General features: G+C 36.5%; 1 protein-coding gene and 7 non-coding genes across 8 annotated transcripts in view; 1 reads left to right on the top strand and 7 right to left on the bottom strand.

Moving 5' to 3' along the window:
• Positions 1 to 2,779, top strand: part of LOC142644604 (ADP-ribosylation factor-like protein 8b) — a 9,930-nt gene extending 7,151 nt beyond the window's left edge. The window contains exons 5-6 of the mRNA XM_075819183.1: positions 1,221 to 1,382; positions 2,340 to 2,779. Coding sequence (XP_075675298.1) covers positions 1,221 to 1,382; positions 2,340 to 2,457 — 280 coding nt within the window. The 3' untranslated portion in view covers positions 2,458 to 2,779. The remainder of the gene's footprint in view (positions 1 to 1,220; positions 1,383 to 2,339) is intronic.
• Positions 2,780 to 3,840: 1,061 nt separating this feature from the next.
• On the bottom strand, positions 3,841 to 3,912 carry TRNAP-AGG (transfer RNA proline (anticodon AGG)). The gene has a single exon. It is a non-coding gene; the product is annotated as a tRNA-Pro (tRNA).
• An 11,093-nt stretch (positions 3,913 to 15,005) lies between these two features.
• TRNAP-AGG (transfer RNA proline (anticodon AGG)) lies at positions 15,006 to 15,077 on the bottom strand. Its single transcript has one exon. It is a non-coding gene; the product is annotated as a tRNA-Pro (tRNA).
• A 1,097-nt stretch (positions 15,078 to 16,174) lies between these two features.
• Positions 16,175 to 16,246, bottom strand: TRNAP-UGG (transfer RNA proline (anticodon UGG)). The gene has a single exon. It is a non-coding gene; the product is annotated as a tRNA-Pro (tRNA).
• An 18,445-nt stretch (positions 16,247 to 34,691) lies between these two features.
• TRNAP-UGG (transfer RNA proline (anticodon UGG)) lies at positions 34,692 to 34,763 on the bottom strand. The gene has a single exon. It is a non-coding gene; the product is annotated as a tRNA-Pro (tRNA).
• A 1,292-nt stretch (positions 34,764 to 36,055) lies between these two features.
• TRNAP-UGG (transfer RNA proline (anticodon UGG)) lies at positions 36,056 to 36,127 on the bottom strand. Its single transcript has one exon. It is a non-coding gene; the product is annotated as a tRNA-Pro (tRNA).
• Positions 36,128 to 37,162: 1,035 nt separating this feature from the next.
• Positions 37,163 to 37,234, bottom strand: TRNAP-UGG (transfer RNA proline (anticodon UGG)). The gene has a single exon. It is a non-coding gene; the product is annotated as a tRNA-Pro (tRNA).
• A 2,418-nt stretch (positions 37,235 to 39,652) lies between these two features.
• On the bottom strand, positions 39,653 to 39,724 carry TRNAP-UGG (transfer RNA proline (anticodon UGG)). Its single transcript has one exon. It is a non-coding gene; the product is annotated as a tRNA-Pro (tRNA).
• Positions 39,725 to 72,089: the final 32,365 nt, after the last annotated feature.

Here is a 72,089-nt window from a genome sequence, read left to right as displayed (position 1 = left end):
AATGTGCGCTAACACAGGGCGGTACCAGTACCATGACCTGGTAAACAGGTTTTTTATCCCCCCTTGTTATTCTCTTTGTTCACTATGGAAGTGATACAATTAGAAAGATCATGTGTTTGACTTCAAAGGAGAATGCTAGTTGTATTTAATTTAAGTTGTTGCTTATCCCACTGATACCCTTTTATTGATTTCCTTGTATTAGTGGATGTCCTTTGGAACCTGAAGTTTGCTTATATTGAAGAGTAAAGTCCTTAGTCTCAAAGCATCTTCTTTTTTCCTCTAAGGGAACTTGGTGATTTCTATTAGTGGATGTCTTTCTGAATATTACAAATAGAAGAATTTCTCCCCCCACTTACAGTTTCTTGTCTATCATAGTCAATACCTTAGTCTTGCAGATTCTTCTTTCAAAAGGGTCTTTGAAAGTGCAAAGTGGAAGAGAGGGGGCAGGGGGTGGGCATGAAAAAACAAGGGAATGAAATGCTGCACTGTGTTGGAAGCTCTTTAACCTCCACACAATGATTGTTCTCTTGTCTTGGGAAGTGTTGAAGCTTGCTTCTTTCCCAAAATTTTCTTGGTCATCAATATAATATGCCCTTAATAGAACAATTGGAACTTTGTGATTCGGTCAGATCCTCCCTGTATCCTAGCTGGGCTTGTATAGGTAGATGTTTCCTGGTAGGGCCAATAGTATTTCACTGTGTAGGACAGAGTAAGGGCCCTTCTCACCTGATACAAGTCGCCTGGCACAAAAGACCTTCCAAGTGGAGTAAAAGACTTGGGATTGCTGATCCCTTCCTTAATATTGTTCTTTCTTATGCTTGCTGAGGGTATCGGGAGAGAAGAGGTGGAATCAAAATTTCAGGAGTTGTCTTACTAACTAAATTTAGTGTAGCATATGACCATACGTAAAGTGTTCCCATAAAGAGAAAGCTACATTCTGCTTGTCATGGTCACTATTGCATTTTCCTTTTCTATAATATGCTTGAATTTTTATAGTTCCCATCTTAAATTCTTAACTTTATTATTGCATAAGTTTTAGATACGCTTTTTTATTCTGATGAGTAATAATTATCAAAAAGGAAAAAGGTCATTGCCCTAGTACAGGGGTAATATACTTCCTTTTTTTTTTTCTTTTGTAATTGACCAGTTTAAGTTATAGCTCATAAGTCTGGTGTACCATAAGACCAAAAATTTCTTACCCTGATTTTTGCATGTTGCAGATATGTTGTGGATGCTGCTGATTATGATAATGTGCCTGTATCAAGAAGTGAACTTCATGACCTGTTGAGTAAGCCGTCACTTAATGGCATTCCTTTGCTGGTACTTGGTAACAAGATTGACAAACAAGGAGCTTTGTCTAAAGAGGGTCTGACAGAGCAATTGTAAGTGTAGAGTCAAGAAAACCTAATATGGTTTATGGGTGGCCCGTCAATTTTATTTTTGGTTGAATGATACATTCACCTGCTCCCCCTCCCTTCTTGTCCCTCCTAAAAAAAAGTGCTCTGTCACAAAGAGTCATGTTTGCTTCTAGCTCCATTGCATTAAAAATTAGGGGAAGATACACTTTAGCCCCCTTGTACCTAGGGTTAGTTCACTTTACCTCATTGACTTTTTCAATGTTACAATTTACCGCCTTGTGCATTGGAGTAAGTGAAATTTTTAGTGTTTCCGTTACTTTGCATGGAATTTACACACATGCTACATGTATGACACTATTCTTGACCTTTAGGCTTTAAACGCTCAATTAGTTGCTCTTCAGGACAAAAATCATGCACAAACTTATTAACTTCGTTTTTTTTTTTTTTTGCGCAACTCACTCTCTTACTTTTTTGGTTTATGGGTGCTTTCTGTTCAGAAGAGTGACTTATCAAGCATTTAGGGCCTTAATGTTCCCAGTACATGTGTCACACTTGTGTAATTCCATGAAGAGTTATGAAAATGTTTGACAGTTTCACTTTACTTAAATGAAGGAGGTAAAGTAAATTAACCCTAATCACAGGGTGAAGTGTATTCACCCCAAGTTTGATGAAAAAGAATGCAACCTTTTCTTAGACCAAAAAACAAGAGAGAGGCAGAGGGAGAGATTTCCTTTTTCCCAATATTGCTTAGCTGTAACATATTTATATTTCTCATATTTCAATCAGTAACAATCAGAATAGAGAACACATTAAACAATGGATTACAAATGTCCATCCTGTGCCCTTTATGATTTGGGTTTCAGTTACTTCTGAGTTTTTTAATTTGTAAATTCTCTGTAGTGTTACTTATCAAAAATATATATATATATATATATATATATATATATCCGTTTAGTGTTGAAATGGTGTTCCACTGTGCAGGGGGCTGAAGGACATTACTGATAGAGAAGTTTGTTGCTTTATGATTTCATGCAAGAATTCTTCCAACATTGATTCAGTCATTGATTGGCTTGTAAAGCATTCAAAATCAATGAATTGATTCTCAGCTCCTGTACTTTTCAATCTGTCATTCATGAATACTGGAGACTGGATGAAGCAAATAGAAGTCACTTCTGCTGTTTTGTCTAACTGGGTTTATTGATCAGTCTGATTATCATCTTTTTTCTACTTGGCTTCAGTTACATTATTTATTGTGTTGGTTAACATCTTGGGTTTTGCTGCAGAGTTGTCTTGATGTTGGAACACGGTGATTTTTATTTCTTGTATATATTTTGATTGGTGTGTATTGTAATGTAAACATGGAATTTTTTTTGTGCGCTTTTGAATGGAATAGTGGCTTAATGTATTCATCTCTGGACGAATTTCGCTTTCCTTCTTTTTGGTGGTGGATGAGTTTATTTCAGGCTGGCAGGTTGATGGAGCTTGATGTGTTTGGATTAGAGGAGTGTATTTGTCCATTAGGGTTAGTTGTTTGAAAGTGTGTTTTAAAAAAAATTGCGATTTTGGAAGTCATGTTTTGAATACATGTTTTTGAAAATTGGGAACTCGGAGAGGGTCTTGGGAGCATGATGGTGAGATTCCTGGTCTCCTTCTTGGTGGTCTCTGAATAGACTAAATTAGATAGTCCTACAGCAAGACCCTCATAACCGAGCTCTTTTATGGAAACATATAGCATTTCATGGTTTAAGAATTCTGAATCTTGTCTCAGTCATCATTGGTCAGGACTATTTGAAGTTTTAAAAAGGCAACATCAAACGTTTGATAAAATCTGCGAAGTGTTATTGTTGTGAAAAACAACTGTAGTATGTTATTGTTGCGAAAAACAATTGTAGTGTGAAAATTGAAAACGCAATTTGTTAGTGATTTTGAAAAGCCAAACATCAATTTTCTGTGTTTTTATTTATAATCGTTCTTTTTCTCTGTGAAATGGCAATGCAGACCCTATTTATCTCGAACATTTTGCAGTTACAAATTTGCATTCAAATGGAGGTGATACCATGATAGTTTAAATGAACCAAGCAAATCCCTAATGTGGTATAACTCTTGCATAAAATCAAAATTTGTTCTCTTTTTTTGACCTTTAATCTCTGCCTTTTTTAAGCAGCTGAATCCCTTAAACTTTGATTACTTGGTAATAGTTTTCATAATAATTAACTGGTTCTGTTAAATATTTACCTGTGAAAGCTATATTCATGTTTTGTGTCGTGTAGGCGGTGTAGCTGAGTATCCTTTGATTGCATTGGCAGCATTGCATGGCTAAGTTCACTCCTAATTTAGGAGCTATGCATTTTTATTTTATACATTTAAGTATTAGGGATATAGTTCGCTTCAGCTGACTGAGTAATAAGAAGCAAGGGTCCTATCCTATCCTATGATTCTTTTAGGGTAAATGGAAAAAAGTGTGGTTGGGGGAAATAAAAATGGGGCATTCCGAGAATTGAACTCGGGACCTCTCGCACCCTAAGCGAGAATCATACCACTAGACCAAATGCCCTGCTATTTGATCATTTATTTCTATTAAGTAATTTAATTTATGATTTGTCATAGATGGACTTAATCTCTGCAATGTTGAAAAATCATATTATATTCTTCACCCATGAGGCCATGAGCTGTTACTGACGAATTCAGATATCAAGGTGTGTGGGGTTAGTCCTCTCTGGCATATGTTCATGTTAATGTCAATTATTATTTTTTCTTTGCTAAGTACCCCTTATGTCGTTTAATACTTGAGCTCTCAGTATTTGACTTCTCTTTTTTTTTTTTTTTTTTTTTTTTTTTTTTTTTCAAACCTAGGTTAATCCTAGATTAGTCTAGGATTACGGTACTAAGTGTACTTGAACCTACACTAGGTTTGGGTTCTTTGGTGCCCATTCTATGCTTAATTAAAATGCTTGCATATCCTAATTTTTCTCTTGTTTTACATGGAGTCTAGTATAAAAACTAACCATATTTGCTTTGGTAGTAGTGCAGTTGCTGCAGTAACTAGAATTTTAATCTATGATATTCTCATTCTCTGAAGTCTAAAATTATAATTTATATTATGCCCTTTTCCAAATACATTTACATTAAAATGTGCAGCAATGCTGTGTTTTATTATTATTATTATTATATTGTACAAAATTTGAAACATTTGGCTTCTTGCTGGCTTAACTATTGATGAAGTGTCTTAACAGGTAAGTAGTTGTCGAGGTGAGGAGGAAAATTAGGTGATATGCATTGACCACCAAATGCCATTATCTTAGAAATACTAAAACTTTGGCATGTGAGGGAAGTGAGTTGAATACATAACCTATGGTGATAAATGACCCCCTCAGGTAATAAAGGATGATAAATTTGGGTTTGTTTCCTAGCTCCCCTTCCTTGATTTAGCATCTTCTGAGATCTAATTTATTAGAATAATCATTAATGAAGAGTCTTGTCAGATCTAAGATATATTTGAATCTATTGAAAATTTGAAACCTAATTTTGCAGTTATTGACTTGAATTTGCTCAGTGTTTTTTATTTTATTTTTTTATTTTAGATTAAAATCTGAACTGAAAAACATTACTAGTATAGAACATTACATGAATGGGGCATTCCAAGAATCAAACTCGGGATCTCTCGCACCCAAAGCAAGAATCATACCACCAAATGACCATTAGGTGATACCATTTTTTTGTGTTTTGAGTATAATCAACCATTTTCAGTAAAGGCAATTGATCTTTTTTGCCCCCACCTTGTAGCCTGAGACTTACAAGACTTCTAAAATGGTAGGTTGCAGGATATGTAGGTAAAATTGAGCTATCTCACAACTTGGTGTTTTTAGTAGGGTTTTTTAGATCTAGGAATTATGACTAACAGCTCAAATTAAAGAGATTAGCTGGTTATAGTAAGCTGTAAGCCTACTTTGATAGTTGACAATGGCACCGACATTTAAACAGTAGTATAATTTGATGAATGGAGGATATTACCCTGTTGGAATATTCATATTAAGTGATGTAATTAGTTAATTGTTGAAGTCCTGCATGGAATATTAATGACAAGAGTGAGTGGTTAATAGGTTTAAACTTTTGGGTCGAGTGATGTCCTTATATGTTATATTAATCATCTTATTGAAATCATCCCAAGGTGTTATGAGGACTAGGAAGGATGCATTCGATGAAAGGCTTGAAGTTATTGCCTGGCGTAACACGGCATTCCACGAAATCTAGAACTTCATCCATGCTGTGGGTTCCTTCATAGGAAAATATGTTTCTGATAAAATAAGCCCACTTCTACCATATCATATTTGATTTGGTATTAGTGTAGTTGCTGCAGTCACTAGAGTTTTAATCTATGATATTCTCATTTTTTGAAGTCTGATTGTTTTTTTCTTTTAGTGTCTGAAATCTAAACTTATTACATATAAGATGGCCTTAATAAGGAATCTAAACTTTTTATGAGTCTGTCATTTTGTTTCCAAGTTGCAAATGCTGGGATTGATTTGTTGATGCATCTTCTATGTGAACCATTTATATTTGTGGTGATGCTCTGATACTTGCAAGGGAAGGGTGCTCTGTTAAACTTGCACTTAAGCTATGTAGGACACTTGGATTGTAACACAACAGAGTTGATGGAACAACATAATAAGGAATTAACCGTTGCTTCATCCATGGCCCATACAGAGGAGCACGTGGACCATAGTTCAAACAAGTCTATCTCTACATTTCTACCAATCCCACAAATCTTTTCAACAATAACTGCAGACCATATCCAGCTGCACATGTCAATACAAGAATCACGGACGATGACAGATTGTGTCCAAGTTCAAATCATAGTTGACCATGTAGTAATTAACTTTTCTTGTCAAATATCTTTAGTATTGTAGAACAAACATTATATATACACAGTTTCGGTTCTCTCCTAATGTGTCAGAGAAGATTCTGTCATCAACTCTGTTGTTCTTTAGCCCTTTCCAAATACCTTTACGTCAAGATGTGCAGCAATGCTATGCTTTGTCCACCACAGTACGTGCACAAAATTTGAAACCTTTGGCTTCTTGCAACTTACCTATTGATGAAGTGTCTTGACAGGTGAGTGGTTGATTTTTGTTAGTAATTGGCTTAATTCTAGAATATTGAGGTGAGGAGGACAATTAGGTGAAATGCCAATCACCACAAAATGCCATCAGCCGAGAAAGAACTGAATTTTTTGCATGTGTGGGCAGTGAGTCGATAATTGAAGATATTGACTTGACTTTGCTCAGTTTATTTTTCAGCAATATTAAAATCTGAATTGAAAAAAAATTATTAGTAAAGAACATGAACGGGGTATTCCGAGAATCGATCGGGACCTCTCGCACTCAAACCAAGAATCATACCACTAGACCAAATGACCATTCGGTGATACTAATTTGTATTTAAGTTTAATTAACCATTTTCATTGAAGTCAAGAATCATACCTCTCACTCTGTTTGTTTCACTATAAAATGTTTTATGATTACTGTGTTTGTTTCATTGTAAAATGTGATCAAATTTGAAAATATTTTCAAGTTTATTGTAAAACTCTTTGTAAATTGTTGTAAGACGATTGACCTTTAAAAACTTGGTAAGACATTTTACAAAAGCATACATTGGCTCTTCCCCCCTCATCTAGTGGCTAGGTTGCTGGTGCTAGCGATTTAGTAGTCGAAGCTACTAGATCAGAGCTGCTAGACTGATCGACAGAGCCGCCAAACCAATGGTCTGGTCATCAGACCTTCAACATTGATGGCTTTGGTGGCTGAGCAGTCTAGTGGCAAGTGATGCCGGTCTAGTGGCTGTGTCGACACTCTGGTCATAGACCTACAACATTGGTGGCTTCAGGGGCTAAGCCGTTGATTTTGGTGGTTTATGCTTGAAAAATTTTAAATGTCACACCAAACACTTCAAAATATTTTACTGAGAATGTTTGTTGCAAGAAAATGGAGCTAAAAGAAGGTTAATGGATTACCAAATTATACTAATGTCAAAGGCTTGTTACAAGAAATGTAGGTAAAATTGAGCTATCTTACAATTTGGTGTTTTCGTGTAGGGTTCTATAGATTTCATAATTGTGACTAACAGCTCAAATTAAAGAAATTTGTTGTAAGTTGTAAGCCTAGTTTGATAGTTGGTTATGACATTAAACATGATTATAATTTGATGAATGAAGAATATTACCCTGTAGGAATATTCACGAGTGGTGTGGTTAGTTAAGTGTCAAAATCTCAGATGAAATACTATTGACAAGAGTGAGTGCTTAATAGCTTAACCTTTTGGGTCAAGTGATTTCCCTATGTATTAACTCCTCTATCTCCCCAATAAGTGGTATTAGAGCCAAAGGAGTCTAGCATAAAAACTAACCATATTTAATTTGATATCAATGTAGTTGTTGCAATCACTAGAATTTTAATATATGATATTCTCATTCTTTGAAGTCTAAACTTATTACTTATAAGATTCCTTTTCCAAATACCTTTACGATATACGATACAGATATATATAAAAAAAAAATTGATTCACAATATGATTTACATTTTGACAATTAGGGTTGTCAAGACTAACCAATAACCTTATAGAACCATCCAACTTAGCTCCAAACAAACTGAAATCGACTTTATTCGACGATGGGTCTTCAACATTAGCAATCGGTGTGAGCAGCTCAAGTGGCGGTTTGGAGCTTGAAATCAAATGAAAACTAAACTGACCAACCCAAGCTAGCCAAAAACTTTCATTCCCCCCCCCCCCTAACTAACGTCCTACCTCTCTCTCAATTTCAAATCTGTCGAGATCCAATGAGATTTCATCGAGATCTTGACCAGATCCTTCGATATTTGGAGACCCACCTCACCTCCGCTCCTTCGTTGATTTTGCCTGAATTCAACTGTTGTCCACCCAAACCAAAACCTATTTGGCTCGTGGTTACTAGTGGTCATCGGCGGCTCTCTCCTTCTGCCACTCCATGTGAACAGGTGGGGTCTAAGTTGAGCACAAACCTAAGTTGAATCGACCTGTGGACAAACCTATTGACAACTATAGTCAAGACTATTCAGAGTTTTAAAAGTGCAACATTAAATGTTTTGATAAAATTTGTGAACAGGGTTATTGCTATGAAAAATTGATTTGTGAAAACATAATTTTTTTAGCAATTTTGAAAAGCCATCCCGTGAGTTGCTATTTCAAAACACCTTTTTCTAGTTTTAAAATGCAATCAGTCACCAATATATATATGTGTGTGTGTGTGTGTGTGTGTGTGTGTGTGTGTGCGTGAAGCCACAAAATCAAGGTGCTCTCAAAAAAGAGATTCGGGTGCTTTTTCAGGGCACCTCTCTTTTTTGGTAAGTAGTGTGGAGTCGCCACTTATTTTTTATACAAAGAAATAAGAAATAAGAAATACAAATTACATGCTCAAAATACTTCATTGTCATTGATTGAATAAAGACAAGTACAATCTTGGTAAATTAAACCTTACAAGACTTTGAATCCTAGTTACAATCTATGCAAAAGAATACAAAGTTTTTGGTCCTAGTTACAATCTATCAAAATTAAAAAAAATAAAACACTAATTTGCCTATCCAAAAACCCTAAGCTCGGGAGCTAGGTTACGAAATGGGAAGGTATTAGGCACCCATTCCGCCCAGACAGAGTCTAGTCTTCTAAACTCTAATGACCAATATACCATTTTTTGCATGATGTTGAATGATATGTTGAACATATATGACAAACACTTTACTACAATTAATTCATATGAATTTAGCTTATGAATATGTCCTATCTTTAAAAAAATTCAGATCTGTTTTGTGCAAAGAAAATTGGATTTGGTTTGAAAAAATTTAGATCTGTTTTTATATATAGATTAAAAAAAAAAAAGATTTGTAAAGAAAATCAAATATGTTTTGAAAAGTAAAAAAAAAAAAAAATGATTTCATTTAGAAAAATCAAATCTGTTTTTGAGTTAAGTAAAAAAAAAAAGTGATTTTATCATGGAAAACTAGATTTGTTTTGAAAAGTTCCAAAAAATTATTTTATTTAGAAAAATCAGATCGGTTTTTGAGTGAAGTACAAAAAATAGACTTTTTGAAAGAGGATTCACATTCATGAGATAAATTCATTATGCATGCATCACAAAAAATCAACATAGCTTTCAATCCTTTCTTTTAAATTTCAAAATCTGCAATTGTATGACAAAGAAAACTTTTCCTAGAAAAGTCAGATTTGTATTTAATGAAAATACAGATTAGTTTTTAGAGTTTAAAATAAATCAAATCTGCATTTAATGAAAATACAGATTAGTTTTTAGAGAAAAAAAATCACATCTGAAAAATTCAGATAAGTTTTTAGAGTTAAAAAAAAATCAAATCTACATTTAATAAAAATACAGATCAGTTTTTAGAGTTAAAAAATCAGATCTGAAAAATTCAGATCAGTTTTTTAGAGTTAAACAAAAATCAGATCTACATTTAATGAAAGAGATGAGTTCAAATTACACCTGGTGTAACTCTAAAGAGTTACACATTTTCTAAACCATTGGATTTAAGTAGATTCAACGGTTAAAAAAAGATACTCATTAATGCTAATATTCTTATTGATCTTATTTATTATCCATTATTTATGTCATTCCATTCTTATATCTAAACCCAAAAAAAGGTATATGTATTTCTCTCTCTCTCCACTGCAGTACTTCTCTCTCTCTCTCTCCTCCTCTTCTCTAGGGTTCCACCTCCACGGCCAAATTGTTGTTACCAAAATACGTATACTCTACCAAGTGATATGCTGATGTGATGATTGTATATTCCATTCCATCAATTGAAAGATGAGTAGAGGCAACACTACTCTACCAATCAATCCAAATTGGAGACAATCATGCATAAATTTAAATGATAATCTGCAGTTTTTTTTATTAAAAATAAACGAAAATAGAGATACACAATAGATGCTAAGTCTGGTGGTAACATTTTTATTTAAAAAAATGCAAAAAAAAAAAAAAAAAATTCTTTTACCGATTAGCCAAGAAGTCCTAACAAATCCAATTAGTGTGAATGGCTCATAAGATTTAGCTGTAAACATATTCTCTCAAAATAAACTCTCCTAAGTCCTAGCAGATCCAAGAAGTACGAATGCCATGAAAACTTTAGCAGTAAACACACTCTCTCAAAATAACCTCTCTTAAGTCATAAGAAATCGATGCTCGTAAGGTTTAATAGTAAGCATACTCTCTCAAAATATGTGGCCAAAATGGGCAAATGCCCTTTTCGCACATAAAAAAAAAAAAAAAAAAAAAATTATGCCCCGTTTCCCAAACTAATTAGGGAAATGTCCCTCTTTTGAAACTCAATTTTCTCAAAATCGAGTTAAGCCTTATAACGACGTTTTAAGAAGCCTATAATGATGCTTCAAAGAGTCTATAGTGGCGTTTTGGAACTCGAGCTTCATGAAATTGAGTTATAGGTAAAAAAAAAAAAAAAAACTTGCATAGAACTCAAGTTCATGGAACTTGAGTTACAAAATGCCGCTATAGGTCCTTAAAACGTCGCTATAAGGCTCCAAATTTTTTTTTCTTTTAACTCAATTTTGAGAAAATCAAGTTTCAAAAGAGGGGCATTTCCCTAATTAGTTTGGAAAATGGGTTACTTGCCCTTTTTTTTTTTGCGCAAAATGGGCATTTGCCCATTTTCGCCCAAAATATGTATATGGTTTTTTTTTTTTTTTTCGCTCCTATAACAAGGACATCATATCCAATCATGACTGGTTTTCCTTCAACTTTATTGAGGTTTTCACTAGTAAAACATCATGTGATAAAGTACCTATTACTTGTACTCAAATTCTTAGACTTATACAATTTAAATACACCTATGCATCCCACCATGTAAAATGCAAGATTTCTGATACTCTCATACCTACTACCATTCAAAATAATAATTATTCTCATTTTAGAATCCAATTTTTAAAGTGCTTTTTATTTATTTATTTAAATTTTGTGATTCAAATTGCAGTATTTAAATGGCATGGAAATTGGATAAAATTTTATATTGGAGAAGCAATCTGTTAGAAGAATGATGAAAATGTTTTGGAGGAAGTCTATTAACAATTTTGCCAAAACGTGTTAATGTCTCCAAGGATGGATTTCAATTAAACATTGTCAACATTTTGTTTTATAATGCATTTGCAGCCTACCTATTATCTTGATTCAGGACTCTTTTGCTTATAGAAATTGATCAACAAAATTGTATTTTCATCCATAGATAAAATACACATGTCAAAAAAAAAAAAAGGACAAGAGCTTGCAAAATGATTTGGGAATGAAATGCAACTAGCGGCTGTGGCTTTTTTTTTTTTGCAGTTGGCGACCTGTCCATAGAGGTGGAACCCTAGAGAGAGAGAGAGAGAGAGAGAGAGAGAGAGAAACGTACTATAGTGGAGGAGAATATGTATACCCTTTTTTGGGTTTAGAGATAAATATGGAATGACATAAATAAGGGATAATAAATGAGATCAATAAAAATATTAGCATTAATGAGTATCTTTTTTTAACCGTTAGATCTACTTAAATCTAATGGTTTAGAAAAGGTGAGTTACACCAAGTGTAACTTGAACCCATCTCTTAATGAAAATACAGATCAGATTCTAGAGTTAAAAATCAGATTAGTTTTTAGAGTTAAAAAAATCAGATCTACATTTAATGAAAATACAAATCAGCTTTTATGTTTTTAAAAAAAAATTAGATTTGCATTTAATGAAAAAACAGATCAGTTTTTATGTGTTAAAAAAAAAAATCAGATCTGAAAAATTCAGATAAGTTTTGTGTGTTTAAAGAAATCTTTGATAATCAGCAGATTTTGAGATTCAAAAAAGAAATCATGACAAACAATCATCTAAGAACATATTTAAAGAAAAATTTCAAACAAAACATGGCAATTATATCAAGAATCAGAAATAATCAAACATCTTGAACCTATTTATGCATCATCAAACAAAATTAATAGAGACGAACAAAAAAAAAGAAAAGAAATAGAATACCTCTTGCATGAGTGTGCTCTTCTTAGTGGAAAAGTATTTTAGGATTCAAAGAAATTTATTCAACTGTTTGAAGAGCCAGAAAGAGGGGGGGGTCAGAAAATGTGAAAAAGTGTGTTGAATTTTAAGAGGCATCACCTATTTATAGAGGTTGGAATGCTTTGAAAAATTAGCTGAATGATCATATACGAACTGGGACGCGTCCTTATCTCTAAAAAATCGAAAAGGGTGAGATTTATCTCAATCTAGGAGTCCTCGGGCCGGGCCTCGAATTTGTGTCAATCGGCACTTGAGAAGTGCTGATTGGCACTTTTCATGTGCTGATTGGCACTCCAAGAGTGCCAATGGCCCTTTTGAATGTTGGACTCGCATTTGAGTTTTGGTCCACTTTGGATTCATTTTTTAAGGTTTTTCGACCCGGGACTTGCACTTAAACGCATTTTTAATTCATATTCTAAAAATTAAACCCCTTTTTTTGGATATTCAGGTCTTTATAGTGATGATTATCTTGTAGATAAACACTCCAAAAAGTCTTGATTATCCACAATTTTGTTGTTATTTGATTATCCACTTTTTTCGTATGCAAGCAAATCTATTTTTGACACTAATTAACAACCAATCACAAAATTATTTAATTAATTTTAATTGTCTAGCCAATCAAAATTAATTTAAATTAATCATGTGTTGTTGGTTCCACCTAAACAAAATGCATGCAGACTGTGTAAACTTGATCATGTGATATCTTTCAATCCGATAGTCCGATTTGAAAATCAGACATATCGTCGCAACCGTTAGAACCTCAAGATCATTTTTATGATATGCAATGAATGAATTAATGCATGTAATGCAATCATGAATTTTGGGTATATGAATGGTCATTCTAGTCATCTTCCTTGATTAAATTATGGGTGCAAAATCGAGTGTCTACAATATATATATATATATATATATATATATATATATATATATATATATATATATATATATATAAGCAGAGACCTCATGTGAGAAAACATGAAGTTCTACCAAGTAACGTGTTCTATGCGAAGAGAATTGAAATATACTCAAGTGTCACATCAGAGATAAAAACAAATTAAATATTGACTTTTTGTTTCAATGTTTCAAGATTTTTTGAATTTAAAAATAAATATTCTTTGTACTATTTGATTCAACATTTCAAAAATTTTCATCTCTCACATATACACGCAAAACTCTTTGCTTTTTAATTCACAATTTTCACCTATTACACTTCTACCCCTTTATATATACCTACCCATAGCCTTTCATGTCATTCCATGTCAAATACGCACAGATCAAAAATGATATCATTTACCTTCAATCTTTCGACGACACTTACTTAATTTTAACATTGTTGTTTCATCTAATCATAACTCGTATGAGTTGACTACAACCTAGAAAGGGGGGCTTGTATTTTATATTGAGTGACAACAGCAATTAAAATTTTAATATTAAGGTTAGACGTTGTGGATTTATAGGTTTTATAAATGATGTAATTAACTATGAGTGTTTGGAATGTGCATTTTTTTTTTTTTTTTTGAATTAAGGAGAAAGAGAAAACCACATTCTATGTCAACTTTTATTCTATGATATTCCTCAAAAGTTTTTTTTTTTCTCATTAGTTCAATTCAATAGTTATAATAGATATGTATATGCAATTTATAATTTTTGTTTTTATAATGAACTCATAACTAATAAAGTTATATAACAATTATGTTATAATACATATACAAGATTCTCCTAAACCATCTTATATAAAACATTACAACATTATCCGTGTAATAACTTACTAGTTTTCATATCAGCAAGCCAACATCAATTTTTTATGCATTTTCATTTATATAACCGCTCTTTTTTCCCCCCTTTTTCTTTAATTATTTTTGAAATTGCATTGCAGACGCTACAATCTATATATCTCGAAGAAGTTGCAATTATTATCGGCGTTCAATTGGAGGTGATAGTTTAATTGAACCACGCATTTCCCTGATAGTTTTCGTAATAATCTGCTGGTTCTGTTGAGTTGGCTAAGTTTACTCCTAATTTAGGAGCTATGCATTTTTACTTTATACATTTTTTTTTTTTGTTGATAAATCCCAAATTGTTAGTAGTTTAGTTCACTCCAGCTAAATCACGGGTCCTATGAAATATGATCCTATCCCATGGTTCTTTTCTTCTTTTAGGATAAATGGAAAAAAAGTGTGGTTAAGTTGGTTTTAGAACCATCTTTCTCAAAACCAAAAAAAAAAAAAAAAGATTTAAGAATCAGGTTATAAATATTGGGCCTTTCCCATTCCCTTGTGTGTGTGTGTGTTTGTTTCTCAAAAAAAAAAAAAAAAAGAGTAATTGTCTCACATTGCTTAAAAGAGTGTGTTGTGTGTAGTATAACTTATCACACCCTCTCTTAAAAGTTATCATGACTTTTGAGTAGAGTTGTAGTGTGTCTTTGTGTTAGAACTTCTTTCTCTCTCTCTTGTGTGTGCGTGTGTTTGTTTCTAAAAAAAAAAAGGTTATAAATATTGGGGGCATTCTGAAATGGAAAAAAATTGAAATTTAAAAATGAAGGTAAAACATAAAAATGGGGCATTCCGAGAATTGAACTCAGGACCTCTCGCACCCTAAGCGAGAATCATACCACTAGACCAAATGCCCTACTATTTGATCATGTTTTTCAATCAAGTAATTTAATTTTATGATTTTTCATAGATGGAGAATTATCATATTATTATATTCTTCTTCACCCATGACCATGAGCTGTTGTAATTGACGTTGACGAATTCAGAAATCAAGGTATTTGAGATTTGTCGTCTATGGCACATGTCTATGTTACCGGCTACCTATGTCAATTGTGTTTATTTGCCAAGTACCTGTTTTGTCAATCACCACTTGAGCTCTCAATATTTGACTTTTCTCTCTCTTTTTCATAGACTAGATCTAGGAACTAGGATTACAGTACAAGTACAATAAATTACAATAGATTTGGGCTCCTTAATTAGACTATAATATCTCTACAATTCCCCTGTAGGCTGTAGGGAAACAAAGTAAGATGAAAATTGGGTTCATTTGTTTTGGTGCCAATCAACCGAATGTTTTCTCCAGCTTAAGATGGAGTCCAACATAAAAACTAACCATATTTGATTTGGTATCAATGCAGTTGCTGCAGTCACTAGAATTCTAGTCTATGATATTCTCATTCTCTCAAGTCCAAACTTGTATCATGCCCCTTCAAAACACCTTTAGTCCTTTGCATCAGGATGTGCAGCAATGCTATGTTTTTGTCCAGTACATTGTACAAAATTTGGCTTATTGCTGCTTACCTATTGATGAAGTAAGTGTCTTTACAGGTATGTAGTTGGTTTCTGTTAAGAGAAATTGGCCTAATTCTTGAAACATTTGACAATTAGGTGTATGCCAATCACCACCAAATGCCATTATCTGAGAAAGAATCAAAGAACCAAAACTTTTGCATGTGGAGCAGTGAGTTGAATACACAACCTCTGGTGGTGGTAAATGTTCCTCTCAGGTAATAAAGGATGACAAATTTGGGTTTGTTTCCTAGCTAGTAGCTCCCCTTCCTTGATTCAGCATCCTCTGTAACCTTATTATTACTTTATTCATTAATGAATAGTCTTGTCAGATCTAAGATATATTTGGATCTACTGAAACCTAAGTTGGCAGTTATTGACTTGACTTTGCTCAGTTTATTTTTCAAAAATATTAAAATATGAACTTAAAATAATAAAATGAGTGGGGCATTCCGAGAATCGAACTCGGGACCTCTCGCACCCAAAGCGAGAATCATACCACTAGACCAAATGCCCATTTGGTGATACTATTTTGTGTCTTAAGCCTACTCAACCAATTTCATTAAATTCAATTGACCTTTTCTCCCCCTAGCTTGTAGCCTGAGACTTACAAGACTAGTAAAAATGGAAGGTTGGTGGGTTACCAATTATACTATTGTCTAATGCTTGCTGCAGGAAATGTTGGTAAAATTGAGCTATCTCACAGTTTGGTGTTTTCATGAAGGATTCTTTAAATCTCAGATTATGACTAACAGCTAAAATTAAAGAAATTTGCTGTAAGCCTGCTTTGATAGTTGGCTATGACAGTTAAACATGATGAATGAAGAATATTGCCCTGTTGGCATATTCATGTGTGAGTTTTGTGGTTAGTTAAATCTTAAAGTCCCACATGGGATACTAATGAGAAGAGTGAGTGGTTAAATGGCTAATACTTTTATATATATTATATTATCCCCTTAATTGGAATCTCCCCAATGTGTTATGCTTGAATTCAAACACAAGAGTATGGCTTGAACCACCTTTGCAGCTTGATAGGGTTCTAAAAGCTGGTAATTCATTTCCGGCGTCCATAAAAACTTTTTATATTTGAATTGGCATCAGTGCTGTTGCTGCAGTCACTAGAATTTTTTTTTTTTTTTTTTGAAAAGGGATCATTCATTCATAAAATCATAATAACATAACATCCTGAAATAAGGCCTCCGTAGCCGGTGGAGGAGAGTCCTCCATCCAATACACATCATTATCAAAGGAATTCCTAGCATGTTGAGCCAAAGCATGTGCAACCTTATTCCCACCCTTCCTAGTAAAACTAATTCTAGCCCACTATAAACAATGAACCAAGTGGCGAATATCATCCACCACATAGCCTAGCAGTGAACAATTAATCCGTGAAGATGAAATGGCTTGCATAACATTTACGTTGTCTCCTTCTATGATTAGCTTGGTGAACCCAACATCCACAGCAAATTCAATTGATCTTCGACATGCCAACAACTCTGCTTCCTCACTAGAGCTCACCTTTGGTCCACTTGCCGTCATTGCCGCCATAACTTGACCTTGCTCATTCCGTATAATTGCTCCCACTATGATTCTGACCAGCTCAGAAAAAATAGCCGCATCAAAATTCAATTTATAAGCTATTGATGGTGGAGGTTGTCAAGTTGTGCTTCCATACTGCTCCATCTGTGCTACTGTCAGTTGCGCCTGAGCTGCCTTATATTCTGTCAGAAATTCTTTAGCTCTCTTGTTCAGGTTCCTCGGGTCCATCAGAGTTCCACCAAACACTACCCGGTTCCGCTGGTTCCATATAATCCAAGCTTGAATCTAGAACAACTCCAATTCCTCTCTCGCCAACCTGTCAATTAAACATTGCATAAGCTGCATAACATCTGTAGGCATTACGCTCCTCTTCTGCAATTTTCGACAGCTTCCTGCCCATATATCTTGTACCGCCACACACTCCCAAATTGCATGGATTGTAGTCTCCACTTCTCTTAAGCATATTGGACATTTATCATCAAGTATAACTCTTCTCCGCACCAAGTTTGCTCTTGTTGGCAAAATGTCGGAACAGGCCCTCCAGCCAAATACTTTAACTTTGTTAGGAATTTTGAGATTCCACAAAGCTTGCCATACCTTCTTACCTGCATTACTACCTGCAGTCACTAGAATTTAATCTATGATATTTACATCTTCTGATGTCTAAACTTTTTTTTTTTTTTTGTTGGGGTAAGTATGAAGTCTAAACTTATAACTTTTAAGATGCCGTTTCCAATTACCTTTACATCAAGATGTGCAGCAAAGCTATCTTCTGTCTGTTAGAATGTACAAAATTTGGAACCATTGGCTTCTAACTGCTTACCTAGGGGATTTTTGGGAATTAGCATAGTAAAGGGGTTCTATATAGTAAGTTAACTAACGTTTCAAAGGATTAAGCAAAATAACATCTCGAGTTTTAGAAACTTGAGATCTATTTAAAAATTGACTGTTAGAAACTCGCTTTACACTTGCGGACTTGGATTAAAATGCTACATAGATCTCGAGTCTTAAAGACTCGATTTCTACAAATTGAAAATCGAGTCTTAGAAAATCGAGTCTTAAAGACTCAATTTTCTAAGGGAAAAACGTTTTTATACTCATAGATATCGAGGATTAGAAACTTGATATTTAATTAAAACTAGTGGATGTCCCGCGCGATGCGCGTGTTCGTTATTAGTTATTTTATAATACTCATATGTGTTATAATTTTGGAAAATTAATTTCGATTATGTATTATACGTCACTAAAATATAATGAATGAAAAAAATTGTAACACAATATATCCATAAGTAATCATAATAAGTTAGACTTTAAAAATGTCACTATATGCTCTTTTATGTTTGATCAGGTGTACATGTATATTTAGTTCTTACATTTGACCGTTTTCAATATAAATTTTATTATTATTTCCTTTTCTTTTTTTTTAAAAGTATTTATTTTTTTAAAAAGAAAACACGTGAACTTTTGAAGGCTAAACATCTAAGATTTAAGGTTTATAATTTATAATTCTTAAAACTAAATATACATGCCAATAGATTAAAAATAAAACAATAATTGAACAAGGAAATATAAACTTATACTATTTCGTATCTTACGTTTAATTTTACTTACATCTGAGTACCTTAATCACTTACAAAGATTAAATACTTTCCAAAAATATAAATAAAAACAAAAAACACATACCTTTTAGAAACCCCATATGTTGTGAAAAGATTGTATCAAGCTTTGATAGTGTTGTTAATGAGTTTACTTGCATTTGAGTACCTTAATCACTTACAAAGATTAAACACTTTCCAAAAAGATAAATAAAAACAAAAAACACATATCTTTTAGAAACCCCTTATGTTATGAAAGCATTGTATCAAGTTTTGATAGTGTTGTTAAGGAGTTTAAAGCATATGCACCTGAAACCAAAGGCAATTTCATACTCTTTTTGACACTAATTTCTAACTCTTTGTCTCTCTATCTCTCTAGTCCTATTTTTCTTTTGGCCTTTTGATATTTTGTGAAACTGGAATATGTAAAAGAACATGAAAACTAACATTGAATGGAGAAAACCTTTCATTTCTTAAATTAATGAAATTAAAAGTTGAAGAGTTCAAGAAAGAGAGTAGAACTAAATCTTTTGTTTTTCTACATTTATGGCTTAAACTAATCATTGATAAGAAAATGGGAGGTGAAAGGCTAAACGAAAAAGTACCCATACAAAGCGCCACATGGCAGAACTTCATGCACTTCTGCCTGAGGTCTCTGCTTTTATATATATATATATTGATTTTCATAGAACTCGAGTCTTACAGACTCGAGTTTCGCTAGGAAAAAAATTTATAAACACAGCAGATACACGCATTAGTCTACAAAATTTTATAAACACAAATAAAAATTTTATCAGCCCTCACTTTCTCACCCATAACACTCAGCCTCACTAACTCACTGCCTCACTCACCCATAACTCTCACACCACATTGCCTCTCACTCTCACTCACCACATTGCCTCTCTCATTGCTCTTCCCTCTCAACAAATTCATACCTCAAGTAAGGGTTTTTTGATTTGATTGTCATTGTAGTTGGGTATTAGTTGTTGTTGGGTTTGGGTTAAAGAATTTGACTATTTATTTTGTAGATAGCTAACATAGCTTAGTTAAGATACCAATATTGTGAATTACAGAACTTTGTTTTGTTAGTGTTAATTTTTTGAGTATTTATTTGCATGGTTTTTGTTACCAAAATTTTATTCATCATTTCTAGGCTCTTATTTTTATCATGATCTTACAAGGTTTTTGACTTTATTCATTGTTCTGTGTATGAAATGGGTAGTGAATGAATTGTAATGATCTTTACATGTAATTCATGCCCTTTGAATGGGTATGTAATGAAATGAGTGACTTACTCCCTTCAAATGAATTGTAATGAAATGGGTATGTAATTCATGCCATTTGAACGCGTAATGAAATAGCTTTTTTGTATTGGGTATGTAAATGTTATGGGTATGTAATTAGATAAAATGCTGTATACTTTTACAAGGATTTTTTTTTTTTTTTTTTTTTTTTTTTTGTATTGGGTATGAAATGGGTAGTCTTAGCATGAAGGAAAAAGGATTTGGGTATGAAATGTGTAATGAAATTCATACCCTTTGAATGAATTGGAATTTGTACTTTGTATAGTTTGACTAGATAAAATGTTTTTTAACTAATATAGTAACTTGACTCTAACAAGTTCATAATGCCTGTAATTGATATAATCTTATACCATGGTGGTCCACTTAAGAATGCCAATGCGAACAAGGGATTGCCATTTAAAGGGCCGGGTATAAAGTTCTATTATACCCAAATTGATCGTAGGTCGAAGACACTTGATGAATTGAAGATGATAGTTATGGAAGAATTGTGTGTGAATCCTGTTATACACAACATACAAATTACTTATCGTATGCCACATGAAATCCTGAAGCATCGGATTAAATACAAGTATATGGCGATAGTAACAGACAAATATGTAAAGATCATGTTTGACAAGTTGGAGAGAATACCTGAAGTAAATGGTATTGAGTTGTACATGCAGTTGGAGCCGTGTGCAGAAGTTGGTATTGAGGAAATCCAACAAACAACCGCAAGTTTACAAGTTACAGTTCTGGATGCTCAATATGAGTATTCTACACATGTAGAGGATGATGATGTTCATGCCGATGATGATGATGATGACGACGATGATGATGAGACTACTGCCATTAACGGTGAATATTTTGTCGATAGAGATGAGTTTGAAGAGAGGATTGAACGAGGGGACTTTGGGGACTTTGAGAGGGACATTGATGATGATGAGACATTGGACGGTAGTGAACTTGATGCAGACAATGTTATTAGTGTCCAAAATATTACGAACACAATCCCTGCCTACGCACCTCCTGCCTTGTCATTTTCTGCAAATACTTGGAAAAATATGGTTGATCCTTCACATATTGAGATACCATTTGTGTCTACTTGGAGAGAGGGGATGAATTTGTGCAAAGGGTTGACTTTTGCCAATAAAGTGAAGGTGAAGCGCGCATTAAGAATTTGTACCCTCAAAGAAAACAAACATTTTATGATCAGTAGGTCGACAAAGAAAAAACTTTGTGTGAAATGCGTGGATGAGTCATGCAAGTGATATGTCTGCGCAGTCAAGAAGCCCAATCTCCACGGACTATGGATTGTCACCGTGTATATGAGTCCTCACACATGTATACTGATTGGGGTGCGAAATGATTGTAGAATGATGAATTGTAATTTTATTGCATCAGACATCCTTAAGAAGTTATGTGAAGATCACACTATCCCAATTAAGCATCTCAGATCTATGATAGAGTCGAAATATGAGGGCTATAAGCCTTCTTATTACAAGGTATGAGATGTGAAACAAAAGACGATTGGAAAGATGTTTGGGAATTAGGAAGAGTCTAACTAAAGGTTGCAAAAGTTGCTAATAACATATATTGATCAGGATCCAACTACCCAGGTGTTCTATCATACCACACCCACTGGTGAAGATGACATCGTATTTTTGCATTATGTGTTTTGGTCTTTCGGTCCATGCATTGATGGATTCAAATATTGCAAGTCGGTTATCAGTATTAATGGGACCCATCTATATGGTAAATATCAGGGAAAGTTGTTGGTCACAATAGCAACCGACGCTAACAACAAGGTATTCCCTCTTGCCTTTGTTGTTGTGGATTGTGAGTCAGGGTCCAGTTGGAGGTAGTTTTTACAATGCCTTAGAGATACGATTGGCCACGTAATACCTGACGAAGGCATTTGCATAATTTTTGATCAACATCTCAGTATCAAAAACGCCATTATAAACTGGCCTAGAGGGGATGATGGAAGAACATGAGTATTTCATAGATATTGCCTTTGACATGTTGCTAGCAACTTCAACACACATTTTCAAAACTCGACTCTAAAGTCAGCAGCGTTGAAAGCGGGATATGCTACTCAGGTAGTTAAATTTGATACCATAATGGAGCCCATTAAGTATGTGGAAATTGAGGCCATTATAAATAAGAAGAAGGTGACGGGGAAGGATGGCAAGGAAAAGAATCAAGATTATCTTCCATACACATACCTAATGAGCGAGTTTGTGGATATGTGGACCCAGTCACATGATGGTGGGAGACGTTTTGGGGCAATGACAACCAATATATCAGAGTGCTTCAATGTTGTATTGAAATGTGCACAGGGCCTTCTTATTGCCGCAATGGTTGAGTTCACTTGGTACAAACTTGTTGAATATTTCCACGATCAACACAAAGAAATTACTCATGAGTTGTTGGAGGGTAAGAAATGGAGTACATATGCCTTCTCCACGTGGGAGGGAAATAGGCGTAAATCTGTGAAACACTATCTCAAGGCATTTAGCAATCAACATATGATATATTAGGTAGTTACTTCACTCAACATGTGTAGCACAGGAGGGGGAAACCACAGTTATGAAGTTCGGTTACTGGAAAGAACATGCAGTTGTGGGAAATGGCAAAACATAGGGATCCCGTGTTCACATGCAATTAGAGTATGTGATGCGGTAAATGTTGATTCGACCACATATATTCACCCATGTTATAGTTTGGACTATGCCCTTAACACTTACTCACATGCATTTGCGGTTCCTAAGTCACAGTCATTGTGGAAGGATCCCATGGGGCCAAAGTGGTTGCCTAATCCAGCATTGTTGCGGGCCAAAGGTTGACCAGTGTAGTCAAGAATAAGGAATGAGATGGATGGAGTGAGAAATAAGGATTGAGAACCGGGATGGCGAAGGGAGGACACAGATTTGATAGAGAGTCAACCTAAGCAGACATGTGGACTGTGTCATGCTTCCGGGCATAACTGTAGAAAATGTCCGCAGTCCCGTGGCGCTTCCACAAGCGGTCATGTTCCAAATTAGGTAGGTAGATGGCAAAAAGTTATGCATCGGTTAAATAATTGTTGGTCATTCTATGTTTACTATCTTGTCTCCTAATGTGATTAGTCTACGATTTTCAGGCATGCTTCCCTGGACGATGTTTTTGTTGCGCTGACCGCCGATTTTAGGAAAATTGACTACGTTGTATCGGCACAATTAACTTTTTGGTTTTTACTGAATGTATTTGTAATTTTCTATCCAATGTATTTGATTGAACTTTGTGATTTGAGTAGTACGATTAGATCTGCAAATTAAGTTTGGTTGGACATGTTTAGAATGCTGATATATTGAGAATGCATTTTGCTGTAATTTAAGTGCATTTACATTATAAAGCTATGTTTATGTAGAGAGCATAACAGTTTCTGTAGTTTGGTGCCTATTGAGAACGCCATTTGATGCAATTTTAGTGCATTTACATTCTCAGCTTCTCTGCCTCTCAATGAGTGTTTGTGGTTTACATTCTCAGCTTCTCTGTCTCTGTTTCTCAGCTTCTCAGCAGGTGAATACATTTTTGGTTAGCTTGCATGTCTAGGAAAGGAAAAAAAAAATCCCTAATGAAACTCAAGTTTCAGAGACTCGATTTCCCTTGAGCATTTTGAAAATACTAAGGAACTCGAGTTTTAGAAACTTGAGTTCCACTTAGTGTGAACGCTCCAAAAACAGAGCATGCTCTCTGCCTGAAACAAAGTTGTTTTGCAAATGTTGTGAATCTCGAGTTTCTAAAACTCTCTTTTGAATATCGAGTTTCAAAGGCTTGAGTTCCTCTCATATATATATATTTTTAATTTTGTGCATATGAGCTTTTTTTTTTTTAGCTAATGCTTGCTGGAAATCGAGTTTCAAAGGCTCGAGTTCCTCTCATTTTTATTTTTTTTAATCTCGCTTTTTTTTTTTTTTTTCTTTTGTACATATGAGCTTTTTTTCTTAGCTAATGCTTTTCTTTTCTTTTTTTGTTGCTTATTGCTATTTATGGTGGGGTATATGTTTTCGCAGTGGCGGAGTCAGAAGTTTTGAGTTGGAGGGTCGAACTATTGTGTCAAGATAAATTCAAATCACAAATAGACACTACCCTAAAAATGAGAGGAATATATATATATACATATGTGTGTGTGTGTGTGTCTGAAAATATAAATTTTAATTTGCTTATTCTAAAGTAAGTTATATACATATACACAAATTATCAACTTTAATATGTATATATTATCAATGTTGCATATATTATCGACCAAATTGCATAGAGAAATGATATGTCCACAACATTTTTACAACATTTTTACAACAAATCTTAAGTGGCAGGTTGTTACTGGTTGTTATTGTTGGGGCAAAAAAGTAATCTTAGTGTTAAGTTCAAATTTGAACCAATAATAACTAACCACCTATGATTTGTTGTAAAAATGTTGTAAAAATGTTGTGGACGTAGCACCTCTCAATTGCATATATTATCAATGTTGAATGATTTGAATGCATTAATAGGATTTGAAATTGAGCTTAAAATTAGGGGTTCCATTATTTACTCACAAAACTTACTATGTAATTATTTCATTCTATTGCAATTGTATATCAATGCTAAACTCCCTTTTTTTGGAAAGGATTACTAGATTAGTTAAAGTTCGCAAGGATAGTTCTCACTTAGAAGAAGAATCTTTGCAAATCCCTCCCCGAGAATAGCTTGAACGGACTCATTTTCATCACTTGCTAAAGAGTTAAACCACTCATCTCTGTCAATTCCAGCATATAAGAGATCAAGCGTTTGAAAATCCAAACATTCACCCGTATCAGATAAGTTTACAGGACAAAAACCATTCTTATCATCTTGGACTTTCAATGAAAAATTCTCCCCCAAGGCACTGTCAACTTCCTGAGGCCCATGCCACATCACAAGATCAATTATGGCCTCACAAGCAACTACACTAACTACGAAAGGGCCATTAACAAAGGAAAGCCTCAATTGCTTTATTAGTTCCTTGCTTGGCTTCTTCTCTAACAATCCAAAAAGCCCAAGGCACCTGACAGCAATCCTTTTCACATCCAAGGGAACATGTTTTGCCTGCAACTGAATTTCTTAACAGTGGTTAATACCAAGATCAGGGAGAAGGTTGTCCTGTGTCAAATAACTTTAAAAAAGAAAGTCTTGCGCTGTGTTTTATCCTAATGACACTTCAAAAGTATGTGGAGCAACTGAATTAAACACAAACAAGTGTACAATAACAGGTGTGGAAAAAGTTTCTCATAGAATGTCTAATTATTGCAATTAACTTCTTCAAGTGCATAGATATAAGGGCCCCATCATGAAGTGTTCAACAAATTATCTTCCACATACACAACAGCAACATTAAAGCCTTAGCCCCAAAACTTTGATGTCAGCTATGGATCCTCATAAGATTAATTAAAAATCTGTCACATGTATTCATCTTCACCATTCTATCAAATCTGTTTTTTATAAGTTAAATTTTATCCTATCTAAAATCATAATATGTCACCTCTTTATCTAACATTTATTTTTTAACTATTTCTACCAAAATAATTTCAGGCCTCTACCTCCTTTCATTCCCTTAACTTCAATCATAACACTCTTTTTCATTGGTGGAGTAATCGCTCTCCTTTATACATAACCCAACCATCTCAAGCGACTCTCCCTGCAAGGCCGAGCAAGCTCTTCTACAACCCCAACAATTTGTTCAAATTCACCATTAGCAGCATGGACTTTCTTTGCCAGTCCAGACACTGCATCAGCCCATTCTCTGTCTCCACCAAGATTTATCCCATCTCCTATACCAACCATGTTCCCATCATCACCAACTTCATGCTTAGGAGGCTTGTGCAGCAGTTCTTGAACTAATGTACTGGCAACCTTCCTGTTTGTAGCATCAGAAAAATCAAGCATTGCACCAAGCAATAATAGGTGCGTAAATGCAAAGTAAAAATTTGGTCCTGCATATGTTAGGTAATATTAGGACACATAGTTGGATATAATTGGCTCCCATGTCAAACCAAATGAACTCACACCCACCAGCATCAACAAGATAGTTAACAAACCTCTTTTCAAGGTTAACCGAAAATGAACATTTCACTAAAATTTGAGCCCTTAGTGCATGAAGCTCATATTCCATGTCAATCACCTGCAAACAGAACGCAGCTCTTCATAGTTCGAAAAGGGAAAATCTGTCTCAAACTACATAAGTGAACCAGAGATGAGTAACTTAAAAATCACAGTTGGTATGCAGAGCAAGGCATATCCTTATTATGTCAAGAATAATGAAATATGAATAGAATGAACTTATCACCTATTTGGCGTAAAATGATAATAAATGGTAAACTAACCTATTTTGCGTTTTTTAACCCTCGTGTAATGTTTGGCCTGGGGAGGAGGTTGCAGGGCATCATCCTTAGGCTCATCATCGTGTTGCAAAGACATTAGATGCATACAATCAATATGCGGTGTAATGATAAGAATAAAGTGAACTGCAATATATATCATTACATTGTAATTAATGTTATCATACCATAGAGCTACCTTTGTGTCCGCTAGTCCCACAAGTGGGTGCTCTTCTAGCACGTTGCGGTCTACCTCATGGGGGTGAGGACTGATGAGGGGGATGCTCGTCTGGTACATTAGTATCTGGCTGTAGAGTGTCAATCCCAACCGGAGGTCCTAGAGGGTCAGATAAGGATGAGGTAGGTGGGTAATGATGTTCTGTGTAAAGGCTAGGAGTGGGGATCATTGTCATGGGTTTAGTACAGGGTGGGTCTATGGGCAAAGTGGGTGCACTGGAGCTGGTGGGTGGGTATGAGGGTGTCTCAGAGTACATAGGAGGGGTCAAATGAAAATCAATACCAAGATCAAAACTGGGCTACGAAGGTGGGGTGGGTGAAGGGACCTCGGGCTGAGGAGATGCATCTAGGATGGGTGGAGGGACCTCGGGCTGAGGAGATGCGTGCGGGATGGGTGTAGGTATCTTAGGACTAGTTACAACCCAAGGGGTTGTTGCATGCCGACCACGGGTCGATGTACTTAGGGGTGCTGCGTTTGTGCTTGGGGTTGCAGTAGCTGCTGATTCAATCTCATGTCTATTGTTTGCCTGCCCATTTGTTGGAAGACCACCACCAAGCCCAACCATATTATTTAGGACATGTCGGACGTGGTTGTGTCCTCGACTGCTTACAGGAAGCATCTCCAACAGCACTAAATGACTTTCAATTTGAAACGAAGAAAGAACCAGTACAATCAAATATGAGACATTTATGTATCAATTATAGAATGGATAATATAGTACTTATTAATCTACTCAAATACTCAACTAAGAACTAAAGTTTTATTAGAATTTTATATGTAACAAAAAGTCTTTTTAATTGGATGTCAGTCAGATCAAACCAGATTTGCTAAAGAAAGAAATCAATTGATTCTACGTTCGTACATGTACTGAAGAAAAAACAAAGCAGGCAATAAAATCTAATTAGAACACATTACCATTATATCTAATTTAGCGTTGTTGCGGTTGACATACTTTCTAGTGATTGGACGATACCAGCGGTAATAGGCATGATCGCGGGGCATCTCATCAGTCTAAGGAGGTGCATGGCAAAGTCGTTGTTGTCTCATATCCCATGTAAGGATATACGGTGCATGCTCCTCCCTCTAATTTTTTTCCACCTTCAAACACAAGTCTATTCTATGCAGTTTATCATTGTACACAACATGGTCGGGCTGCTCCTGCGCCAACCCAAACTGTCAAAGGACACGGCTGGGTGGTGTGTCTTTACTATGCAAAATCACACAAGTGGCACCCTTGCTGTCCACGTATCCCTCCCTGCAATGCAGAAGGCAGGAAGGTGGCCTAAGTCTGCCTCATATGGCTGCCACATAATCTACAATAGAAACAAAAAAACAATTATCATAACATCTTAAAATGTAAAATAAGGGAGAATACATAGATAAAGGGAAAAACAAAAATTAAAACAGAAGATATGTTAAAGCAATGATTTTAACATATTCTTAAGGATAATTATACATACAGATCCAATCTTTAGACAAGAAAAAAACAAAGAAATGAAACATCAGTGAAGTCAATTAAATAAATATGATGAAACAAAGATACTGCAAAACTTTGGGACTAAGGTTTGGTTGTTGTTGCATGATGAAACAAAGATACCGCTTGGTTACCACTTGAAATGACAGTGTTAAAGGTAGCAAGGTGTACAGGAAAATGGTGTGATAGTGGTCATATTACAACGCCACTGCCATCAAACCCTTTTGGCTTCATTTTCTCTACTGCTGCTACCAACAAAAAACTTCCAAAACTATCATCACCATGATCGATATTCCAACCTCTTTAAGACTTCCAAAACCTCAAAAAACCTTTCACACTTGCCTCCCCTATGACACAATTTTTTAAGGAGTTCTCCTAGAATTAGTGCAGCAATTGACTATTTGTTAGTTTCACTTTAATGGCTTCAAGTACATAACTACGCATGCATCACTCTGTCAGATTAGAAATCTCTACAACTCAATTTCAGAGTAGATAATGCATCTCCACATTATAAACAACATCATTTCGTTTTTCTAACTTCATTATTTTTTACTAACCACCCCTCCCAAACCCACAAAAGTGAAGTGTTTTAATAATTTCCTTCAAGTACTACCTTAGTCTAATCTAATGCAATCTTAGTTTATTCCAATCTCTAAGATAATTAATAAATTAAAAAAGAAAAGGTCCCACCTTGGTGAGGTTTGATGTCAAAACAACCCCCAAAAAAATAATAATAAAAAATCATATGACATTGACATCTAACAGTTGTTCAAATGAAACCACCACTAACACTTAACAAGTGACATCTACAAAAAAATACCAAATATATAAATCAAAGAAATATGCAAGTCCCATTAATCAATTAATTATTGAAATGACATTTGACGAAATTAATTCTCCTACCACAGGCCTAGCTCTTCTAGGCCTAGATCGTCTCAGCTCCTGCAACTTATCGTGCAGAAAAGTGGTTGCTGATATATGACATATATATTTGCATATGCATGCAATAGTAGTGTTCCGACACAAGGGTATGGGCAGTATGCCATATCCACCTGTGTTCAATGTTCTTTAAGGAGACTATTTTAATTTTTTCTTTTCCCTTGAATAGAAGTCACACACAAACACACACACAAGTTTAACCAATTTAGCAAATACCTTAGCAATGCCAATGAAACAAGAACAAGACTGTTCATTTGTGAGCTGTAATTGAGACTTTGATAGAGCAAAATGGTAGACAACAAAACAGTGGGGGCAGCTGTTTGATGGGGCACAAATTGATAGCAACGTTTCATTGAAACATATGTTGGAAACAAAGCTCCCCAAGGCAAAAGATTGGAACATGCTTCTGACTTTATACCAATGGCATTGTCTAGAAACTGTTTAGTATTTACTTCTATTATCCCCCCAACATGTTTATCCTAAAACCCTGTTTCTCATTTAGCTTTTATGGGTCCTAATAATGTAAATGTGGTCTAGTTTCAGTGGTTGAGCCATTGGCACAGAATCCTATACATAGAGGTTCTTTTGCAAAGGCAATTACATAGGAACTTTATTATCTAAAATTGACATGAAGGGGGAGGGTCCCTTCTAGCACTGCCAAAGGATGACGGGAACACTAATGAGACAGCATGTAATTTTCAGTAATTGTAAAGCTTGATCATGGCCTAAAACTTAAGCGGACACCCTAGGCTCTCAACTACTAAACGTGTGATAATAATCTTTATTTAACATAACCAAACACAATTTTTCTATATTATTACCTGACCTAGCTGCATTCTAACTAATTGCTCGCGATAGTAGATCAACGCCATGCCGGATGGCCTACTCTTCAGGCTTGGCACCTGCACCCACCTACAGTTACGAGCGAATAATATAAGATAAAATAATACCACTTAGTTACTAAGAAGAGTACATTGCATAACACACTGAATATCATGAAAATACTTACTTAAATGCAAGTGGAGCTTTTGGCCATGGGCCATAATCACATCCAAGTGGGGGCTCTATCCTCGGGCACAAGAATGGCAACCTTGCCATGCGCAATACTGGACCAATTGCAACACCCCACCAATCTGCGATGCCTCTTTATGGCTTGCTCGACACAACTCTCTGTACAACTATGCCAGACAACCACTACCCCAACTATACTGTGGTGGATCACGAAGGTTCTGCAGGAACTCTAAGAACATCAGATGCACCCTATCTCCCGACTTGTCCATGAAAATCTTATCCCCTAGTAGCGCTAAAATATAGCACCGGGCATACTGATGTATTTGAATCTCCGTTGCATCATGAGGCAGTGGCTCTGCAATGCACTCAACAAGGCAGCTGATGAGAATTCTTTGCCCCACCAAAGTTTTGTTGTCATTTGCCGGAACTCCAAAACCAAGCAACTCCACGCACATTTGCCTCCAATCCCCATCCCCCACAGCAATCGGCCTAACCAAGACCTCACCGTCTATAGGAAGTCCCAAAATGACCTCCACATCTTCTAGGGTGATTGACATCTCACCATGTGAAAGATGAAACGTATGAGTCTCCAGCCGTTATCGCTCAACTAGAGCCGATATTAGGCCATGATCTATCTCTCTGGAAGGGGCCCTAAACAATCATTCTAGCCCCACTAACTTGATAATGTCAATCATCTGATTATCTTGCATCGTTATGTTTGCCATCTTCTTAGAGCGACCATGGAACTTAAGTGGGCCCAGGTCCTACAAAATCGATAAAAATTATAGCAGTTGTTAAAACTAGATATACAACTTTGAAAGAACTTGCTAAAAGTCAAAGACAACGTAAAAATTAAAGTGGTTGTTAGAACTAGATATTTCACCTCGCCATTCCAAATGTCCTCTGATCAATGATTGTTGTTGCGTCAACAATGAAGTAATTTCTGGACTAGGGCGCACGATCTCTAGCTCCTCATCAATCCGAGGCTCCATACTGCAAAGAGTGCTACTATGAGATCATACATAGTGGCAGACATACATTATTTGGTGTGAGAGTCATCACAAATCAGGCATTACCACAACACACAATGATTTCACATGAAGATATAAAAAATAGTTCACTGCATAAAAGATTTGAAATATTACAGCTGAACCACCTCTGATGCTCTAAATGAAATGATTTGATATATGCATAAAAATTAAGAAATGTCTCCTCAAAGTATAAAATGCAGTATTATAAAAAACGCGTGACATCAATGGCAAGAAGAGAAACTACAAATGTGCAAAGATTTATGATATTTATTTTGGATAGATGGGGATGTGCTTTTAAAAAAATAGATAAAATCAATCTATAAGTTAAAGAAAACCAAAACAGGAAGAACAAATTGAGTATGCAACTAGTGGCCTAACTAGACAAGCTTGTGGTGTGTACCACTTTTGAAGCCTACCCCTTCCTTTAATTACAAGCTCAAATTATCCACTGACAATTTAACTCTACTTGCTATAATAATTTTGTTTGGATTACAAGTAAACAAGAAACTCCATTGTTGAAGCAACCTCTAATAAGATGCTTGCTTCAATATAACTTAAGTTCCAATATAGATCTATCCACTCCATCCATATTAACCACATAATGAGAAGCCACTATCATGAACTCTTATGTATCTTTTGTTTTATTCCCTTTTAATAATATTTCCTTATTACCTATCAAAAAAAAAAAAAAAGATTATGGAGGTAGGCAGTGGAGAAGTTTAATCTTTGGAATTAAGTGGTGGAAAGAAGTAATTACAAAAAGGTGGGTATTGTATTACTAAACTAGCAAGGACACATTATGCAAATCATGCATAAGACAAGTTACTTGGAAAAACTTCTTACTGAATGCATGATCTTTAATTCAAGCAACATATCGTGAAGTTTTCTTTCCAAAGACTCTAATATCCATGCATTAATGAAAGGCCAAACTTTGGCCGGTTCTGTTGAAGGAGGTTTTGGAACTATTCTATTCCTAGGATATGAATGAGTCTGGTAATTAAATGGGGATAGCCATTTGAAAAAGCACGAAGCACACCATACATACAAACTTCTAAATCACGAACATTGACATTTAGGCTAAAATATGATTCCAAAATCCTAATTCTGAATTTTTGAAACAATGCAATGAATGAGCTAAAAAAAGTCCAAATTTCAAACTAGATTAAATGTCAATTCAATTACAAAAATTCAAATTTACATTCAATAAACACATAATTAGAAAATTATAAAATAAAAGCAATAAAAAAAAATCAAATTAGATTAAATATCAATGTAATCCAGATATTAACACTTCTTACACTACTAAAATTCACACTAATTTCATAACAACAATTCGAATGCTCAATTTGTTAAAAAATAATTTTTTTTTATTTACTCATTTTCCAAATAACCAAACAGAATAATATACATTCTTCACTAAAATGACAAATGATCATTTCCTACCTAAAACCTCAATTTTTTTTTTCTCGGAAACCAAACATGAATCACCAAAACCCAAAAAGATCCAAAATTGAAAAACGAAAAACCCTAGGTAACATCATGAAATTCCAAAATCTAAAATTGGAAAGAGAGAGAGAGAGAGAGAGGAATCTACGAAGCAAAAACGACAACTTATTAAATAGAGAGAGAGAGAGAGAGAGAGTACCTTCGGCACGGTGGATCAATGGGAGCAGTACTGACAGAGGAAACTGTTTGAGTGACTGATTTGGGTGTGATAGTGAGTGATTTTGAAAGTTTCAGACTAAGTCATTTACTCTAGTGAGTAAGTGACTTTGAGAGTGACTTTGAGAGGGCGGAGCGAAGTTTGAGTGAGTGAGAGTGTTTGACTAAGAGTGTTTCAGTGTGTTTGAACTTTGAGAGTGTTTGAGTGAGGCGTTTGAAAGTGTTAGTGGTTTTGGTTTATGGTGTGCAGATTTCAAGTCTTATAAACTCGATTTCTATGTGGCTAAATTTGCTCCACATGAAAAATTTGTCCATGTAAGGGTATGACCAAAAACCAGAAATCGAGCTTTAGAAGCTCGAGTTCTACACTAATCTCGAGTTTTAAAAACTCGATGTTAGTTTCCTACATTCTTTTCAAACCTGAAAATTAAAGAAAATGTTAGATATTTAAGGCTAAATGGAAAAAAAAATTCGCTTACCTATTGATGAAGTGTCTTGACAGGTGAGTGACTGATTTTTGTTAGAGATTGGCCAAATTCTAGAATATTGAGGTTAGGAGGAAAATCAGGTGATATGCCAATCACCACAAAATGTCATCATCCAAGAAACAACTGAATCTCTTGCATGTGGAGGCAGTGATTTCATTACATAACCTCTGGTGGCATATTACCCCCTCAGATAATAAAGTATGATAAACTTGGGTTTTTTTCCTAGCTCCCCTTCCTTAATTCAGCACCTTCTAATGCCAAATTTATAACTTCATTCATAAATGAAGAGTCTTGTCATATTTAAGATATATTTGGCTTTATTGAATCTTCATCTTGCAGTTCTTGACTTGACTTTGCTCTGTATATTTTAAGCATAACTAAAAACTGAACTGAAATACTTCAAAACTTTAGTAAACAATATAATTTGTAAATGTGGAGGCATTCCAAATAAAAAATTTTGTAATTTAAAATGAAGTTAAAAAATGTGGGGCATTCCTAGAATTGATCTCGGGACCTCTCGCACCCTAAGCGAGAATCATACCACTAGACCAATGCCCTACCATTTGTTCATTTATTTTTATTAAGTAATTTTTAATTTATGATTTGTCATAGATAGACTTAATCTCTACAATGTTGAATCATCATATTATATCCTTCACCCGTGAGGCCATGAGCTGTAATTGACGAATTCAGATATCAAGGTATATGAGGTTAGTCCTCTCTGGCATATGTTTATGTTACCCTATGTCAATTATTTTTTCTTTGCAAGTACCCCTTATGTCAATTACTACTTGAGCTCTCTTTATTTGACTTCTCTCTCTCTTTCTTCATAGAAAAGCTAGGTAAATCCTTGCCTAATCTAGGGCTACTGTACTTGTTCTACAAGTACAAAAGCTTACAATAGGTTTGGGTTCCTTTAACCATAATATCTCTTACTAGTAACAACTACAATTCGCCTGTAGGGAAACAAAGTAAGATGAAAATTTGGTTCTAGCATAAAAACTAGCCATATTTGATTTGGTATCAATGCCGTTGCTGCAGGCTGCAGCCACTAGAATGTTAGTCTATGATATTCTCATTTCTGAAGTCTAAACTTATATAACTTATAACATGCCCTTTCCTGTAACTTTACATAAGGATGTGCAGCAATGCTATGTTTTGTCATTATCTGAGAATGAACTAAAACTTTTGCATGTGTGGATCTAAGATATATTTGGATCTATTGAAACCTAAGTTTGTAGTTATTGACTTGACTTTGCTCAGTATATTTCTCAGCAATATTAAAATCTGAACTAATAAACATTGTAAAGAGAATTGAGTAAATGGGGCATTCCGAGAATCGAACTCAGGACCTCTCGCACCCAAAGCGAGAATCATACCACTAGACCAAATGCCCATTTGGTGATACTATCTCATGTTTAAGTTTAATAAACTATTTTCATTAAAGTCAATAGATCTTTCTTCCCTCCTACCTTTTAGCCTGAGACCTTAAATACTTGCAAAAATGGAAGGTTGCTGGTTTACCAAATTATACTGATGTCTAATGCCTGCTGCCGGAAATGTTGGGTATCTCTCAGTTTGGTGTTTTCATATAGGGTTCTTTAGATCTTGGAATTGTGACTAACTGCTCAAATTAAAGAATTAGCTGGTTATAGGTAAGCTGTAAGCCTAGTTTGATAGTTGGCTATGAGAACATGATTATAAGTTGATGAATGGACAACATTACCCTGTTGGAATATTCATGTGTGAGTAGTGTGGTTAGTTAAGTGTTGACGTCCCACATGAGATACTAATGACAAGAGTGAGTGATTAATAGGCTTAAGCTTTTGGGTCAAATGATGTCCCTATATGTTATATTATCCCCTCAATCTCCCCAACACGTGGTATTAGAGTAAATGGTTCAACTGGGCAAGTGTTCGTTAGTGAATCCCACCAACTAGAACAAGGAACACTTGGAAGGATGCACATCTGATTTAAGTCTTCAACCACTTGTGGGTTCCTTCAGAGGCGAAGATATTTCTGATAAAATTAGCCAACTTCTCCTGCTGAAGATGGAGTCTAGTATAAAAACTAACCATATTTGATTTGACATCTGTGTAGTTGCTTCAGTCACTAGAATTTTAATCAATGATATTCTCATTCTTTGAAGTCTAAACTTATTACTTATAGATGCCCTGTCCAAATACCTTTACATCAGGATGTGCAGCAATGCTATGTTTTGCCCACTACATTGTACAACATTTAAAACCATTGCCTTCTCGCTGTTTACCTATTGATGAAGTGTCTTGGCAGGTAAGTAGTTGGTTTTTGTAGAGAGTAATTGGCCTAATTCTTAAAATTTTAAGGTCAGGAGAACAATAAGGTGAAATGCATATCACCACAAAATGCCATCATTTGAGAAAGAACTGAATCTTTTGCATGTGGGGGCAGTGAGTTGAATACATATAACCTCTGGTTGCATTAAAGGATGGTAAATTTGGGTTTGTTTCCTGTATCCCCTTCCTTGTTTCAGCATCTTCTGAAACCAAATTTATTACTTTATTCATTAATAAATAGTCTTATCAGATCTAAGATGCATGTGGATTTATTGAAAACTGGTTTTGCAGTTAATGACATGACTTTGCTCGATTTATTTTCTAGCAATATTAAAATCTAAACTAAAAAACTTCTAAAGACCATTAAATGAATGGGGCATTCCGAGAATCGAACTCAGGACCTCTTGCACCCAAAGCAAGAATCATACCACTAGACCAAATGCCCATTTGGTGATACTATTTTGTGTTTTAAGTTTACTTGACCATTTCCATTAAAGTCAGTTGAGCTTTTCTCCCCTTAGCTTGTAGACTGAGACTTAAAAATACTAGCAAAAATGGAAGGTTGCTGGTAACCAAATTATACTAATGTCTAATGCTTGCTGCAGGAAATGTAGGTAAAATTAAGCTATCTCATAGTTTAGTGTTTTCATAAACGACTCTTTAAATCTTGGAATTGTGACTACCAACAAAAAGTAAAGAAATTAGCTGGTTTTAGAAAACTTTAAGCCTGTTTTGATAGTTGGCAATGACATTTAAACATGATGAATGGAGAATATTACCCTGTTGGCATATTCATGTCTAAGTGGTGAGGTTACTTATTATATTGGATTTGGCATCAGTGCAGTTCTGCAGTCACTAGAATTTTGATCTATGATATTTTCATTTTCTGATGTCCAAACATTTTTTTTGGTAAGTCTGAAGTCTAAACTTATAACTTTTAAGATGTCCTTACCAAATACCTTTACATCAAGATGTGCAGCAAAGCTATCTTCTGTCCATTAGATTGTACAAAATTTGGAACCATTGGCTTCTAGCTGCTTACCTATTGATGAAGTGTCTGGACAGGTGAGTGATTCATTTTTATTAGTAATTGGCCTAATTCTAGAATATTGAGGTTAGGAGGAAAATTAGGTGATGTGCCAATCACCACAAAATGCATCATCCAAGAAACAACTAAATCTTTTGCATGTGGAGGCAGTGAGTTCATTCCATAACCTCTGGTGGCAAATGACCCCCTCAGGTAATAAAGTATGATAAATTTGGGTTTGTTTCCTAGCCCCCCTTCCTTAATTCAGCATCTTCTGATGCCTAATTTATTACTTCATTCATAACTTAATAGTCTTGTAATATTTAAGATATATTTGGCTTTAATGAAACCTATTTTTGCAGTTCTTGACTTGACTTTGCTCAGTATACATTAAGCATTATTAAAAACTGAACTGAAATACTTCAAAAGTTTAGTAGACAACATTTAATGAATGGGGCATTCCGAGAATCGAACTCAGGACCTCTCGCACCCAAAGCGAGAATCATACCACTAGACCAAATGCCCATTTGATGGTGTTATTTGTGCTTAAGTTCGAATTAACCATTTTAACTAAAGTTGATATCTTCCCCCCAACCTACGTTCTAGGTTGAGACTTTGAATTGTAAAAATGCAGGGTTGCTAGATTGCCAACTTATACTAATGTGTAACAGTTGCTGCAGGAAATATAGGAAAAATTGAGTTATGTCACAGTTTGGTGTTTTCAGGTAGGGTATTTAATCTCGGAATTGTGACTAACAGTTCAAGCTAAAGAGGTTATAAGCTGGCTATAGTAAGCCTACTTTGATAGTTGGCACTGATATTTAAAGTGACAGATTAAAAACTGAACATTTTAAGAATTGAACTCCTTAGGATCTCTCATTGTTGAAGCATAAATCATACATACCACTAGACCGAGTGTCTAGTAGTTCAACCTCATCCAAGTACCTAACCACATTCATCATATCCATTTGATGTTTGTTGGTTTGACTCCCAACATAGTTTATTATTCATTTACAAATTAAAACCAAATGTTGAAAATTTGAAATCCATTGAATTGCTAAAGGAGCATTTTCTTGTATATGTGAATCCAACTCCAACAGAACACAAATATAAGGAACAATGAATGATGCATTTATTCACCAAGTGTAGTGTCAGATCTAAGATATATTTGGATGAATTTGGTTCTATCGGATCTAAAATATTTATGATAAAAGTAAGCCCAACTTCTCCTGCTGAAGATGGAGTCTAGCATAAAAACTAACCATATTTGATTTGATATCAGTGTAGTTGCATCAGTCGCTAGAATTTTAATCTATCATATTCTCATTATTTGAAGATTAAACTTATTACCTATTAGATTACTCATTGATGCAGACGCTATATGTCTCGCAGATTTTGCAATTACAATCTGCGTTCAAGTGGAGGTGATATCTTAACTGAACCAAGAATTTTCCTAATGTAGTCTAACTACTGCATAAAATCAAATTTTGTTCTCTTTTGGACCTTTAATCTCTGCTTTTTTAAGCAGCTGAAAATCCCTAAAAATTTTGATTACTTGGTAATACTAATGGTTTTCATAATAATTTACTGGTTCTGTTGAATATTAATTTGTGATAGCTATGTCCTCGTTTTGTGTAGTCTAGCTGGCTATCCTTTGACTGCATTGCATGGCTAAGTTCACTCCTAATTTAGGAGCTATCCATTTTTATTTTATACAATTTTCTTTTTTGGGTGAATCCCAAATTGTTATTAATTTTGTTCACTCCAGCTGACTGAGTAATCAAAAATCAAGGATCCTATGAAATATGCTCCTATCCCATGGTTCTATACTTCTTTAAGGATAAATGGAATAAAGTGTGGTTAAGTTGATTTTAGAATCAGGTTATAAGATGGGGGCATTCCAAATGGAAAATTTTGTAATTTAAAATCAAGTTCAAAAATATGGGGCATTCTAAGAATTGAACTTGGGACCTCTTGCACCCTAAGCGAGAATCATACCACTGGACCAAATGCCCTACCATTTGATCATTTAATTCTATTAAGCAGTTTAATTTATGATTTGTCATAGAAGGACATAATTCTCTATGATGTAGAATTATCATATTATATTCTTCACCCATGAGCTGTAATTGACTAATTCAGAAATCAATGTATTTGAGGTTAGTTGTCTCTGGCACATGTTTATGTTACCGGTTACCTATGTCAATTATTGTTTGTTTGCTAAGTACCCCTGATGTCAATTACTACTTGAGCTCTCTTTATTTGACTTCTCTCTCTCTCTTTTCATAGAAAAGCTAGGTAAATCCTAGACTAATCTAGGACTACTGTACTTTGGGCTCCTTTAGACCATAATATCTATTACTAGTAACACCTACAATTCTTCTGTAGGGAAACAAAATAAGACGAAAGTTGGGTTCTAGCATAAAAACTAACCATATTTGATTTGGTATCAATGCAGTTGCTGCAGCCACTAGAATTTATTCTATGATATTCTCATTCTCTGAAGTCTAAACTTATATAGCTTATAACATGCCCTTTCCAATACATTTACAACAGGATGTGCAGCAATGCTATGTTTTGTCATTATCTGAGAATGAACTAAAACTTTTGCATATGTGGCAGTGAATTGAATACACAACCTCTGGAGGTAAATGTTTCCTAGCTAGCAGCTCCCCTTCCTTGATTCAGCATTTTCTGAAACCTTATTTATTACTTTATTCTTTTTTTATTTATATATAAGTATTACTTAATGAATAGTCTTGTCAGATCTAAGATTTATTTGGATCTATTGAAACCTAAGTTTGTCGTTATTAACTTTGCCGAGTTAATTTCTCAGCAATATTAAAACCTAAGTTTGTCGTTATTGACTTGACTTTGCTGAGTTTATTTCTCAGCAATATTAAAATCTTAACAGAAAAACATTGTAAAGAGAATTAAATGAATGGGGCATTCCGAGAATCGAACTCGGGACCTCTCGCACCCAAAGCGAGAATCATACCACTAGACCAAATGCCCATTTGGTGATACCAATTTGTGTTTAAGTTTAATCAACTATTCTCATTAAAGTCAATTGATCTTTTTTCCTTCCTACATTTTAGCCTGAGACTTTAAATACTTTAAAGAATTAGCTGGTTATAGGTAAGCTGTATGCCTAGTTTGATAGTTGGCTAATAGTTGGCTATGACATTTGAACATGATTATAAGTTGATGAATGGAGAATTTACGCTGTTGGTATATTCACGTGTGAGTGGTGTGGTTAGTAAGTGTTGAAGTCCCACATGAGATACTAATGACAAGAGTGAGTGGTTAATAGGCTTGAGCTTTTGGGTCAAATGATGTCCTTATATGTTATATTAATCCCTCAACAAGTGGTATTAGAGTAAATGGTTCAACTAGGCAAGTATTCGTTAGTGAATCCCACCAACTAGAACAAGGAACACTTGGAAGGATGCACATCTGATGTAAGGCTTGAACCACCTGTGGGTTCCTTCAGAGCAGAAGATATTTCTGATAAAATAAGCCCACTTTTGCTGAAGATGGTGTCTAGAATAAAAACTAACCATATATTTGATTTGATATCAGTGTAATTGCTTTAGTCACTAGAATTTTAATCTATAATATTCTCATTCTTTGAGGTCTAAACTAATTACTTACAAGATGCCCTTTCAAAATATCTTGACATCAGGATGTGCAGCAATGCTATGTTTTGTCCAGTAAATTGTACAAATTTTGAAACCTTTGCCTTCTTGCTGCTTACCAATTGATGAAGTGTCTCTGCAGGTAAGTAGTTGGTTTTTGTATAGAGTAATTGGCCCAATTTTAAAATGTTGAGGTGAGGATAACAATAAGGTGAAATGCATATCACCACAAAATGCCATCATTTGAGAAAGAACTGAATCTTTTGCATGTGAGGGCAGTGAGTTGAATACATATAACCTCTGGTTGTATTACAGTAAAATAGAAGAAAAATTTGGGTTTGTTTCCTGTCTCCCCTTCCTTGTTTCAGCATCTTCTGAAACCAAATTTATTACTTTATTCATTAATAGATAGTCTTATCAGATCTAAGATACATGTGGATTTATTGAAAACTAATTTTGCAGTTAATAACTTGACTTTGCTCAATTTATTTTTCAGCAATATTAAAATCTGAACTGAAAAAAAAAATTATTAGTAAAGAACAACAAATGAATGGGGCATTTTGAGAATCAAACTCGGCACCTCGCACCCAAAGCAAGAATCATACCACTAGACCCAATGCCCATTAGGCAATATTATTTTGTGTTTTAAGTTTACTCAAAGTTGAAGCGTAACATTTATTATTGCTACGCTCATGTTGAACCATATCAGCGTTCACATCATCTACTAATTTCCAACATTCATTTTTTTATTAATTTTCCAACTTAATGTTATACTATCTCCAACTTTTCTCCTCCCTTTGACCTTTTTATCTCCCCACTATTATCTATCTTAATATCACTTTACCTATATCCCCTTATCTTCCTTTATTTTTGGCTTTTTTTTATTCCCCCTCTTCCTATGAATTTACAAATCTCTATTTCATTCTATACATTGTTTTTCCACACATAAAAGGTTCTCTCTCTCTCTCTCTCTCTCTCTCTCTCTCTCTCTATATATATATATATATTTTTTTTTTTTTTCATTTTTTGGTGGATTTTTTTTTCTTGCATCTCTACTTTAGATTGATAATTTTTTTTTTTATTTGGAACTTTACTTTGGGTTGATGTGATTAAGTTGTGTTTATAAGTTGTTATATTTTTTTTTTCTCTTTGATTTCAAAGATCTTATTCTATTGCATTATATATAAAGATAGTATATAAGAATATAATGTTATTTTATTACATAACATAACATGACTTAGATAATTTGGTGTTTATTACAAATTTTTTATTTTTTTCTTCTCTTATTATTTTCTATAAATTTCTTCTTATTATTATCTCTCTCTCTCTCTCTCTCTCTCTCTCTCTCTCTCTTTATTTTTTATTCTTTCTTGCAACTCTACTTTATATTGACGAATTATTGTGATTTTTAAAAACTCTATTTTGGATTTATACATTTTGGTGTTGTATTTTTTAGTTCCCCATTACAAGTAGTATATCTCTTTCGCTCTTATAGTTTTGGTTAGTTTGATTTTGTTTGAATTAATACTTGATTATTTTGGAAGTAAGAATTTGAGTTTATATCAAAACACAATCTTGGCTATGCTAATAACAAATTGGCGTTCAGTCCATTTCGGTCCACTTCATCAATTTGGTCTATTTCGGTCTATTTCAGTCCACTTCGGTCAATTTAGGTCCAATTCAATCTACGTCAGTCCACCTCAATTAAATTAGGTCCATTATGTCTACTTCACTCAATTCAGTCCAATTCAGCCTATTTCAGCCCGTTCAATCCAATCATTCTACTTCGGTCCAATTTGGCCCATTTGGTCAATTCAGTTAACTTCAATCTATTCGGTTGAATTTGGTCCATATGGTCCACTTAGGTCTATTTGGTCTATTTGGTCTATTTCAGATCACTTTGATCCAATTTGGTGTACCTACTTAAGATTGGCAAAATACAAGTTTGTTCAATCCAATCATTCTACTCCGGTCCAATTTGGCCCATTTGGTCAATTCAGTTAACTTCAATCTATTCGGTCGAATTTGGTCCATATGGTCCACTTAGGTCTATTTGGTCCATTTGCTCTATTTCAGATCACTTTGATCCAATTTGGTGTACCTACTTAAGATTGGCAAAATACAAGTTTGGGTTGAGAGTATTATTAAGTATTAATTATTTGAGTATCAATTGTAATTATATAATAAGTTTTGATTATCATAATAATCTTCTTAAGATAATGAGAATGTGAATAATAACTTTAAAACTTTAAAATTTTAATTTTACCAAAAGAAATTAGGAAAATATAATTCATAATAAAAATAGTGAGAAGAATAAGACCATTTCATAAAAGAATAATATCAATCAAAAACATCAAAAATGATAAAATTATATATTTGTAAAAATAGAGTAATGGAAATTACTTTTTGAAATTGTTTGATTTTTTTGGAGAACAAATTATCTACAATAAAATTTAGAAGAATAATTTATACATATTCAATATAATTTTGTTATGAGTTTTGATTATCATAATAATCTCTTTTAAGAGAATAAAGAATTTGAATAATTTATTTAAATAAAAATTATACATACATACATACATACATACATTTATTTATTTATTTATTTTTCTTAAAGGTATAATCAACCTCATGCAATTCATTTAAAAGTAATGACATTAAAACAAATGAGTAACTGCCCTAAAAATTATATTATATATTCAAAGCCTTAAGGTTTAGAAAGACTTTCACTTAAATTTAGCCGAACTGAAATATACGGAAATGTTATATTAATGCGGCTTAACAAAAGTGTAGCAATAATAAATATTATGCATGTGTCAATTCGGGTTAGTGTGTCGGGTTCGTGTTGTGTTAAGGTAGGTATTTGACTAAATAGCTTAACCCAAACTCAACCTATTTAATAATCGTGTCTTAATCCTTCAACCCTAACCTAACTTGTTAATAAGATGGGTTAACTTGACCCAACCTACTTGACACGCTTATAAACAGGTCGTAATGGATTGACACGAATGTAACATAACCCATTTCTACCTGCATAATATTAAATATAACATCTCTAGAAGTAACTTTTTTCTTACATCCCAAAAGTAGTGCATACACTTCAAGTCTTCAACACACATTCAAAATAATATAGTTCAACAAAAATATAACATCCATCTAAAAATAAGTTTTTTACACTCCAAAAGAAGTGCATACACTTCAACCCAAATTCAAAATAGCATGGTTCAACAAAATAACATAGTTTAAGCTAATATATGTCTGACACTCGTAATGCTAGTTGTGGGGAGTAAAGGGACCTGAGCAAGTATTTGGGCCTTGGGCTTCATTGACGGGTTCTAGACTGTTTTTTTTGCTAAAGGCCTTTAAGATTGTAAGTCGGCCCACAGTGCGAAGGTCCGAGGATTCGTCCGAGGACTAATCTCCCCTCGGAAAGACCCGCGATGACCCTGGGATTCGCCAAGAAGATTATAGGCAGTGTTCTGGACGAACTGTTGGTTAAGAGGGGGATCTAAATACCTTCTAGACGCCATGGAGTGAAGGAAATATCTCAAAAAAAGGCTGATACCTCCACATTAAAGACCCTGCACCTACTTCCCTGGCCGCATTAATGGGGAAGTGACCCTTGAACGGTAGGATGGATCTTCTGACCATTGTTTAAAAGACTTCAGGAAGGTGGTGGAAAGTAGGAGAGAGGATCTAAGGGTAAGATTTGTGTGACACGTGGATAAAGAGGGAAGGGGAAGAAGTATTTAAGGAGGGAAGAGAGTAAAGAAAAGGAGGGAGAGGTAGCTAGACAAGGACTAAGAACTGTAATCTTTGAAAGAAAAAGAGAAATAATATATAAACCGTCCTCGACTTACGTCCGAGGAGGTTCATTTGCCCTACTTGTCTATTGTTTGCAAACACTGTAACATTCTAGCCTGTTCATCAAGCTTCAAACACGATCAAACTAGATTGAGAACTCACACTCTACAAATTTTATTGTTTAAGGCTCATTGGGCCTGAGCCCACGTTTGTTTTTGGGTCCAGGCGCAATTGTGCACTTACAATTGGCACTGTCTGTGGGAATCTAGTGTTGAAGGAACTCGAACACCATAGCAGGCTTAGGCTCGTATCATGCAGAATCTCGGGGATCGCAACCTGAGGATCCTTTCGAACGTCTTGAACGCCGTGAGGATCGAGAGGGTAGTGTTCACACTGAATATCCTAGAGCAAGTCATACTCACGGTGGAGGCAGGGCCACCCACGAAGACGATGCCAAGGCCATGCAGAAGGAGATTGATCACCTTAAGAAGAAGCTGCGTCGCGTCAGGCGGAGGCGTGCTTCACCCTCATCTAATACCTTTGCGGGGGAATCCCGGGGAAGTAGTTACAGTTCGAGATCATGGTCGCCCCCCAGCAAAACATCCTATTGCGAAAAGGATGACCCACCAGCTCGTAGGAACAGGAAGCTCCCCTCCAGGGGCTTAGGGAACGATGCCATGAGCCGGGCGTTGCACTAACTCTCCAAATCGCTATTCTCACGCAGGATTGAGAATGGGAGGCTCCCTAGGAGGTTCACCCAGCCCACCTTCACCATTTATAATGGCCGGACTGACCTGGTGGAACATGTGAGCCACTTTAACCAGAGAATGGCGGTGCATTCTCACAATGAGACCCTGATGTGCAAAGTCTTCCCTTCTAGCTTGGGACCTGTTGCTATGAGGTGGTTCAACGGTCTTAAATCAGGGTATGTAGGTTCGTTCGGGGAACTGACTAGAGCATTCGCGTCACGGTTCATTACATGCAGCAGAGTTCCTCGATCGTTGGACTCACTGTTGTCTATGGCTATGAAGGAGGGCGAGACGTTGAAAGCATACTCCGACAGGTATTGAGAGATGTTTAATGAGATAGATGGTGATTTTGATGAGGTGGCGATCAATACCTTTAAAGTAGGCCTTCCAACTAATCATGACTTGAGGAAGTCCTTGACCAAAAAACCCGTACGGAGTGTATGTCGCCTCATGGACCGTATTGACGAATGCAAAAGGGTCGAGGAAGACCAACAGCAGGGAAAGGGTAAGGCGAAGGTTATCCTGCAGGAGAGAAGGGATTTTAGGTCGGATAGATATCATAACAATAAGCCGAGAAGAGATTACTCCGGGCAATCTGGCGCGGCAACACCTCAGACTGTTAATACTGTATTCCGAGAATCGGTGCACTAGCTACTAGAGAAGGTCCGTAAGGAACCCTACTTCAGGTGGCCCAGTAAGATGGCGGGGGATCCTGCCAAGAGGAATCAGAATCTCTTTTGTCAGTATCATCAAGACGTGGGTCATAATACCGAGAACTGTCGGACCCTCTAGAACCACTTGGAGCAGCTTGTTAGTGAAGGAAAATTAAAGCAGCACCTGTACCAACCTAACGGACAGGGCAGTCAGTCTGGTTTGAATAATCAGAGAAATAATTCATCTCGGCCTCCCTTGGGAACGATCAACGTTATCTTCGCTGCGCTTGGCAGGATCGGCTCATGTCCCACCAGGGTGATGGCAGTTTCACATTCCCAAGCCGAGGAGGCGCGCTCCAAGTTGAAGAAATTGAAGCTGAATGTGCCCGTCTTGGGATTTTCAGAGGAGGATAAGGTTGGGACCATCCAACCCCATGACGACGCCCTAGTAGTCATTCTGAGGATAGGGAATTACGATGTAAAAAGGGTGATGATTGATCAAGGCAGCGGCGCGGATATCATGTATCCTGATTTATTCAAGGGGCTGAGGTTGAGATTGGAAGATCTCACTCCTTATGACTCGCCACTCATAAGCTTTGAAGGTAAAGCTGTCGTACCAAAGGGACAGATTCAGTTGCCTGTGCAATCTGGCTCGGAAACGGTTGAGGTGAATTTTATTGTAGTGGACGCATATTCCCTATACACAGCCATCCTTGCCGGCCCTGGTTGCACGCTCTGGGGGCTGTCTCCTCCACCTTGCATGTTAAGGTTAAGTTCCCTTCGGGGGAGTACATTGAAGAGACTCTCGGCATCCAATTGGTGGCCAGGCAATGCATATCGGCCGCGGTGCTGCATCAGACCGAAGCACGGTCCTCGACCTCGGCTGTGAAAGACTTATAGCAATTAACGACTCTGGATGCGCCCGACGTGGTGACAGCAGAGGAGGCCATATGCGAAGACCTGGAGAAGTTTCTGATATCGGATGATCCTGAAAGGTTCTTTCAAGTTGGCGTACGTTTACCATGTCAAGAAAAGAGGGAGTTGCTAGAGTTTTTGAAGGATAACATCGATGTCTTTGCGTGGGAGCCCTATGAGGCTCCGGGGGTAGACCTCAACTTCATTTGTCATCATTTGAACGTCAATCCTATTATTCCTCCTAGAAGGCAGCCCCCTCGGCGTTCCTCCAAGGAGCACTCCGAAGCCGTTAAAGAAGAGGTGCTCAAGTTCAAGAGGGTTGGGGCTATTAAGGAAGTTTTCTACCCGGAGTGGTTGGTGCACACGGTTGTGGTCAAAAAGAAAAATGGAAAATGGCGGGTATGTGTGGACTTCACAGATTTAAACAAAGCCTGCCCAAAGGACTCGTTCCCAATGTTGCGCATCGACCAGCTAGTGGACGCCACGGTCGGACATCCTCGGATGAGTTTTTTGGATACCTTCCAGGGTTATCACCAAATTCTACTAGCGGCAGAGGATCAGGAGAAACTGCATTTATTACTCCAATAGGGAATTATCACTATAAAGTGATGCCGTTCGGATTGAAGAACGCAGGGGCTACCTATCAAAGGATGATGACCAGAATGTTTGAATTGCAACTTGGGAAGACCATTGAGGTATACGTGGATGATATGGTGGTGAAGAGTAAAACAATACCTTCACACGTGAAAGATTTGGACGACACCTTTCAAGTGCTTAGAAAGTACAAGCTGCGCCTTAACACCTCAAAGTGCTCTTTTGGTGTGGGTTCTGGAAAGTTTCTAGGTTACATAGTTACTCATAGAGGGATAGAAGTGAATCTGGCACAGGTCAGAGCTATTCAAGGCTTACAGCCACCTTGGAATCCAAAGGAAGTTCAGAAATTGACCGGAATGATTGCTCTCAGCAGGTTCATCTCTCGGTCAGCTGACAGATGCAGGCCTTTCTTCCAACTTTTGAATAAATGGAAAGGGTTCCAATGGTCCGAGTACTGCGTTGTAGCCTTCCAACAACTTAAGTAGTATCTTTCCCAGCCACCCATTATGTCTCGGCCCGAGGTAGACGAGGTCCTGTTTGCGTATCTGGCAGTGGCCGTCCACGCAGTCAGCCTGGTCCTCATAAGGGACGACGGTGGGGTGCAAAGACCGGTCTACTATGTCAGTAAGTCCTTGAATGAGGCCGATGTGCATTATCTGCTTTTGAAGAAAGCATTTCTAGCCGTAGTTCATGCCACGCGGAAGCTCCCTCACTATTTCCAGTCCCACACCGTTGTAGTTTTGACCCAACTGCCCCTTAAGTCAGTGTTACGCAGTGCCGACTACTCTGGAAGGGTGGCTAAATGGGGAGCTATTTTGGGAGCCTTTGATATCAAATATATGCCACGCACCTCGGTGAAGGGCCAAGTTCTTGCAGATTTGGTGGCAGAGTTTGCTGAACCATTATTGGAAGAAACTTTGAAGGAATCACATATAGATGAAAAATTAGTTGGCATGATTATGAATAAAAGACCTTTGACTTGGAACGTATCCGTTGATGGCGCAGCTAACCAGAGAGGGTTGGCATCAGACTTGTCCTGGTATCCCCTGAGGGAATTGTCTTCAAAAAATCTCTAAGGTTGGCGTTCTCGGCTACTAATAATGAGGCCGAGTACGAAGCAGTCTTGGTAAGCATGAACATGGTACATAGGATGGGTGGAAAGGAAGTTCACATGCTCTCGGATTCTTAGTTAGTGGTCGGCTAGGTGACAGGGACCATGGAGGCTAGGGACCCAAGAATGCAAAAATACTTGACCCATCAAATGTTTACAATCTAAATTTGATTCCTTTATCCTGTCTCACGTTTCTAGAAGTGGAAATACACATGCAAACTCTTTGGCTACCCTAATGACATCCTCGGCTCAGAGTTTGCCTAGGATTATCCTTGTCGAAGATTTGCTAGAGCCAGCTCTTACCACTGTTAGTGCAGCCCGGATCCATTTAATAAGGCCTGGACCTAGTTGTATCGATCCTATGATATCTTTTCTGAAAAACGACATTCTTCCCAAGGACAAGTCTGAAGGAGACAAGATCCGTCGAAAGGCACCACATTTCTGGTTGTCCGAGGATCAGAAATTGTACAAACGATCCTTCTTCGGACCATATTTGTTATGCGTGCACCCCGAATCAACGGAGGCTCTTTTAGAAGAACTGCATGAGGGAATTTGTGGGAGCCATACTGGGGGAAGGTCCCTAGCTCATAAGTCCCTAACTCAAGGATATTGGTGGCCCAATATGCAGAGGGAAGCTTAGGACTATGCAAGAAAGTGTGACCAATGCCAGAGATTTGCTCCTAACATTCATCAGCCTGGAGGAGTCCTTAATCCTCTCTCTAGTCCTTGGCCTTTCACTCAATGGGGATTGGACATAGTAGGGCCATTTTCGAGGGCCGTAGGAAACAAAAGGTGGCTGCTTGTGGGGACCGACTACTTCACTAAATGGGTAGAAGCTGAGCCCTTAGCAAATATTAGGGACGTCGATTCCAAGAAGTTTATCTGGAAGAACATCATCACTAGATTTGGGGTACCACACACACTCATTTCGGACAATGGCGTTCAATTTGATAGTAGAGCTTTTAGGAAATATTGTGGTGACATGGGCATCATAAATAGATACTCCACTCTAGCTTATCCTCAGGAAAACGGGCAAGTCGAAGCCGTTAACATGGTCATAGTTAGTGGACTCAAGAAAAGGTTGGACGATGCGAAGGGCAGATGGGTAGAAGAACTACCACATGTTCTATGGACATATCGAACTACGCTGCGCAGATCCACTAGAGAAACGCCATTCTCTATGACTTATGGAGCCGAGGCAGTGATACCTTTAGAATCTGGTTTCCCCACACTAAGGACGAGTTCATTTAGTCCAGAAAACAACAACGACCTCTTGGAGAAAGGCCTGGATTTAATTGAGGAACGACGAGAGGCAACTATGGTCCAAATGGCTTATTATCAGCATAAGCTTAAATGAGGGTATGATGCCCATGTGAAGCTAAGGCCACTCGCGCCTGGGGATCTAGTGCTGAGAAAAGTTATGGGTACTGCAAGAAACCCAGCTTGGGGTAAGCTAGGACCAAATTGGGGAGGACCATATCGGATTATTTCTGTAGCAGGCATAGGGTCATATCGACTAGTTGATCTAGGAAAAAGTTGTACAATGTCCGTGGAATGTAAATAACCTTCGAATGTATTATTATTAATAGAAGGTACTTTTGTCATTCGTGGTTTAAATTATGAATGTATACGGGCTTATAAGTTACAATTCTCAAAATATCAAACAGAAACTTAGTAATGCATGGTCCTCGGACCACATACCTTGTGGAAATTGATATGTTCCTAAATATCAAACAGAAACTTGGTAATGCATGGTCCTCGGACCACATACCTTGTGAAAATTGATATGCTCCTAAATATCAAACAGAAATTTGGTAATGCATGATCCTCGGACCACATACCTTGTGGAAATTGATATGTTCGTAAATATCAAACAGAAACTTGGTAATGAATGGTCCTCGGACCACATACCTTGTGGAAATTGACATGTTCCTAAGATCAAACAGAAACTTGGTAATGCATGGTCCTCGGACCACATACCTTGTGGAAATTGACATGTTCGTAAATATCAAACAGAAACTTAGTAATGCATGGTCCTCGGACCACATACCTTGTGGAAATTGACATGTTCGTAAATATTAAACAGAAACTTGGTAATGAATGGTCCTCGGACCACATACCTTGTGGAAATTGACATGTTCCTAAAGATCAAACAGAAACTTGGTAATGCATGGTCCTCGGACCACATACCTTGTGGAAATTGATATGTTCCTAAATATCAAACAGAAACTTGGTAATGCATGGTCCTCGGACCACATACCTTGTAGAAATTGATATGTTCCTAAATATCAAACAGAAACTTGGTAATGCATGGTCCTCGGACCACATACCTTGTGAAAATTGATATGTTCCTAAATATCAAACTTTAACTTGGTAATGCATGGTCCTCGGACCACATACCTTGTGAAAATTGATATGTTCCTAAGTATCAAACACTAACTTGGTAATGTATGGTCCTCGGATCACATACCTTGTGGGAATTGATATCTTATTATTTGTTAAACAGAACCATGGTTAAATAGAATTTTAAGTTATACATTTTTAAGTAGCAAGAAAAGAGCTAGAAATATGGGTCCTCAGACCCCACACTTTACTAAAATTAACGTTTCAGGTTACAAATTCTAAGTATCACATTGATTTGCAGAGTGAGGCACTACTTACTATCTAAACCAAGCTTGTTTTTGTCAGGTTCTTGAACACTTTACTTTACAGATGTTAGCAAAAGGTTAAGTTAGCTTGTTAGGCGTTCGTTATTGTGTCATGCTTGTTACACTCCTAAGATGTAATTTGCGAGGTACAAGGCAAGTATGTGTACTGTTGTTTAAAGTTGTAATTGATCAACCACTGCAAGTGGAATTAGTTGTTCCATTCATTCTTTCTCCGTGTGTTAAGGAGAACTCTAATGGTAAACACAAAGATAAAATAAATAGAAGACAAACGAAGATTAAATGAAACTGACTTTCATTAATTGTTTTGATATACATTACATGGAAAATCTCAATTACAAAGAAAAAAAAAGAAGCCCTAGGTTCGGCCCTAAGCTTTTGGAGGGGGGTCTTGCTAGGAAGTGCTGGTAGCCTCAGTGTTTTTTAACTCCAACTCAAAGGAAGACAGGACTTGTTTCCCTTTGTCTGCAGTAGTTGACGGAGGGACGATGGGCTCAACACCTTGGCTTAGGTCCTTCTCAGCGCCTCCACCCACTTCCTTCTCTTTATGGGAACCTATAGGTTTTGTAGGATCTGGAATGGGCTCTGGGATCGCAAGAGGGAGAGCAGAAGGAGCTGTCTCAAGGGCAGGTGTGACAGCAGGAGCCTCTTCTATCTCCTGTATGTCAAGGGGAAGCCAAACGTTCTTGGGTTTTCTCAGCTCGGAAGCCGAAGGAACCCCTGCTACGTTTAGGGCTTCGCACCAAACCTGCTAACAGTATTCTCGTCACAAGGCCGCGAACGCCTCTATCAGCTGGTCTTCTGTTGCTGCCACCCCTTCCTTATAACCAGCCTTCGTCGCGACCTCTAGCGAATCCCTGAAGGTGCGGGCTTCTTCCCTCATCTTTGCAAGCTCCTTCTCCAAGTCAGAGTGTTCCTTCTGAGTTTTGGAGAGCTCTTCATCCTTTTGATGAAGAAGCTTGCGCTGCCCCTCCACTTAAGTTTTCATGGTTCTCAGGCTGGCCTCGGCGCCATCTTTTTCTCTTTTTAGATTGGCCAGCTGAGAGGAGAGTTTCTCATTTTCTGCGAGGGCCTGGCCTAGGGACTTTTCAGTCTCCATCCGAATCTCCTGCTCCATTCCAGCCTTCTTTCGAGAATCCTCCACGAACTTCTCAGCAGCAAAGACCTCTTGAACGGCCTGAAACAAAGTATCAGAGGGTTAGACGCAGGAAAACATTCACTAATACTCAGATATCATGAAAAACGAAATGTACATAAGGAGTAAAACATACCAGGGCTAAGTCCCTTTTCAAAGAAAGGAACAACTGGGACTGAGTCATCTTATCTTGGGCCTCCATGTCCCTGGGCAGCAGCAAAGGACGTTCCAAGGCCTCGGCCAGGTGGAGGGCATGGCCATGTTGGAACATCCTGATGTTGGACTGGCAGGAGATCGGTGCCCCGTCCAGCGTGAGCTCGGGAGACTAGTTAGCCGGTGCACGGCTCACTTCGGCAAGATCTCGGATCTCCCCGCTTTCTACTGAAGGGGCACGTCCCTTGCCTTTGTCCAGTTTTTGCTGCTGAGTTGGTTGTTGCTATTGTTTCAGCTTCTTCTGTTTTTCGCCACCAGCATCCTCGACCTCTCCCTTCCTCTTCTTCTTTGGCTCATCGACGTGAGGCTTAAGACCGGCTGGGGGAAGGGGTGGTGGCAAGGACGGAGGAACTTGAAACCCCCCCGCTCCTTTCTTGGCGACTCTCTCGCCTCTCTTATTCAGGAGGCCTTTAAGCACGTCCATTTCTTTCTCCTCGGAACTGTCGTCAGGACGTGCAACTATTAAACCTACAATTCTAGAGGCCTTGGCGGGCTCGTCTTCCTCGTCAGAGAGTATGACAAACTGGTTTCCTCGGGGTCTTTCGATGTCCTCGAGCTGAAATTGGTCTATCTCCTTGTCCAACGAGTGCGACGAGGACACTTGCTCCTCCGAGGCGGCAGTTGTCTGAGAGTGCGCTGAGAGAGGTATCGCCGCGATGGGTCGCATGTATAGGATGGTGTTGGGTTCGTCAAGAATGTTGTGGTCGATGAGAAAATGCGGCCTTGCTACGTTTATTCTCCTGCGACGTCTGTCCCCCGCGATAATCGCGTTCTCTATCTCTTGGAAATCCGAGGATATGGGGTCGTATCCTAGTATTAAATGAGCTGCCCTTACTTGAAGGTCTTCACTCACAAAGACTTCTGAGCGAAGAACGCGGTTTAGATCGGTGACGTTGCAATGGCTTAATTGCGGGCGTACGTGCTGTTTGTCTGCGAAAAAAGACATCCAAGGAGACAAACGTGGTCAGATCTGCGATAAATGTGAAAAAAATGGAAACAGTAATGTACAGTAAGAAATAGAGTATCAAACGGTACTGAGATTGAATCAAGTGGTAGAAAAATTAATTCCTAAGGAGTCACACTTGGGTCTCCCCATACGACTAGGCAGTGAGGGCCGTCGTGCCAGTTGCCTGAAGCGATGAGGTAGTCGTCCTTCATGCCTTTATTGGACTTGGGCAGACAAGAAATTAACCTAACTACACTAGACCGTGATTTAATGTAATAACCTACTTTTGTAAGTTTGTGGCATTCGTACATAAAGGCAACATCGTGCTATGTGAGGTTCAAGCCCATCTGCTCATTTAGAGCGTCGACACTTCCTAAGACCCTAAATATATTGGGTGCGCATTGGTCTGGGCATAACCTATGCCTGTGAAGGTATTCCCTAGTTACACTTCTCATAGGGAGGGTCATCCCACCTTCTATGAAGGCAATCATAGGGATGATAACCTCTCCCGTCTTCCTAGAACCATCTACGGCTTCCGCCGGACCTACATCACTGGGAATCTGGTATTTGGCCCTAAAGCCTTCCATCCCAGCGGCGGTGTCTACCAAGCATTTAAACCTGCCCATTTAGGAGGAAAGAAAAAGTAAGTTTTGAGAGGAAAAGTAGTTTAGGAGGGAGCCGAGGACAGAATCTGAGAAGAAAGGAGTAAAGAAAGCAAGAACTTACAAAGTTTAGTTGTACGAGTTTCCACAGGTTTCTGGAGAGAAAAGGCAATGACTGATACTTTGATGTGATTAAACTCTGAAGAAATGAATGAAGGTGCGGATTTCCAAGCGTCATGACGTGCGGGAGGCAGCCTCGAAATTGGATTCTTCCCGCCCAAATTTTCAGGAGGCGACACGGGCCGTTGGATGTTCATCTCACTGTTGAACGTGGGGAACAGGGTGTAACTTGCGGTCATAAATGCGCGCGTTTCGAAATTGGAAGCGCCAGACGGCATTTTCTGGGAAACGGAAGGATCCCCACACGCGCGGTGACGTGTGAAACGTGTGGAGGGTATTCTGGTCGGATCAAAACTCCATTTTTCTCCTCGGATGGGGAAAAATAAAGTTTTGAGGGGCTATTATGGGGAGTAAAGGGACCTGAGCAAGTATGTGGGCCTTGGGCTTCATTGACGGGTTCGAGACCGTTTTTTTTGCTAAAGGCCTTTAAGATTGTAAGTCGGCCCACAGTGCGAAGGTTCGAGGATTCGTCTAAGGACTAATCTCCCCTCGGAAAGACCCGCGATGACCTTGGGATTCGCGAAGAAGATTATAGGCAGTGTTCTGGACGAACTGTTGGTTAAGAGGGAGATCTAAATACCTTCTAGATGCCACATAGTGAAGGAAATATCTCAGAAAAAGGCTGCTACCTCCACATTAAAGACCCTGCACCTACCTCCATGGCCGCATTAATGGGGAAGTGACCCCTGAACGGTAGGATGGACCTTCTGACCATTGTTTAAAAGACTTCAGGAAGGTGGTGGAAAGTAGGAGAGAGGATCTAAGGGTGAGATTTGTGTGACACGTGGATAAAGAGGGAAGAGGAAGAAATATTTAAGGAGGGAAGAGAGTAAAGAAAAAGAGGGAGAGGTAGCTAGACAAGGACTAAGAACTGTAATCTTTGAAAGAAAAAGAGAAATAATATATAAACCGTCCTCGACTTACGCCCGAGGAGGTTCATTTGCCCTACTTGTCTATTGTTTGCAAACACTGTAACATTCTAGCCTGTTCATCAAGCTTCAAACACCATCAAACTAGATTGAGAACTCACACTCTACAAATTTTATTGTTTAAGGCTCATTGGGCCTAAGCCCACGTTTGTTTTTGGGTCCAGGTGCAATTGTGCACTTACACTAGTAATCAAGAAGTACACCATGCGTCAGTTCAAAGTTCTTTACACTCCAAAAGAAGTGTAACACTTCAACCCAAATTCAAAATAACATAGTTCAACAAAATAACATAGTTTAAGTTAATATATGTCTGACACTCGTAATGCCAGTAATCAAGGAGTACACCATGTGTTAGTTCAAAGTTAACCGGCAATGGGATGAATGTGGCCACGTTGAAATGGTTCTTACTAATTCATATAATTATTGTACCATTATTTTTAAGTTAACAATGAAGTGAAAATTTTCAGATTAAAAAAAAAACACTATTGTCTATTATCAAATAAAAAATTAAAAATGTTTTATGTACATAAGATAGTAGATACATAAAATTTGACTTACTACACTTGATATTTCACAATAATTGAAATTGATTTTTCTCATATCACTATATTTCTTAAGTATTTTTATTATTAAAATAATCTTCTACCAAACTTTGTATAAAATTTCTCACCACTCAACTCAAAGCAGTAGGTCCATAGCCAATGGCCCAATGAGTCATTATACAACTTTTCAAATATATTTTTATATTTTTGGAGAAATACTATTTTCGTCCTTACATTTTCATCTCATTCTCACTTTGGTCCCTACTTTTTAATTTTACTGCATTTAGTCCCTAAAATAATAAAGCAATCTCGTTTTAGTCTCTACCATCATCTTACTAAAGGAAATAGTCTACGTGGCAAACAGAGTGCATCGCTGGCACACTAAGAGGCTATTTGGCACTGTTGTTTAAACAACATTTTTCAGTGTTTAAACAACAATAACATTTTTTACACGTATTTTTATAACACTCAAACACGTATTTTCACAACACTGAAAACTGAACAATGATACTTAAACACTGCTACCAAATGAGCCCTAAACGCTGATGTTAGCATTAAAATAATAATATATTTTTTTATGTAACACTTTAAAAATGCCACGTCATCTTTTAAATATAAAAAATTAATTTATCAATATTAACTAAATGAAAAAGAAAAAAGAAAAAAAGATATAAAAGCCAAAAATCACATAAATTGAGACGTAGCATTATCTTGAGGAAGAACGGAGAAGAGCACAAACCTAGAAAATTCAAAGCCCAAAAACATCTGTTAGTTATCTTTAAAAAAATAATAATAATAACTTCAGATCCACCTCAAAACAAAATTAAACACAAATAAAACCAAAATAAAACCCCTTATATGACACCAAAACATCACAACTGATAAATTGTTTCTAATTTCAAACCACGGTGAAAAAACCCATTTTAGTCCCTACATTTTCACGCGATTCTCACTTTGGTCCCTAACTTTTTTTTTCTACCGATTATAGTCCCTATCCTGGAAAACGCGTCTCGTTTTTGTCTCTAACGTTACATTAAAGACGGAAATTGCACAGCTGGCAAACGACATACACTGTTGGCATTCTCAAAGCTGACGTGGCCATTAAAATAATAATAATAAATATTATTTGGCATTAAAAAATGCCACGTCAGCATTTAAATTTAAAAAAATCAATTTAAATTTTAACTAAATAAAAAAATTAAAAACTAAAAATCATATGAATTGAGATCTAAGTGTGTCTTGAACAAGAACACAAACCCACATCCAAGAACACAAACCTAAAAATTAAATAAATAAATAAAAACCAACAAACAACCATTCAACACCGAATTCTCCAATCTACGAACAAAGCAAGAAAAAAAAAAAAAAAAACACCCACATACACACCAACAACACCCAGATCTCAAATGTAACAACACCAACAACACCTCTCTCTCTCTCTCTCTCTCTCTCTCTCTCTCTCTCTCTCTCTCTCTCTCTCTCTCAAAAATGTCATCCCAACAACAACAACAACAGCAAGAAGCTAAGAACCCAAATCCAATCCAAAAGCCACAAAGCAAAACACAAGATCTTCCTACATATCAACCCACCTAGCAATGGTGGAGCTAAAGCAAAAAATCCTGACTTCTCTCTCGAAACTCTCCGACCGCCTGTTGTGACGCCGTTGGCTCGCTCTCCAACCTCTACCTCACGGCTTTGAGGCTGCTCCTCCCGCCGCCGCCATTGCGGCCGCATCGGAAAGAGCTGGCCAAGAATCAGGCGAGGCACCAATCATTACAAGAGGAGAAGGAGCATCGTCGCCATTCATCGCCACTGCCGCCGGAGTCTTCCACGCAGACTTCGACTTCGACTTGGTACCACTCGCTTACTGATCATTCTCTGCCATCACCATCCCTCCTTTGATTGAACCCAGAACAAAAAAAAAAAATCCCACCAAAACTTCTCTCACTTACAACTGCTAGAGAGAGAGTGAGTGAAACCCAAATTTTGGGTGTGGCCTATAATGGGTCTTTGATTATTTTGTTGGGTTTGAGAAAATGGGGGCTTTGGGATTTATGAATTTATATTTGAGCTAAATATTTTGGGTTTATTTTGTGTTTGTTTCCTAAGAAAATATAGGTTTATGGGTTTGTTGGAGATTGGATTGTTTACTGGGTTTATGGGTTTGATTTGCTTGAGAATTTGGTGTTGTATGGTTGATTAGTTATGCAATTATGGACTTTGTGAAAATCATGTGGATTAGTGATTTGCTGGAGAATTCAATGTTGAATGGTTGTTTGTTGGTTTTTGTTTTTTTGTTTTTTTAAATTTCTGGGTTTGTGATATTGGATGTGGGTTTGTGTTCTTGTTGTTCTTGTTCAAGACACACTTATATCTCAATTCATATGATTTTTAGTTTTTAATTCCATTTTTAATTTTTTTATTTAGTTAAAAGTAATAAAAATTTAAAAAAAAAAATTGAATCCTAACGTGGCATTTTTTAATGCCAAATAATATTTTTTTATTATTATTTTAATGGCCACGTTAGCTTAGAGAGTGCCAACAGTGCATGCCGTTTGCCAGCTGTGCATTTTTCGTCTCTGATGTAACGTCAAGGACAAAAATGAGGCATGTTTTCCAGAATAGGGACTAAAATCGATGGAAAAAAAAAGTTAGGGACCAAAGTGAGAATCGCGTGAAAATGTAGGGACTAAAATGGGTTTTTCGCTTTCAAACCACATAGCCACACTTTCATTTTCCAATTTTGGTATCTCTCTCTTAACTAAAACTTTGTCTCTCTCAACTCAACATTTATCTATCTAAGGTCTTGTGATCTTGGTTTGTTGGGTTTGATATGGGTTAAAAGAGAAAGGCTGAGATCGGTTCCGGGTTAGAGGGAGATGTTGAGATCGGTTGTTATCATGGCATGGCTGGCGGTAGCATATGGGTTCAAGATCAACCAAATGTGGAGTGATTTAAGAACTATGGTGGTTGGATTCTGGGTTTCAAAGTGGTTTTGGCGATTGAAGAAGTGTGGGTTTGGTGATGTGGTTTTTGATGTATTGGGAGTGGTGGTTTTTGTTTCGCCGATCTTGTTGTTGTGGCCAATGTTTAGTGTTAATTTTCTGGGTTTGATGGGTTTTTATGGCCAATGTTTTGATGTCTGGATTTTATTTTCCTACTCAATCTGGTTTTTGTTTTCCCCTCTCATCTCACATTAGATTTTTTTTAAATCTTTTTTGTAACCAATTTATGATTTGTATGGGTTGGGCTAATCGTGTGCGTTTTGAGTTTGATATTGCAAGTTGTCTCTTGTGTTTTTGAATCTGTGTTTAAAAATTTAGGGACCCTTTTTTTTCTTCTTTTCTTGCTTTTGTGTTCTTCAATCAAATTAACAAATAATTGATTAAGACTAAACGATTATAAAGTCCACCTAGATGTTTTTGAGTTTTGAATTTTTCGGGTTTGTGTTCTTATTTATTCTTCCTTAAGATAAAGCTATATCTATTTTTTTTTTCCTTTTTTTTCATTTAGTTAAAATTGATAAATTAATTTTTTATAGGCAAAAAACTCATTTTCGTCCCTACATTTTCACTGGATTACCACTTGGGTTTGTTGTTTCAACTTGCTTGAGATGGGTTTTTCTGAGTTTGAGATTTTTTTTTTTTTTTTTTTTTTTGTATTGGTTTTGTTGTGTTTTTGGATTGATTTGGTACTTTAGGGCTTTAGGATTTGATGATTTTGCTGGATTTGAGAAAATTGTGATTTTGAGATTTTTAATTTTTGGATTTTAAAATCTGGGTTTGTTTTCTTAGATCTGGGTTTGTGTTCTTGTTCAAGACACATTTAGATCTCAATTCATGTGATTTTTTGTTTTTAATTCTGTTTTTAATTTTTTTATTTAGTTAAAATTAATAAATTAATTTTTTTAATTTAGATGCTGATGTGGCATTTTTTAATGCCAAAATAAAATTTTTTATTTTTATTTTAATAGTTCTGTCTACCACGTAAGACGAGGCCGTTAGAGCACTGACGGAAAGGACTAAAACAAGATGCGTTTTCTAGAATAGGGACTAAAAGTGGTGGAAAAAAAAGATAGGGACCAAAGTGGGAATTGCGTGAAAATGTAAGGACGAAAATGGGTTTTTTGCCTTTTTTATATTTAAAAGATGACATGGCATTTTTAAAATGCTAAATAAAAAAAATTATTATTTTAATGCTGACGTCAATATTTAGTGTGCCAGCGGTGCACTCTGTTTGCCACGTTGACTATTTCCGTTAGTGAGATGATTGTAGCCTGTAGGGACCAAAATGATATCGTTTTTTTTTTTTTTTTTTTTTTTTAAGGGAGTAACTGCAGTAAAATTAAAAAGTAGGGAGCAAAGTGGAAATGGGATGAAAATGCAGGGAAGAAAATAGTATTTCCACTTATATTTTTTACACTTTTTCATTGAGTTAATCTCACAGTTTATTTTGAGTACATTAATTATTTTCTTGAATTGTAAATAAATACATTGATTAATGTCTTCAATTAATTTTTATTTAGTATGAATTGATTATCTTTATTTATTTATTTATTTATATTGATGCAAACTAATATTTTTTAGATTAATTTTTTTTTTCAATCTTATCTTGTGACTTTGGCCCCTAAACTAAAATTCTAATTCCGCCACTTATTACAGGTTATGCAGGTTGACCAGCTTATGACACGTTTTTTATCGTGTCGCTTTCGGGTTGACCTGTTTATGACTCAAAACCGCTAAGGCCCAACCCTAACCCGCAAAAACGTGTGTTAGGTTCATGTCATGTTCACAAGTTGAGTCGAACATTGAATAGGTACTCTCAACCCAAACACATTTTTTACTTATATAACAAGTTTGAGATATATTTTTTAAAATAAATTTGGCTTTAGAATAGGTACTCTCAACCCAAGCATATCTTTTCCTTATATGTAATTGCATAAAAATGGACTAAAGTGAACCCAAATGGACCAAAGTGGACATAAATGGAATGAAGTGGATAGAATGGACAGAATAGGACTGAATGGGAACAAGGTGGACTGAATGGGACCGACGTGGGCTGAATAAGAACAAATGGACAGATTAGGACCAAAGTGGACATATGGACCAAATAGGAAAAAATGGGACCGAATAGGACCATAATGGACCAAATAGGACCAATGTCGACTGAATAGGATTAAAATAGACAAAATGGACCAAATAGGACCAATGTGGACCAAATAGAACCAAAGTTAATTTAATGGACTGAATATGACTAATGTGGACCGAATAGGGCTGAAGTGGATTGAATAGGATCAATGTGGACCAAATGGACCCAATAGGATCAACATAGACCACATAGAAAGTGGACTGAAGAGGACAAAATGGACCGAAGTGAACCGAAGTAGACTTTTGAATATTTATCATTTTTAGGGTTCATATTTCTAATTTATAATGCCTATTTTGTTTGTATTTTTTTTTTAACTCAAAACTAAAGAGTTTAGCTCAAATATAATAAAATTTCATACTTTTCAACCCAAAAATTAAGAAAAAATAAGAAATTTTGAGCTAAACTTGAAAAGGAAACCTATAAAAAGAATCAATATAAGGCCCAATTAGTCCAAAATGGACTAAAAGAGACTGAAATTGACCGAGTGGACCAAATTGGACCAAATGGGACTAAAGTGGACTAAAGTAGACCTAATTCGAATGGAACCAGAGTGGACCTATTTGGACCGAATAACAATTGTTTAATTTTTAGGGAAAACAAATTATGTTCAACAAATTTTAGAGAACAAATTATACATTATATTTCATTACAAAATAATTATTTATTTTCACACGTTGTGTAGGTCTGCGACTAGTTCTACTAATGTCTAATGCTAACTGCAGGAAATGCATGCAAAATTAAGTTATCTCACAATTTAGTGTTTTCACGAAGGATTCTTTAAATCTCGGAATTGTGACTAAAAACGAAAAGTAAAGAAATCAGCTGACTATAGAAGGCTTTAAGCCTGGTTTGATAGTTGGCTATGACATTTAAACATGATGAATGGAGAATATTACCCTGTTGGCATATTCAAGTGTGAGTGGGCTGTTAGTTAAATGTTGAAGTCCCATATGAAATGCTAATGGCAAGAGTGAGTGGTAAAATGAATTAAGCTTTATATGTTATATTATCCCCTTAATTGGAGTCTCCCCAATGTGTTATACCCAAATTCAAACATAAGAGTACGACTTGAACCACATTTTCAGCTTGATAGGGTTCTAAAAGCTGATTATTCATTTCTTGCGTCCATAAAAACTTATTGTATTTGATTTGGTATTAGTGTTGTTGCTGCAGTCGCTAGAATTTTAATCTATGATATTTTCATCTTCTGATGTTCAAACACTCTTAAGATCCCCTTTCCAATACCTTTACATCAAGATGTGCAGCAAAGCTATCTTTTTTTTTTTTTTTTTTTTTTTTCCATTAGATTGCACAAAATTTGGAACCATGGGCTTTTAGCTGCTTACCTATTAATGAAGCGTCTTGATAGGTGACTGATTGATTTTTGTTGGTAATGGGTCTAATTCTAGAACATTGAGGTTAGGAGGAAAATAAGGTGAAATGCCAATCACCACAAAATGCCATCATCCAGGAAACAACTGAAAGCCTGTTTGGTTGTGTTATTTAAAGAACAATTTTTGTTATTCAAATAACACAACACGTATTTTCACAACACTTAAATAACGTTACTAGAATAACATTACCAAACGGGCCCTAAATCTATGGAGGTAGTGAGCATATTTCATAACCTATAGTGGCAAATAACCCCCTCAAGTAATAAATTATTATTTAAAGAACAGTTTTTGTTATTTAAATAACACAACACGTATTTTCACAACACTTAAATAACGTTACTAGAATAATATTACCAAACGGGCCCTGAATCTCTGGAGGTAGTGAGTATATTACATAACCTCTAGTGGCAAATAACCCCCTCAAGTAATAAATTATGATAGAACTCGGGACCTCTCGCACCCAAAGCAAGAATCATACCGCTAGACCAAATGCCCATTTGATGGTGTTATTTGTGCTTAAGTTCTAATCAACCATTTTCACTAAAGTCAATATCTTCCCCCCACCCCACCCTACCTGCTAGGCTGAGACTTTGACTTGTAAAAACTAAAAATGCAAGTTTGCTAGATTAACAACTTACGCTCCGTGTGGGTAAAGTCGTTAGTCTCCTTATTGACAGTATTGCCACCAGCAGGGGCCATCGGTAATGGGTCATCCATGGTGACTTTGGATAAGTCAAGGTTTGGGTAGACGGTCCCAACCTGCTTCAGGCAGTCATTAAACCCGTCACAATAGTAGACCGCACATGCATTAATGAAAGACTGGGAAGCCTTGAACTGCACTATGGCGTCAGCCCCGACCGCCTCTACCTGCTCACAAAGTGCCATTAGCTCTTTCTCCACGTTCACCGTCGCCTTTTACGCCTTTTCTCGGAGAGTAGTTTCCCCCTTTTGCGTCTCTTTCAAAGTCGTCACCTCCTCGTTAAGAGTACAGATGGCCCCCTTATTTTGCGCCTGTTCATTGGTCAGGTTCTCATTACGCTTCCAAAGCTGACTGATCACCCCTTCCTCGGCGATGCACCTATCTTAAAGCACATTCATATGCACCAGCACTTTGAAACGATACAACCGTCAGCTAACAAATAAACAATATAGTGGAAGAGTCTAAAAAAGGAGACGTACCCTAGAAAGGTCAAAAAGACCCGACGCCCCCAAATCTTCTGTCTCTTGCTCGGCACAAAGGTCCAAGTCCGTCTCTTTGATGATTGACTCAACCATCTCAACGGCATATCTCTTATGCGTGAGAAGATAACAAGAGGTTCCTTGGGTGTCGAGGCCCATCACCGTCATCAAGCCTTTACGAGCTCCATGACTTGGTTTGGGAGGTGACGGCTTCCTTGACTGTTTGTCACTTGCAGGAGTGACTGGTCCATTTTTGAGTAGACGATTGTCCTTCCCTTCACTCTTTTGTTTGGATGCCCCCTTACCAACGACCTCAGGAGCCGATGAGGAAGCCCCCTCCTTCCCCTTCTCATTTTCTGTTTACTTACGCACTGCAGTTGATGCCCTCACCAAAGCTCTTTGTCTAGCTGCCTTCATTTTTGCAAAGGACAAAGGGAGAGCGTTGGGTAAGCAAACATAGGTATGAAGCAGGTGGAAGAAGGAAGCAAAAAACTAAAGGACTTACACTAGCGAGAATATCTGTTCAATCTGTGGGCTTCAAGTGTCGGCACAGGACCACCACAATAAGCGTGTAGTGTATCAAGGGTGATCAGGTCCCTACACTTCTGCTCGTCAAATAGGATGTCAAGTACCCGACGGATGAAAGCCTAGCTGAAAAAAGAGAAGCAAACGACATTAAATACTTAACAAATAATCGAAGAAAAGTGAAAAAGCTGACGGTACTAAAACTGAGCCTTTGACAATACCCCAAGTATTGTCGAAGCCATGGGGCATTGAAGCCCACTCCTCCCAACGGCATACCTAACCCATCCCTTGAACAGGAAAATATCTACCCTTCCAATTTCTATTAGAGTCAGACATGTCTAACACCAGCCTAAGTGCTTTTTCCTCGCCGCAACGTGATATATCCCTTGAGACGAGATGATATGTTGGGGTCTGCAGCACCAAAAGAACTCGTCAAGAGTAAGCTGACGGTTCCCACCACTAAGACAACCCCAAAGGATTTCAGCCCCTATAAATATTCTTCAAGCATTGGGAGCAATTTGGCTGACGAATAATCCTAGAAAATTGGCCAACTAACGGTGTAGTGCTATCAACTGCAATCTCAATCCTGCTGCGAACATGGCGTCATACATGCTGACGTCCACGGTCTTCCCCGAGTAACACCTTTCAAATTTCCCAAGCAGACAAGGATTGGGATATTGTCAAGAATTTGATAACGATCTCGAAGTTCCTTAAATATTCTGGTCGTCGTCTTCGAGTAAAAGTCATTGATCGTCCACATTGCAAGAAGAATGAAAGGACGAGTTCCATCGTCCTCTTGGCTTCCTGAAACTCCCTTAGAGGATGTTCCCCCGTCATCCTCACTCTCGTCCTCGTCACCCTCCTCTACGCCCTCCTCTTCCACTCCGTCCCCTTCTCCCTCGTCTCATTCATTCTCCACATCTCCCTTTACTTCCTCTCTATCGTAATTTTCCCCTTCTTCATCAGGAGAATGGGCAGACGGTTTTCTCTCTGACGACCAAGATAAGCCTTCCTCGAGCCTGTGACCTGACCGGAAGACTTCGTCGTAGCCCACTCCCTCACGGACTGACAATGACTACTCACTCGTCGTTTCTCTATTACCTAACATCTATTTACCTACAAGCGACGGAGGTATTCTAAGAGCCTATTTAACTGGTCTCTCTATAGAAGTGACAACTAACTAGATAACGGAAGTAAAAAGAAAAAGAGAAATGAAAGGAGAGAGCTTACAGAATTAGTTGACAACTCTGTAGAGGTGACGAGATCTGCAAGTTGACGGTAGCAAAGGTGATGGAACAACAGCTCTCCCTCTTAAACACTTGCAAAGATGAAATAAAGAAAAATGAGAGGAGGAAAAGAGCTATTTATAAGATGAAAAAGCATAGGAAACGAAACGATGCCTTTGTTTAGAAACGAGGCCAACTAGCTTATGACACGTGTCCTAGCATTTAATAAAAGCTGCTCAAAGAATTCATTAATAAGCACTCTTATTTTTTCAACAAATAAATGATAAATGGAAGAAAATCTACACTCCCCAACCCATCAACTAAAGCCGACGGAGCCATGGAGTAGGGGGCAACTGATAAGGGTATTTTCAAAGGGAAATAAACTCGTTGCATACAAAGAAGCCGACAAGTCCATTAAGCCCATCAACTTCATGTACGTGTGAAGTAGCACAAATTTGACAACGCCATAAGCCGATGACATCACCTCGATACCCGACGGCATCTATGTGAGATGACAAGATGAAGAGCATGACGAGTCTAGCGTGGCCTTACTCAACCTCCACGAATATCTATACAAGGAAATATCTTTTACCCCACGATTAACCCTAATCAAGGGAATCCCTATAAGGGAAGGATCCCGCAATATATGCATATTAATGAGGATCTTACTTACAAGGAAAGACTCTCCCCGCCAAGAAACGAATGTCACTCTACGCTACTATAAAAACCCCCCAAACCCACACAAAACAAGGTACGCATAATTCACTCTAACTCTGGCACTCTAGAGTTGTGAGAATTCTCTAACTTAACATTTGGATGGTATTTGGCCGGTACCACACCGATACTCTCTGTAAGGTTTTCTTCTTTTTGTGTTGCGCAGGTTTTTTTTAGAGCACGTGAGCGCCATGCGACTTACTGACGGTTTTCGGCATCATCAAGTTCAAAGGTTCAACCTGAATGAAGATTTGAGTTGTACAAAATTTCAGATAATTCTGACACTAAAATGCATGAAACATAGTTATCTGAAGTCTATCCTCCTGTGAATAGCATAAGATTTGATCTGACACTAGTCTGAACTTGATTCCGTGAACTTGATTTCTAGGAAACACGAGATTAGCTTGGACTCCTTACATTCTCATATGATTGCTTCTTTCATGTAGAAGCCGGAGTCCAATCTTAATTACGTTTAGCAAAAGAAAATAATAAAAGTCAACAATAAAGAAAAGAGTAATTAACAACTGGATATCTAAATTCCCACATTGCATGGCCATATTTTTCACCAAAACTTGCATCCTAAATGCTATCTGTACAGTGTACTCAATGAGTTGCACACGTTTGAAACATTTTGAACCCTTTAAAGTAGCGTTATTATATAAATATCATATCTTGTAAACAGGTACGATCCCAAGGAGATAAAAGCATTTCCTCATCACAGCTGCAGTAGCTTCACATAGCAAGAGTCTGCTCGTTTTTCCTCAGCTGAACCAACGACCTAATCAAGGTTTCAATATAACGAGGTTAATTCAGAATAGGAATTTGACTATCCCATACATTCATTTACATCTTCTTTATCACGTCCCACTAGAAATTAATAGGAATTTGTTTATGACATCTCAGAAATTGGGTAACCCACCGATAAATCTTTCACTCACAGTGTCATAGAGATAGAGGAAAAGATGCTAATCCATCATTGTTTCCATGGTCCTACCAAACACAACATACTCATAAAGCATGAGATCTGAACACACATGGACCATATATACCTGACAATTGGAATATATAGAACGTCGTAAAGTATTCCGACAAATTATAGAGGTATTCACACGACACATTCGGCAATAGATTGGTCAATGTGAAAACCTGGAAACCAGAGGATGATTCTAGAGAAAACTAGAAGAACACAGAGGGAAGGAGAATTTTCTTTTACACTGAAAATGAGAAAATGAAAGCAACTTAGCTCTGCGTTTATATACAAAACAGAGGAACAGATTTTAGGCGGGAAAAGAAACTAACTTCCCTCACATGCCTCACTTAACTTCTCAAAACTACAAGCAATCTATTTAATTGTTTAACCCAAAACGCTGCCGTTTTGCTACAGGTATTCTTTCTTTCTTTTAAGTCTGTTGTTGTCGTTAAGGCTCTTCTTGTTCTTCAACTTCACAGACTTCATACCGTCCTTCTTTAATTTCCTACATTTGCTTGGACCTCACCTGATTCATTCTTGACACTCAGCTTCTCATCCCTTTTCTTAACATTCAACAACCTAAAAACTGAATTGGCAGACAGAAATCAGGTCCACGCATCCCAAGGTCAAGAAACATCGGAGCAATAAATTCTAGAAAGATCTTATTACCTCGGAAAATTGTAGCAGAAGAAGCCCCAATGCACGCTCATCCAAAACTATTGCCCCCATCTATCTCAAACAACATTAGACTTCAATAAGTTGACTAGTTGAGCCTCATCACCCAGGATTATCAAGCAGCCAGGATAATCTCCAAAAAAGAAATCCCTAAAACCACAAACAGCTTACACAGATGAGATAGAAGCTTTTACATGTCCTAAAGTTTAGGCTTTAGGAGCCAAACAAATAAAGTTTAATTATGTTGATTAACTTATTACCAACATGAAGTTGCTTTTACATTATTACATTATTATTGCATTTGTATATACGATATTTGAGTTCTCTTGTTTATGCCCTGTTATCTAGAAAGGTAAACCTCTTTTGTGATCTTTAATTTTTTTTTTTTTTTTTTTTTTTAAGCTTAATTACGAATCCTAAAAAAAAAAAGTAGCTTTACCATTCTAGTCAAAATTCAGTCCTGGTGACACCAGTTCAGGTCAAATGCAAATGCAACATTAAACATGCAGCTATAACTACTGTTTAAAGTAGGAACTTACACTCTTCAACTCCTCTAATCTTTGTCTTTACCAGATTTCCTGATGATTGAACAGATCCGAGCATGAGCATACAAGTATACAATACAGCAGTATTCCCCTGCTCACACCAATTTTAGGAACAAATACTAGTAGTAGTGGTAATAAAGCAGTAGCTGCAACCAAGTGGGGAGGGGGTTGCCCCCTGGCCCCACCAATACCAGAGTCCCTTGTGTTTTTTTTTTTAAATATAGAGATATCTCTTTTTATATCTCAAGTTTCATGAAAAAAAAAATTCCTATTATATCAGTGTTTTTTAAGGGTCAAATGTTACAAATAAGATTGATAATAAGGATAGGAAAAAAAAAACTAAAGAAGTAAAAGTTTTAATTCAAGAGTTTTTTAAAAAAAGAAAGTACAAAAAATATTGTTAGCTTTCAAATGTGTTGAGCTCAAATTCTATATATGATAACTTATTATTTTTCATAAAAAAATGTGTGTAACTAATAAAAATTTGAAATAATTATATAATAAACTTCATAAATTGTTATTAAGTTAAACTCCAAAGTTTTAGATGCACAAATATTTATTAAAAATAAATGTTATATAGTCATCACTTTATGAGTTTAACAAAACCCAATATAAGCTGTACTTGAGGTTTATCCAATCATGTGAGAATTATAATTTATAATTAAGATTTTCACTACAAATAAAATTTACTACACAACTAATTTAGATATAAAAAATAGCAAATAAATAGAATATAATGCATATACAACAGTCACTAAAGCATGCATAGACAGAGACAGAGAGATAGTGTAAATAGATGGCAAAAACCTAACAATGCCAGTGAATGGTAAAGGTACCTTATCATTCAGCATCTGATCAAAACTAAACGTGTAATTGTTCAATCTGTTGTTCTTGAAGTCTGCATACTTGCCATGACCATTTTGAAAAATATCAGAATACTAACACTAAAAAAGGAAAATGCATGCTCATAAGTCATACCACTAAAACAAAAATTCCAAGCATGAAACCACCAAATTCTTTATCACAATGTGTTACAGATAATTGTTGTATAAGTTGGGCAATTTTCCTGGAAGAGCGAAAGGTAATACTCTAACTAAGGACCTATCTTCAGTTGCATATTCTCTACCTGACAAATACCATCTGCTAGCTACAAAATATAAGAATAAGTATCACATAACTATATTGAATTTCTGAGCCTTCTATCTGGATTGTTCTAAGCAGGGAGGGGTGTTGGTCCCATTCTTTACAACTGACGAACCTGGTGATGATGAGCTTGTGGTAGAGGACAACTAAGGGCTCCATTTTGGACTTGATGTCTTCTATTTGAGCAAAATTTCCATGGGTGAGGATGCTCGTATAGACTTGATGGATTTTTTTGGGAATTTTGGAAGAAAATGCCAATTTGGTGGCAAAACTTCCATTGCAAGGGCTAATGGATCTTTTATATAAATCATGTGAGGTTCAATATAAAAGATGTGCTGGATGTAAGGTTTTTTAATGTAAGGAGACTTATTTTTTCTACGGGGGGGCTGGGATGATCTTTGGGACTGTAAGGGGCCAAAGGGATCGTCTACTGTGTATGGAGTTATTGCCATCAGGTTATTTTCAGTTTGCATACATTTGGCTGGCTATATTGCCTCCTTTTCAGTATCCTTTCATAATGTCACCCATTCCCCATATTTTATTTTACATTTATTTTTTAATAACTCTCCCTGTCCCCTTCATCTACTTCTACATCTATTATATTTTCTCCATTCTCATCTTTTATTATATTTCCTCTTTTCTAGAACTATTGTGGTTGTAAGCTTCTCTTATTACTCCTGTTTAAAAATTCTGTATTGTCAATTATGTTAACCAGTTATCTCCCAGTCATCTGCTTCTTTCAGTTTCAGTGTTTAGTCGTACAGTTTGTTTTAGGGAGAACGAGTTTGACTTGTAAGTCCTAGAATCTTAAGCAAGTGGTTGTTTTGCCTGAAATGGGCGTTTGAGGCTTAAAGTTAGGAAAGGCAACAAGTCATGGAATGCATCCCTTGTAATAGATCGAAGGTTAGGTACAGTACTTTTAAGATAAAGGTGATTAGGTTTTGATTTTTTAACAGAAATTTTGATCCAGAACTATGAACAAGTTGTTTAGAAGTAGCTCCTCCACTAGTTCTAGGTCACCCATCTCGAAGATTCCAACAGAAGACACTAGAATTCTTAATTCAAAGTCTTATGAAATACCAGACTTAGATTTAAATTTAAGAGATTGGAAATCCCTAAAGTCCCCACCAATCAGATCTATAAGTCTTCTTGGTCTCTTAAAAAAGCTTTTAAGACAGATTACCATGTTAAGACTATAGAACAAGTTTATGGTATAAACAAAGAATATGAAACATGTTACTCATTTTCACCATCAACTCTAGCTACCCATAGAAAGGAAGGACACAACTTTCTACACATAGGTCTAATCCTGGTAGGAGTTAAACCCCTAATCAAAGAAGGATTGAACTGCTCAATCCTGATGGCCCTTAGAGACACAAGATGTTGGGGTTTATGCCCTAAAATCCAATTTATTAGTATGTCATAAATAATTAACTTGTTTAATTATATGAGACTATTTATAAATGAACTAATGGGACATTATCATAGTCCATGAGATGCATTGTATGTGATTTATGTGAAAAGTCACAGAAGATGTAAATTACAAGTCCTTGTAAACTCAAAATGTAGTTCGTAGTCAATGATAAAATTGGGCGTTTCATCTGCGAAGACTATAACACATCAACTAAGATGATTTGTCTTGATCATGGAAGTAGAGAATTCTAGTTGATGTGTTTTAAGAGTTAAGACATATTAAACTAGACTGCTGTAAGATTGATTATTCAATCAACAACTGTCACCTGAATAATTAATCTCACGACTTTTAATTTCATAGACTCTCAATCCTGAGAGGGTAGTAAACCCGATTATGAAATGTAGGTTACTTTGATATATCAGGAGTGAGATCTAATATTCACGGTCAAAACCTCAATATGTTGGGTAACCACAAGTAGTGTTGAGGGAACACATATTTTCAGGATGGAATTCATAATCTCTTTTTGTAGAGACACGAAATATCCCCTTGAGATAAGTTTAATGGGAAACTAGTTATTCAGGGCACCCACTTTAGTAAGGAGTTACTAAAGCTTATATTTATTGAAATTGGATTTCAATAAATGTGAATAACTAAAAGATTAAACCGAGTACTCAAGGATAAAATAGTTGTTTACAAAGTGACAGTTTATTATGACTTTGTTCACTATGGATATTTCATGAAGGGGTCAAATGATATCATTAGAGTCTTGAGATATAATTTATTAACTAGTCGCTAACCCGTGCGATGCACGGGAAAGTTTTTAATAACTATAAGATTTTAGCAAATCAAGTACTTTAAAATTTGAAAATCTTAAAGAACTTACATTAGCACTCATCAATTTGTTTACAAAGCCAATGTTAAATAAATCTACAAATTGCATTCTTATATCCTCTATCATTCGCAAGGTGACAGGACTCTTTTCAATATGGTTTGCATCCTTCTATCCTTCAAAAGCTTTAAGAAGTGCCATGTGGTCACTACATAAGATTGTGTATAAGGTTATACAAAATTCTGTCATTATAATTAATATCCTAAAGCTAATATCCAATCCAAAATTTGCACTTAGATTCTTTAAATTGTATATCAAATTAGAAGGAAGAAATTACATGTAAAAACCAATTCAATAGAGAGATCTATCACACACAGTGATCAATAGTTTAAAAACAAAAGCCTTGTAATATATCTGCTGTATAGTGTAATCATAGAAATATGTGCTTATCTAAGAATATTTCCATAACATACTTACCCTTATTTGAATTTGAAGAGGAGTGTGATCTTTTTACCACTCAATTATTCAACTACATAAAAAACGATAATCATAATAGCAAAACTAGTCACTGTATTAAAATCCTATTTTCAGCTTCAAACCACCTTGCATCCCTAGTCCATCCCTCAGTTCTGACCAATTTTTTCAGCATAGTCCAATTCAAAATGTTTTTCTTCTTCTATTCTTTTTATTTTATAATAACTCCAATTTTCACTACAGTCCAATTAAACTATAATTAACTCAGAGATCATACATTGACTACAAAATTCATTCTACAAATACAAAATTTGTATTTAAAGCAAAGCAAAAGACAATTCGAGTCAAATGAAACAATCAAGACTAACACAGTAAGAGGCCAGAGCTATTAAAGATGCAAATTAAAAGCTATAAACATAGTATCTGATCTGATTCAGATAATAAGGAAGTTTATAGTACCTGATATG

This window comes from Castanea sativa, chromosome 7 (assembly GCF_040712315.1).
Source record: "Castanea sativa cultivar Marrone di Chiusa Pesio chromosome 7, ASM4071231v1".
Lineage (NCBI taxonomy): Eukaryota > Viridiplantae > Streptophyta > Magnoliopsida > Fagales > Fagaceae > Castanea > Castanea sativa.
This window is presented reverse-complemented; position numbering and strand designations above follow the sequence as displayed.